At 42.3% G+C, this 60,948-nt stretch overlaps 20 non-coding genes across 20 annotated transcripts; all 20 read left to right on the top strand.

Annotated features, from left to right (window-relative positions):
* Positions 1–7,563: 7,563 nt before the first annotated feature.
* trnav-aac (transfer RNA valine (anticodon AAC)) lies at positions 7,564–7,636 on the top strand. Its single transcript has one exon. It is a non-coding gene; the product is annotated as a tRNA-Val (tRNA).
* A 1,201-nt stretch (positions 7,637–8,837) lies between these two features.
* On the top strand, positions 8,838–8,910 carry trnav-cac (transfer RNA valine (anticodon CAC)). The gene has a single exon. It is a non-coding gene; the product is annotated as a tRNA-Val (tRNA).
* A 1,894-nt stretch (positions 8,911–10,804) lies between these two features.
* Positions 10,805–10,877, top strand: trnav-aac (transfer RNA valine (anticodon AAC)). The gene has a single exon. It is a non-coding gene; the product is annotated as a tRNA-Val (tRNA).
* Positions 10,878–11,000: 123 nt separating this feature from the next.
* On the top strand, positions 11,001–11,073 carry trnav-cac (transfer RNA valine (anticodon CAC)). Its single transcript has one exon. It is a non-coding gene; the product is annotated as a tRNA-Val (tRNA).
* Positions 11,074–11,825: 752 nt separating this feature from the next.
* trnav-cac (transfer RNA valine (anticodon CAC)) lies at positions 11,826–11,898 on the top strand. The gene has a single exon. It is a non-coding gene; the product is annotated as a tRNA-Val (tRNA).
* Positions 11,899–12,276: 378 nt separating this feature from the next.
* trnav-aac (transfer RNA valine (anticodon AAC)) lies at positions 12,277–12,349 on the top strand. The gene has a single exon. It is a non-coding gene; the product is annotated as a tRNA-Val (tRNA).
* A 319-nt stretch (positions 12,350–12,668) lies between these two features.
* On the top strand, positions 12,669–12,741 carry trnav-uac (transfer RNA valine (anticodon UAC)). The gene has a single exon. It is a non-coding gene; the product is annotated as a tRNA-Val (tRNA).
* Positions 12,742–14,320: 1,579 nt separating this feature from the next.
* trnav-uac (transfer RNA valine (anticodon UAC)) lies at positions 14,321–14,393 on the top strand. Its single transcript has one exon. It is a non-coding gene; the product is annotated as a tRNA-Val (tRNA).
* Positions 14,394–14,826: 433 nt separating this feature from the next.
* Positions 14,827–14,899, top strand: trnav-aac (transfer RNA valine (anticodon AAC)). The gene has a single exon. It is a non-coding gene; the product is annotated as a tRNA-Val (tRNA).
* Positions 14,900–15,022: 123 nt separating this feature from the next.
* On the top strand, positions 15,023–15,095 carry trnav-cac (transfer RNA valine (anticodon CAC)). Its single transcript has one exon. It is a non-coding gene; the product is annotated as a tRNA-Val (tRNA).
* A 553-nt stretch (positions 15,096–15,648) lies between these two features.
* trnav-aac (transfer RNA valine (anticodon AAC)) lies at positions 15,649–15,721 on the top strand. The gene has a single exon. It is a non-coding gene; the product is annotated as a tRNA-Val (tRNA).
* Positions 15,722–15,844: 123 nt separating this feature from the next.
* Positions 15,845–15,917, top strand: trnav-cac (transfer RNA valine (anticodon CAC)). Its single transcript has one exon. It is a non-coding gene; the product is annotated as a tRNA-Val (tRNA).
* A 3,991-nt stretch (positions 15,918–19,908) lies between these two features.
* Positions 19,909–19,981, top strand: trnav-aac (transfer RNA valine (anticodon AAC)). Its single transcript has one exon. It is a non-coding gene; the product is annotated as a tRNA-Val (tRNA).
* A 767-nt stretch (positions 19,982–20,748) lies between these two features.
* trnav-aac (transfer RNA valine (anticodon AAC)) lies at positions 20,749–20,821 on the top strand. The gene has a single exon. It is a non-coding gene; the product is annotated as a tRNA-Val (tRNA).
* Positions 20,822–20,945: 124 nt separating this feature from the next.
* trnav-cac (transfer RNA valine (anticodon CAC)) lies at positions 20,946–21,018 on the top strand. Its single transcript has one exon. It is a non-coding gene; the product is annotated as a tRNA-Val (tRNA).
* A 553-nt stretch (positions 21,019–21,571) lies between these two features.
* trnav-aac (transfer RNA valine (anticodon AAC)) lies at positions 21,572–21,644 on the top strand. Its single transcript has one exon. It is a non-coding gene; the product is annotated as a tRNA-Val (tRNA).
* Positions 21,645–25,638: 3,994 nt separating this feature from the next.
* On the top strand, positions 25,639–25,711 carry trnav-uac (transfer RNA valine (anticodon UAC)). The gene has a single exon. It is a non-coding gene; the product is annotated as a tRNA-Val (tRNA).
* A 3,988-nt stretch (positions 25,712–29,699) lies between these two features.
* trnav-aac (transfer RNA valine (anticodon AAC)) lies at positions 29,700–29,772 on the top strand. Its single transcript has one exon. It is a non-coding gene; the product is annotated as a tRNA-Val (tRNA).
* Positions 29,773–45,521: 15,749 nt separating this feature from the next.
* On the top strand, positions 45,522–45,594 carry trnav-cac (transfer RNA valine (anticodon CAC)). Its single transcript has one exon. It is a non-coding gene; the product is annotated as a tRNA-Val (tRNA).
* Positions 45,595–46,338: 744 nt separating this feature from the next.
* trnav-cac (transfer RNA valine (anticodon CAC)) lies at positions 46,339–46,411 on the top strand. Its single transcript has one exon. It is a non-coding gene; the product is annotated as a tRNA-Val (tRNA).
* The last annotated feature ends 14,537 nt before the right edge of the window (positions 46,412–60,948 follow it).

Below are 60,948 nucleotides of genomic sequence, written 5' to 3'. Positions count from 1 at the left end.
TCAAGGACTTCGCCGTCATAATCGCTGAGTCTGTAGACCGGGGGTTGGCGCGGGATACATGAGGATACAGTGAAAAACTCTTCTGTGTAGTTCTGCTCATAACCTTTGGCAAACGGACCTCTCACTTTAGAAATCCTGACGACGTCGCCGACTTGGAACTTTAATACGGGTTTCTCGGTCTTATTCTTCTTTACATCCCCATAAAAGTTTTGAAACACTTGACCCTCATTGACTCTGCTGACGTCCACGGGTCTCATTCTGATACTGCGATGATAACTGGTATTGTACCCTTGAATAATGTCCTGTAAAACATCTATGTATCGTCGTGAATTGGTAGCCGTTAAAAATCTCCACATGCGACTTTTTAACGTTCTATTAAATCGTTCAACGACGCTGGCTTTCAAATCGGTAGCGGTAGAGAAATGATTAATGTCATGCTTTTTCATGAGATTTTGAAAATGTTTGTTAAAAAATTCCTTCCCCTGATCCGTCTGCAATTTCTGTGGGACACGCCCCTCTTCGAGTATAGACTCGAACGCTTTGGTAACCTCAACCCCGCTCTTATTCTTCAACACCCTGGTCCACGCGTGTTTGGTGAAAACGTCCACGCAGGTCAGCAGATATTTATGACCGTCATTATCCTTGGCATAAGCGGTCATGTCGACCAGATCAGCCTGGAACTGAGTATCGATTCCGTATACAACCACCCTATTTCGTTTGTATTTTATCGGCGCTGTTTTGTGTAATGTGTAAGCATCCTCACCAGCCAGCCATTCTGAAACCCGTTTATCGCTTAGGCGGACTCCGCTATCTTTTAAGACGGCATCTTTTAATCGTTTTTTACCCCCTAAAGAACCTGGGTTGGACGGTGTATAATAAGCCTTTTTCATGAGCTCGGACATGATGATGATGATGTTTCACCCGCTGTGAAAGAATGAGAGGTACGGATGATTTGAATCAATCTTTTATTAAAAAAATATGGATATAATGACGTTACAGAATATACAGGCTAAGTAAAAATGGTTATAATGACATGTCTGTACACGCTAGGTAAAAAAATGAATATAATACAACAAACATTAAGTAAAAATGGATATAATCATGCTACATGCACACTCAAGGTTAAAATGAATATAATACAACATAGTAAAAAAAAATGGATATAATGACGTTACAGTCTAAGTAAAACGGATATAATACAACGGTCTAATCACAATCTAGCCAGAATAAAAAGTCGCGGAACACAAACATGTTTCTGTTTAGGACATAATCGGTAAACAGTTCAATAATTTGGTCGACGTTGTTAATCAATTGACGACGTTCGACCATCTCCTCATCATCAGTGTCTAACCCCTTTGACTTTTTGACCAAATGGATACATACATCAACTACAAACGTGAACATGGATAACGTATCATAGACACCGATGTCAGACTGTGAACCGTACAGCCAATCGAGAACCTGTTTTATCACATAGAATACTTGTTCGTCATCGTCAAGACATGCGGAGATCATAGAGCACCATGTATTGTTACGACCCAGACCTCTTACATTTATCATCATTTTCTTGAGATTGGTCTCACGTGTACTGTCGTCATCATCACGTAAAATTTCAAACGGGGAATCGGATGCGTCCTCAATAATCTTGTTCATAAGACCGATGATCTGGTCTTTGTAATGATCTTTAAACATGGATGCTATAAAGTGTGTTATACTCCCCACAACGCCCATGTCGGAGGAGGTTTGGTCACTCCCCATTCACGATGGAGAGACCTTCCCAGAGATCAACGACGTCGTAGATGATCTCCTTGCAGGGTTTGTCCAGAAGTCTCCCCCTGATTTCTTCTAGCTTGGCTGTGATGAATGGTTCGTCTTTTAATTCATGCAGAATACCCCCGACTGTTCCTTGAATACGGTGGGGTCGAGATTTTAACCCACACCGGTTGAGGATAATAGTAATGATGGTATGAAAATTGGGTTTAAACAGCTTGCCTGACAGTTCATCAAAGTGTGTGTCGAAGAAGTAGTTGGGAGGGTCAAACAGGCAGGAATGCTGCAGCTGGCTAGGATGATCAATCGCACACCCCTCACATTCCTCCTTGAGCTTATCACCAATGAGATGTTGCAACAGCACCACGACCGCTGCTTTTATGATTTTGAATCCAACGTCGCTGAAACATCCGTCTGTAGCATCTAAATTGGGTTTAGCATCGGGGTCGTTGCGTCCGTCGGACTCGTAAGTCAGGTTGTGAGATCCAAGCTTTTTGTTGGATGGTGGTGAAGGTTTAGTGCAAGCGCAGTCGCACTCGATCTCCAAATCCCAGTCTAAGCGACGTTTGGTAGTTTTAGTCTGAGCCCAGTCGTTTTCAAAGCACGGTGCCAAGGCTATGCGACGTCTGGTAGTTTTGGCCGGGGGCCAGTCTTTGTGGAGACCCGATGGTCCGGCGTCGTCGGTCAGAATATGGTCGATCACGCTATCGTCAGGGTCGAGAATGCTGCCGAAAGAGATACCGCAGCTGCACACGTGTGTGGGTTCTGGACCTCCGTCTTCAGCCATGGTTTATATGTGTTTGCTCGGGAGGGTCTGGTCGCTGGAATTTATGAGGTTGTAGAAGAGGGCGGAACGTTCTAGAATTTTAACCACGGTTTATAAAGACGCTTGGGAGGGTCTGACAGTCGAGCTTTAGGATGACTGTAGTGAATGGGCGTGGATGGCTTAGTAAACGAACTGCTGCGCGCGCATCTCTCGGGGTGGAACAGCTGCACTTTGATTTTGTTGTATCCGTCGTGCAGGTCACACCATTTGAACATTTTGTTGATGGCTGAAAAAACACTAGTCAGCAGATTCAGATCGCACCAATTGAACACAAATTGCATTTCGTACAGATCGTGATGCTCGTTAGGCCGGATAACTCCTGATCGAGTGCTGTCTAGCTTTGTCTTGTCTTTACAGCAGAATATGTAGACAGAATCATTCGGCTTCTTTTTAGTATGGTCACCTACCACACGGTACCGGGTGTTTGGGCTTACACCGTCCCACTCGGCAGTGTACAAAGGCTCTTCGCCGATGTCGTGCAGATCCTTCCAGACAAACGTGTAAAATAGAGTCCAGTCTTTTTCAGGAAATACAACACACGGATCTTCCCCAGGCTGAAACTCACCCACGCCGTCGGCGGTGTAGAGTATAACAATTCGTGAGGGTTTATGAAATTTGTACCCGAATACACGGTTACTACACATCATATATTCAGCTTGAGTCCATTCCGAAGTTTCATGGAGAAAGTTTGTCAAACGGACGTGTCCAATGGCCTTTCTCGGTGCCATAGTCAGACTTTCCATCATCTTGCTGGTCAGCGCCATCTCTGGGGTTTTAGGGGAGGATGAACCATCCATGCTCATGTAGCTCATGGTTCTCTTTCTGGTCTGGCTACAACACACAGTCCCTATTTATATAGCGTGCTCAGGAATGCCAGGATATCGGATAACACGCACACACTCACAGACAGACGCACACACACACAGTGCGGAGACTGTCAACTTTAATCCAATTCTTCACCATAGTGAAACGGTAAGATGATTTTACTTTTGTAATTCTAATCTATTCTAATCTATATGCGACATTAGAAAAATTATTTTCTCACCCCGACACGGAGGGGATTTCCCACACCAAGAAGTTATTTCCCCCCGGGGTCAATAGGTCAAAATCAATGGGGCAAAGACAACTGGCAAAGACAACTGGCCACTTCATATATCATACAAAGGTCAATAGGGTAAAGACAACTGTCAACTTGATCGATCGATAGGTCAAAGGTTAATCCCTAAATTAAGCGACCTCCGGAACAACCCCTCCGGAAGGTCAAAGGTTAATCCCTACATCAAAGGACCTCCGGAACACCCTCCGGAAGGTCAAAGGTTAGCTCCGCCCACCTGTCAATCATAGGGTCATAAATCATTTTGACATAAGCCGAATGGTTATAACTACTCACACTGCTTGCAGGGCAGATTATGGGAAGGAGCCATCTTCTAAAAAGCACATCCATCTCATCAATAGGTTTCTGTAGTGTAGTGGTCATCACATTCGCCTAACTTGCGAAAGGTCCTCGGTTTGAAACCGAGCAGAAACAGTGGTTGGGGTCTGACAGAAAATTTATACTGTTTGCCACGCTAGGTGAGTGTAGCGCTCATTTCCTTTATACGCTTTTTAACTCTCTTGGGTCGTTTTTTTTCCACATAGCAGCAACATAGACTTAAAATACTCCGTCATTTTACGTCATATAAATAAAATCAATACATGATTATAAACTATAGAGGGTCTTCTTTTTTTGTGTACACTCACATTAACATCAAAACCGTGTGCTTTTGTAAAATGAAGAAAATAAACAGGGTGTGCTTTCTGCCTCTCTGTCTCCGTTAAATTTTTTTCTGGTGCACGTCTCTAAACTTAAACAAAGCTCAGCGAATACTATTCACACAAGCACGAGCAATATATCTTTATAATCATTTAAGTTTGTACTTTTAAAATATCTAATTCAAAACTAAAATAAATATTCTCTGTTTATGTAATCTATTAAAAAAGAGAGAGGTGTCAGCCGATCTCATTATCGTTCTCTTAGCTCATTATTCTGCTAATCTGACACGCCCACGGAGAGCGCGCGGTATTCAAACGCAAATGATCTGAAGCAACGCATGCAAAGTGTCAACGCCCCTCATAAACGCGATAACACAACAAATGTAATCATCAGATTAATGTAGCCTACTATTTCTTCTTGCGAGGCTGTGTGAGGAGTAATCCTGGGACATTTACCTCAGAACATGTGCTGTTTTTTTTTCATTCCGAGGAGCAACGGATCCATCTGATAAGTAAGTTCTTTATTATTATTGTTCTAATCGCGATATCATAGTGTATGTAAACCGCAAAAAGACTGTTTAAATATGAATCGCGTCTGTGTGTGAATGAATGAACTGAACAGTTTTTACCAAACCCTATTGCTATACTGAGATGAGTGAAAATCGACTGAAATATGTTGAAATAACGTTAAAATGTCTTTGTATTAGCAACGTATTAAACTGCAAATTAAAATTTATGCCCTAATATAGGCTCATAAAAACAACAAACGATATGCCTATGTTACAGACGAAATATGAAAGACAACATTTTGTTGACTAGTTTTGGATAGATTATTAACTGTTTAATGTAAAATATGCTACTGCCACATTGAATAAGCTTTTGTTCACCAATTTCTGCTCAAATGTTATATATTACGCTATGTTTGTTTTGTCAAAAATAAAGTCATCAAGTAGGATGCTATTATAGTGTTTGTTCCAATGTAGGCTTTATTCAAACTAATGAATCCTTAACTTTGAAATATGTATGATAAAATGTATAATTTAGTTTTTACAAAGAAATATGAAATATCCATCTGAGAAGTAAGTTTTTTTATTATTGTTCTAATCGCGATATCATAGTGTATGTAAACTGCAAAAAGACTGTTTAAATATGAATCGCGTGTGTGAATGAATGAACTGAACAGTTTTTACCAAACCCTATTGCTATACTGAGATGAGTGAAAATCGACTGAAATAGGTTGAAATAACGTTAAAATGTCTTTGTATTAGCAACGTATTAAACTGCAAATTAATATTTATATGCCCTAATATAGGCTATCATAAAAACAACAAACAATATGCCTATGTTACAGAAGAAATATGAAAGACAACATTTTGTTGACTAGTTTTAAATAGATTATTAACTGTTTACTGTAGCCTAAACTATAGACTACTGCCACATTGAATAAGCTTTTGTTCACCAATTTCTGCTCAAATGTTAAATATATTAGGCTATGTTTGTTTTGTCAAAAATAAAGTCATCAACTAGGATGCTATTATAGTGTTTGTTCCAATGTAGGCTTTATTCAAACTAATGAATCCTTAAATTTGAAATATGTATGATAAAATGTACACTTTAGTTTTTACAAAGAAATATTACACTTGAAATATTGTTATTTTAATTGTTGCTGTAATTGTAACCTTTTTAATAAAATAGCAAATAATATATTTACAAGGTAGATGTAAACAAAATCTTAAAAGGTCAATATAAGCCTTCTCTTCAAATTATTTGTATTGTGTTTTATTAGTGACAAATTTGGGGAGAGGATACATATTCAAAACTTTCTGAAAATACAGTATGAGAATTAACTACACAATTACTAGAAATGTTCACCTTGGATATTATACAATTTGCAAGCAAAAATACAAGTGGAAAAATACTATTTTTTTATAGATGTTTCCAACTGTGAACCAATTTTGTAGTATATATACACATTTCTTTTCTTGTGTCCTTGTATTCTTTCTTGTGGCTCAGTGACACACCTGTGGAAAGCTCATTATGCAGGCTCATTAAGCAGGTCTTTTGTCTTCACAGGTGTGAATCAGACCATTATACATGAGTCACGCCCATTTCGCATATTGCCTTTCCAAACAAAAAGTGTTTTACTAAATTTAAATCAATGTATTGTTTTATGTGAATGATTTGGAAGGATGATTTTCAGATCATTTTGAAGCAAAAATCCTAGGCGAGAACATCAATTAGTCAAAAGTCTTGTGGACACATATTTAGTATGTGTTTTGTGGCCTTATTTCAGAGACTTTAAGTTTTAGTTTTTTCAATAACCATGCACAAACAATATTCTCTCAAAAATACAAACATGTACATACATCTTGCTAACATATTATGGTAGCCCTGTTTGTGCTATATAGAGTGAATTTACACCTTTGCCATTAACATGTTTATAAATAACTGAAAAAAGCTCAAATGTTAGAGCATGTCAGAACACCTCCAGAACCCCAAAAACACTTTGGACCCCAGAGGGTTAACAAGCGTGCACCTAAAGATTTATGTCTGCCACCTGAAGACGTGTTTCCGTAGTGCAGAGGTTATCACGTTCGCCTCACACGCGAAAAGGTCCCAAGTTCGAAACTGGGTGGAAACAGTGGGTGGTTTTTGCAAAAATTTCGTATGCGATTTTCTGTTGAGCAGGTCAGTACACTTGCAGGGATGTTTGTGGTTTAATCTCTTTAGAAAAGGACAAAAATAAAACAAATGACCGTTGAGGTTTCCTGTACAGTAATAAAAAATGTTTGGTCTGCAAACAAAATTAGCAGCTTTTTGCCATTTTTAAAACACTGGGCAGTCTATAGTTTCAGTCGCTTTTGAACAAGCGTACCCCAGAAGCGGTGGGACTGACGTCCAAATCAAGTTTCGGAAGTGTAGTGGTTATCACGTTTGCTTTACACGCGAAAGGTCCTCAGTTCAAAACTGGGCGGAAACAAGTGGATGCGTTTTAAATATAAATGCTGCAATTCGCTACAAAACCCTTACTTTTGAGACAGGTGAAGGCCATCGTACCAAGGAGCTGTAGGCAGACTGCCATGCCGAATGACACTAGGTGGGTGCCGAATGACCTCTGTTCTGTTGTTTGTGGAATTCACAGACTGTCACACTGCTTGCAGAGCAGATTATGGGAAGGAGCCATCTTCTAAAAAGCACATGCACCTCATCAATAGGTTTCTGTAGTGTAGTGGTCATCACATTCGCCTAACACGCGAAAGGTCCTCGGTTCGAAACCGAGCAGAAACAGTGGTTGGATTCTGACAGAAAACTTTAACTCTTTTCCACGCTAGGTGTGTGCAGCGCTCATTTCCTTTATATGCTTTTTAATAAGCGTGCACCTAAAGATTAATGTCTGCAACCTGAAGACGTGTTTGTAGTGTAGTGGTTATCACGTTTGCCTCACACGCGATAAGTCCCCAGTTCGAAACTGGGCGGAAACTGTGGGTGATTTTTGCAAAAAATTCGTATGCGATTTTCTGTTGAGCAGGTCAGTACACTTGCAGGGATGTTTGTGGTTTAATCTCTTAGAAAAGGACAAAAATAAAACAAATGACCATTGAGGTTTCCTGTACAGTAATATAAAATGTTCGGTCTGCCAACAAAATTAGCAGCTTTTTGCCATGTTAAAAACACTGGGCAGTCTATAGTTTCAGTCGCTTTTGAAAAAGCGTACCCTAGAAGCGGTGGGACTGACGTCCAAATCAAGTTTCGGAAGTGTAGTGGTTACCACGTTTGCTTTACACGTGAAAGGTCCTCAGTTCAAAACTGGGTGGAAACAAGTGGATGCATTTTAAATATAAATGCTGCAATTCGCTACAAAACCCTTACTTTTGAGACAGGTGAAGGCCATTGTACCAAGGAGCTGTAGGCAGACTGCCATGCCGAATGACCTCTGTTCTGTTGTTTGTGGAATTCACAGACTGTCACACTGCTTGCAGAGCAGATTATGGGAAGGAGCCATCTTCTAAAAAGCACATGCCATGATATCACGTTCGCTTTACACGCAAAGGTCTTCAGTTCAAAACTGGGCGGAAACAAGTGGAGGCATGTTAAATATAAATGCTGCAATTCGATACAAAACCCTTACTTTTAAGACAGGTGAAGGCCATCGTACCCAGGAGCTGTAGGCAGACTGCCATGCCGAATGACCTCTGTTCTGTTGTTTGTGGAATTCACAGACTGTCACACTGCTTGCAGAGTAGATTATGGGAAGGACCCATCTTCTAAAAAGCACATGTGCCTCATCAATAGGTTTCTGTAGTGTAGTGTTCATCATGTTTGCCTAACACGAGAAAGGTCCTCTGTTCGAAACCGAGCAGAAACAGTGGTTGGATTCTGACAGAATATTTAAACTGTTTGCCACGCTAGGTGGTAGCAGCGCTCATTTCCTTTATATGCTTTTTAATAAGCGTGCACCTAAAGATTTATGTCTGCAACATGAAGACGTGTTTCCGTAGTGTAGTGCTTATCACGTTCGCCTCACACGCGAAAGGTCCCCAGTTCGAAACTGGGTGGAAACTAAGGGTGGTTTTTGCAAAAATTTCGTATGCGATTTTCTGTTGAGCAGGTCAGTACACTTGCAGGGATGTTTGTGGTTTAATCTCTTTAGAAAAGGACAAAAAGAAAACAAATGACCATTGAGGTTTCCTGTACAGTAATATAAAATGTTCGGTCTGCCAACAAAATTAGCAGCTTTTTGCCATCTTAAAAACACTGGGCAGTCTATAGTTCCAGTCGCTTTTGAACAAGCGTACGCTAGAAGAGGTTGGAATGAGATCCAAACCAAGTTTCCGTAGTGTAGTGGTTATCACGTTTGCTTTACACGTGAAAGGTCCTCAGTACAAAATTGGTTGGAAACAAGTGGAGGCATGTTAAATACAAATGCTGCAATTCGCTACAAAAACCTTACTTTTAAGACAGGTGAAGGCCATCGTATCAAGGAGCTGTAGGCAGACTGCCATGCCGAATGACACTAGGTGGGTGCCGAATGACCTTTGTTCTGTTGTTTGTGGAATTTACAGACTGTCACACTGCTTGCAGGGCAGATAATGGGAAGGAGCCATCTTCTAAAAAGCACATCCCTCTCAACAATAGGTTTCTGTAGTGTAGTGGTCATCACATTCGCCTAACAAAATTAGCAGCTTTTTGCCATGTTAAAAACACTGGGCAGACTGTCACACTGCTTGCAGAGCAGAAACAGTGGTTGGATTCTGACAGAAAATTTTAACTGTTTGCCACACTAGGTGGGTGCAGCGCTCATTTCCTTTATATGCTTTTTAATAAGGGTGCACCTAAAGATTTATGTCTGCAACCTGAAGACTTGGATGTTTGTTGTTTAATCTCTTTAGAAAAGGACAAAAATAAAACAAATGACCATTGAGGTTTCCTGTACAGTAATATAAAATGTTCGGCCAACAAAATTAGCAGCTTTTTGCCATGTTAAAAACACTGGGCACACTGTCACACTGCTTGCAGGGCAGATTATGGGAAGGAGCCATCTTCTAAAAATCACATGCACCTCATCAATAGGTTTCTGTAGTGTAGTGGTTATCACGTTTGCCTCACACGCGATAGGTCCCCAGTTCGAAACTGGGCGGAAACTGTGGGTGTTTTTTGCAAAAATTTCGTATGCGATTTTCTGTTGAGCAGGTCAGTACACTTGCAGGGATGTTTGTGGTTTAATCTCTTTAAAAAAGGACAAAAATAAAACAAATGACCATTGAGGTTTCCTGTGAAGTAATATAAAATGTTCGGTCTGCCAACAAAATTAGCAGCTTTTTGCCAAGTTAAAAACACCGGGCAGTCTATAGTTTCAGTCGCTTTTGAACAAGCGTACCCTAGAAGTGGTGGGACTGACGTCTAAATCAAGTTTCCGTAGTGTAGTGGTTATCACGTTTGCTTTACACGCGTAAGGTCCTCAGTTCAAAACTTGGCGGAAACAAGTGGAGGCATTTTAAATGTAATGCTCCAATTCGCTACAAAACCCTTGCTTTTGAGAGAGGTGAAGGCCATCGTACCAAGGAGCTGTAGGCAGACTGCCATGCCGAATGACCTCTGTTCTGTTGTTTGTGGAATTCACAGACTGTCACACTGCTTGCAGAGCAGATTATGGGATGGAGCCATCTTCTAAAAAGCACATGCCATGATATCACGTTCGCTTTACACACGAAAGGTCTTCAGTTCAAAACTGGGCGGAAACAAGTGGAGGCATGTTAAATATAAATCCTGCAATTCGATACAAAACCCTTACATTTAAGACAGGTGAAGGCCATCGTACCCAGGAGCTGTAGGCAGACTGCCATGCCGAATGACCTCTGTTCTGTTGTTTGTGGAATTCACAGACTGTCACACTGCTTGCAGAGTAGATTATGGGAAAGAGCCATCTTCTAAAAAGCACATGCACCTCATCAATAGGTTTCTGTAGTGTAGTGTTCATCACATTCGCCTAACACGCGAAAGGTCCTCGGTTCGAAACCGAGCAGAAACAGTGGTTGGATTCTGACAGAAAATTTTAACTGTTTGCCACACTAGGTGGGTGCAGCGCTCATTTCCTTTATATGCTTTTTAATAAGGGTGCACCTAAAGATTTATGTCTGCAACCTGAAGACTTGTTTCCATAGTGTAGTGGTTATCACGTTTGCCTCACACGCGAAAGGTCCCCAGTTCGAAACTGGGCGGAAACTGTGGGTGTTTTTTGCAAAAATTTCGTATGCGATTTTCTGTTGAGCAGGTCAGTACACTTGCAGGGATGTTTGTTGTTTAATCTCTTTAGAAAAGGACAAAAATAAAACAAATGACCATTGAGGTTTCCTGTACAGTAATATAAAATGTTCGTTCTGCCAACAAAATTAGCAGCTTTTTGCCATGTTAAAAACACTGGGCAGTCTATAGTTTCAGTCGCTTTTGAACAAGCGTACGCTAGAAGAGGTGGGAATGAGATCCAAACCAATTTTCTGTAGTGTAGTGGTTATCACGTTCGCTTTACACGCGAAAGGTCCTCAGTTCAAAATTGGGTGGAAACAAGTGGAGGCATGTTAAATATAAATGCTGCAATTCGCTACAAAACCCTTACTTTTAAGACAGGTGAAGGCCATCGTACCAAGGAGCTGTAGGCAGACTGCCATGCCGAATGACACTAGGTGGGTGCCGTCCAAATCAAGTTTCCGTAGTGTAGTGGTTATCACGTTTGCTTTACACGCAAAAGGTCCTCAGTTCAAAACTGGGCTTAAACAAGTGGATGCATTTTAAATATAAATGCTACAAAACCCTTACTTTTGAGACAGGTGAAGGCCATCGTACCAAGGAGCTGTAGGCAGACTGCCATGCCGAATGACCTCTGTTCTGTTGTTTGTGGAATTCACAGACTGTCACACTGCTTGCAGAGCAGATTATGGGAAGGAGCCATCTTCTAAAAAGCATATGCACTGCATCAATAGGTTTTGTAGTGTAGTGGTCATCACGTTCGCCTCACACGCGAAAGGTCCTCGGTTCGAAACCGAGTAGAAACAGTGGTTGGATTCTGATAGAAAATTTAAACTGTTTGCCACACTAGGTGGGTGCAGCGCTCATTTCCATTATATGCTTTTTAATAAGCGTGCACCTAAAGATTTATGTCTGCAAACTGCAAGCGAAAGGTCCTCAGTTCAAAATTGGGTGGAAACAAGTGGAGGCATGTTAAATATAAATGCTGCAATTCACTTCAAAACCCTTACTTTTAAGACAGGTGAAGGCCATCGTAACAAGGAGCTGTAGGCAGACTGCCATGCCGAATGACACTAGGTGGGTGCCGTATGACCTCTGTTCTGTTGTTTGTGGAATTTACAGACTGTCACACTGCTTGCAGGGCAGATTATGGGAACGAGCCATCTTCTGAAAAGCACAAATAGGTTTCTGTAGTTTAGTGGTCATCACATTCGCCTAACACGCGAAAGGTCCTCGGTTCGAAACCGAGCAGAAACAGTGGTTGGATTCTGACAGAAAATTTAAACTCTTTGCCACACTAGGTGGGTGCAGCTCTCGTTTCCTTTATATGCTTTTTAATAAGCGTGCGCCTAAAGATTTAGGTCTGCAACCTGAAGACGTGTTTGTAGTGTAGTGGTTATCACGTTCGCATGCGAAAAGTCCCCAGTTTGAAACTGGGCGGAAACTGTGGGTGATTTTTGCAAAAATTTCGTATGCGATTTTCTGTTGAGCAGGTCAGTACACTTGCAGGGATGTTTGTTGTTTAATCTCTTTAGAAAAGGACAAAAATAAAACAAATGACCATTGACCAGACCAAGTTTCCGTAGTGTAGTGGTTATCACGTTCGCTTTACACGCGAAAGGTCCTCAGTTCAAAATTGGGTGGAAACAAGTGGAGGCATGTTAAATATAAATGCTGCAATTCGCTACAAAACCCTTACTTTTAAGACAGGTGAAGGCCATCGTATCAAGGAGCTGTAGGCAGACTGCCATGCCGAATGACACTGGGTGCTTCGCAATATCCCTCCTCGTCTCCTCATTCCTCTGTCCTCCATCCTATGTCCCGGAAACCGATCGAGCGCAGCCATCTTGAAGGACATCTCAATTCTCTAATTGCACCGCGAGGAGGCGAGGATCGAGGAGTGAGGAGGCTTCCAGAGGAGTCATGAGCGAGGATACACAGGTGTATCCTATGCGGAAGAGATTTATCGACTAAACGTGACGCGCGTATACATTCTCCTCCCCCTTCACATCGATCACAATCTGTTTTAATGTATACTTTACCTTTGCAGTTTATATAAACCACACATTACACATATTTCAACAGGGTATCTTGCTTTATTATCATTTATTATGAATTTCTTAAATAAACAAACTTCAACAACATAAGGGCAGATCCTTTGAGCGCTGCTGATGACGCTATGAAGTGACGCGCGAGTGATCAAGTATTCCAATGAATAAAAAAAGCTTTCATTCGATTCCTCCGTCCTCATTTTCTTTCCTTGCGTCCTTCCCTCAAAACCTACAGGGGGTGGAGCTGAGACGCTAGGAAAGGAAGCGAGGAAAGGAAACGAGGATGCACAAATAAGAAATGAGAAGCACCCACTAGGTGGGTGCCGAATGACCTCTGTTCTGTTGTTTGTGGAATTTACAGACTGTCACACTGCTTGCAGGGCAGATTATGGGAAGGAGGCATCTTCTAAAAAGCACATCCCTCTCAACAATAGGTTTCTGTAGTGTAGTGGTCATCACATTCGCCTAACACGCGAAAGGTCCTCGGTTTGAAACTGAGCAGAAACAGTGGTTGGATTCTGACAGAAAATGTAAACTCTTTGGCACGCTAGGTGGGTGCAGCGCTTATTTCCTTTATATGCTTTTTAATAAGCGTGCACCTAAAGATTTATGTCTGCAACCTGAAGACGTGTTTGTTATGTAGTGGTTATCACGTTCGCCTCACACGCGAAAAGTCCCCAGTTCGAAACTGGGCGGAAACTGTGGGTGATTTTTGCAAAAATTTCGTATGCGATTTTCTGTTGAGCAGGTCAGTGCACTTGCAGGGATGTTTGTTGTTTAATCTCTTTAGAAAAGGACAAAAATAAAACAAATGACCATTGAGGTTTCCTGTACAGTAATATAAAATGTTCGGTCTGCCAACGAAATTAGCAGCTTTTTGCCATGTTAAAAACACTGGGCAGTCTATAGTTTCAGTCGCTTTTGAACAAGCGTACGCTAGAAGAGGTGGGAATGAGATCCAAACCAAGTTTCCGTAGTGTAGTGGTTATCACGTTTGCTTTACACGCGAAAGGTCCTCAGTTCAAAATTGGGTGGAAACAAGTGGAGGCATGTTTAATATAAATGCTGCAATTCGCTACAAAACCCTTACTTTTAAGACAGGTGAAGGCCATCGTGTCAAGGAGCTGTAGGCAGACTGCCATGCCGAATCACACTAGGTGGGTGCTGTCCAAATCAAGTTTCCGTAGTGTAGTGGTTATCACGTTTGCTTTACACGCAAAAGGTCCTCAGTTCAAAACTGGGCGGAAACAAGTGGATGCATTTTAAATATAAATGCTACAAAACCCTTACTTTTGAGACAGGTGAAGGCCATCGTACCAAGGAGCTGTAGGCAGACTGCCATGCAGAATGACCTCTGTTCTGTTGTTTGTGGAATTTACAGACTGTCACACTGCTTGCAGAGCAGATTATAGAAGTGGTGGGACTGACGTTCAAATCAAGTTTCCGTAGTGTAGTGGTTATCACGTTTGCTTTACACGCGAAAGGTCCTCAGTTCTAAACTGGGCGGAAACAAGTGGATGCATTTTAAAAATAAATGCTGCAATTCGCTACAAAACCCTTACTCTTGAGACATGTGAAGGCCATCGTACCAAGGAGTTGTAGGCAGACTGCCATGCCGAATGACCTCTGTTCTGTTGTTTGTGGAATTCACAGACTGTCACACTGCTAATAGCACCCTAATAGGTTTCTGTAGTGTAGTGGTCATCACATTCGCCTAACACGCGAAAGGTCCTCGGTTCGAAACCGAGCAGAAACAGTGGTTGGATTCTGACAGAAAATGTAAACTCTTTGGCACGCTAGGTGGGTGCAGCGCTCATTTTCTTTATATGCTTTTTAATAAGCGTGCACCTAAAGATTTATGTCTGCAACCTGAAGATTTGTTTCCGTAGTGTAGTGGTTATCACGTTTGCCTCACACGCGAAAGGGCCCCAGTTCGAAACTGGGCGGAAACTGTGGGTGATTTTTGCAAAACTTTCGTATGCGATTTTCTGTTGAGCAGGTCAGTACACTTGCAGGGATGTTTGTGGTTTAATCTCTTTAGAAAAGGACAAAAATAAAACAAATGACCATTGAGGTTTCCTGTACAGTAATATAAAATGTTCGGTCTGCCAACAAAATTAGCAGCTTTTTGCCATGTTAAAAACACTGGGCAGTCTATAGTTTCAGTCGCTTTTGAACAAGCGTACCCTAGAAGAGGTGGGACTGACATCCAAATCAATTTTCCGTAGTGTAGTGGTTATCACGTTCGCTTTACACGCGAAAGGTGCTCAGTTCAAAACTGGGCGGAAACAAGTGGAGGCATGTTAAATATAAATGCTGCAATTCGCTACAAAACCCTTACTTTTGAGACAGGTGAAGGCCATCGTACCAAGGAGCTGTAGGCAGACTGCAATGCCGAATGACCTCTGTTCTGTTGTTTGTGGAATTCACAGACTGTCACACTGCTTGCAGAGCAGATTATGGGAAGGAGCCATCTTCTAAAAATCACATGCACCTCATCAATAGGTTTCTGTAGTGTAGTGGTCATCACGTTCGCCTAACACGCGAAAGGTCCTCGGTTCGAAACCGAGCAGAAACAGTGGTCGGATTCTGACAGAAAATTTTAACTGTTTGCCACACTAGGTGGGTGCAGCGCTCATTTCATTTATATGCTTTTTAATAAGGGTGCACCTAAAGATTTATGTCTGCAACCTGAAGACTTGTTTCCATAGTGTAGTGGTTATCACGTTTGCCTCACACGCGAAAGGTCCCCAGTTCGAAACTGGGCGGAAACTGTGGGTGTTTTTTGCAAAAATTTCGTATGCGATTTTCTGTTGAGCAGGTCAGTACACTTGCAGGGATGTTTGTGGTTTAATCTCTTAGAAAAGGACAAAAATAAAACAAATGACCATTGAGGTTTCCTGTACAGTAATATAAAATGTTCGGTCTGCCAACAAATTTTTTTTTTTTTTTCGTTTTTTTTTATTTTTTATTAATATTATTATTGCTGCTTGAGTTGAGTGTATGAGACGGTTTTTGACATATTGTTGGGTTTACTCACTGGGATGCCCTGGAACATGGTTTCTGGGGCAGCTGGGTTATTCTTGAAGGGTGTCCTGTTTTTATGTGTTTTGTTTGTAAATGTCCTGTCTGTTTGTTTTGTTGTGATCAGTTTATTTGATAGTTTTTGTACCCTTGTAATGAATTTTCTGGTTCAGTTATTTGTGTCCTTATATTTGACCAGTGACTTTTTTTTTTAAGATGGATCAGGTTAAGGGATTAAAAATCATTCACTTGAATATTAGAAGTCTGGTGTGTAAAATTGATTTACTTCGTGCATGGGTTGATTTAAATAAGCCTGATATTATCACTCTTTCGGAAACATGGCTCAATAGCAATGTTTCAGATATCGAAATTAACTTAGCCAATTATGTTGTTTATAGATTGGATAGGTGCTCCAGGGGTGGAGGTGTGGCTATATATGTTTCTATAGGTCTTGTTTCTGAATTAATTATACCCTCGGTTGATGCTTTATATTTTGAATCTATTTTTGTTAAGGTGGTTTTCCATTTAAACAAATGTATAATTATCGGTAGCATATACAGACCACCCTCCTCACCAGTGGAGTCCTTTAACTGCCTGATATCCACTATTAATTCAGTTTTTGGTAAAAATGAGTTAATTTTATTAGGCGATTTTAATAAGAATTGGTTGGATACATCATGTAATAAAGAGAAAAATATATTTAATAATTTAAATCTTACCCAATTAATTACTGAGCCTACTAGAATTACTTCTCGCACACAATCTCTTCTTGATTGGATACTTGTTTCACACCCAAATAGATTTTTAAGGTCAGGTGTGATGCCTGATTGTTTTAGTGATCATTCGATTGTATTTTGTGTGTGGAAAATTAAAGTACCTAAATTGCCTCCAAAATTAATTAAAATCAGACAATATAAAAAATTGAATTTAGATTTATTTGTTAATGATCTGATTTCTATTAATTGGAATAGATATGATTTGATTCCAAATGTTCAAGATGCTTGGGATTTTTTTTTTATACTGAGTTTATAAAAGTTGTAGACAAGCATGCACCTTGGAAAATTGTTAGGGTTAAGGGCAGTCATCTTCCTTGGATTAATTCAGAACTTATTAGTCTCTTTAGGCAAAGGGACAAAGCATGGACAAAATTTCGTCAGACAAGAAGTAATGTTGATTGGGAAGTTTATAGGCATTTGAGAAATTCAAGCAAGACAAAAACTCGAAATGCAAAGTCTAATTACTATAAAGAATGTCTTTCTCACCATTATAAAAATCCTAAACAATTCTGGAATAAAATTAAAAAAATTATTAATACATCAAATAAACATTTAGTTAATCAAATTAGAGTTGATAATAATACTATACTTCACGACTCTTTATCTATTGCCCAAGAGTTCAACCAGCATTTTTCCTCAGTTTGGTCTACTTTAACATCTGCCTCTTATTTGAATACTGATAATTCTAATGTGACTACATTATGTAATAGTTCATTTTCATTTGGGAGGATTGCTCCAATTGATGTTCAGAGTGCAATCGATGAATTAAAAGTGACTAGTGGTGAAGGATTAGATGGAATTGAAAATAGGTATCTTAAACTAACTTCACATATTATTATGTATCCACTAGCTGATTTATTTAATCTTTCATTGTCCACATGTGAATTGCCGATGATCTGGAAATGTGCACGCATTACTCCACTTTATAAGGGAGGCGATGTACTTGATATCAATAATTATAGACCAATATCTATTATATGTTCCATATCCAAAGTTTTTGAAAAATTAATTTATAAGCAACTTTCAAATTATTTATGTATTAATAATATTTTATCACCGTCTCAATCTGGTTTTAGGACTAACCATTCCACAACCACTGCACTACTTAAGTTTACAAATGATGTGTTTTCAGCTTCAGATAACGGCAAGCTTACAGGTGCTATTTTTCTTGATTTGACTAAAGCTTTTGATTTGGTTGATCATTATTTGCTTTTAGATAAACTTCATGCTATTGGTTTTTCAAAAAATTCTATTTTGTGGTTTAATTCATATCTACATAACAGGAAACAATGTGTTGTCTTAAATGGAAACAAATCAGATTTTTTGATTCAACAACGTGGTGTGCCTCAAGGTTCAGTTTTAGGACCACTTCTCTTTTCTATTTATGTAAATAATCTACCATTACTTCTTAAAAATTGTCAGGTTCAACTTTATGCGGACGATACTGTCATATATACTTCTAATTTTGACCCTATACAAATTCAATTATCTCTTCAATCGGATTTTAATAGTTTACAAGAGTGGCTTTTGGCTAACAAATTAGTGCTTAATAAAACCAAGTCATATACTATGATCTTTGGTTCTAGACATAAACTTAATTCCAAAACCTGTTCTTGTGCTATATTATGTAAAGACGGTACTCTTCTGCATAGAGTTGATACTATTAAATACCTTGGTGTATGGCTCGACTCTAAACTTTCCTTTAAACTTCACATTAATCATGTCTTACGAAAAGTCAACGTTGGAATGAGTATCTTGCATCGATCTCGAAATTGCTTTACTTATAGTGTTCGTAAGAAACTAGTTCTTCAATTAATATTTCCATTGTTTGATTACTGTGATGTGGTTTATCAGACGGCATTAAAATCTGATCTTGTCTTACTTAATTCGGCATATAATAGAATTTGTAGATTTGTTCTAGGATGTTCTTTTTCCACTCACCACTGTACAATGTATGATGCACTTCAGTGGCCACCTTTGAATGTGAGAAGGCAGACGTACTGGCTCCAATTTATATTTAAATGTATTTATTTTGATTATCCTAGTTATCTACAACAATATTTTGTACTCTTTTCCTCAAACTATCATGTTAGGCATTCTGTCCAGACTTACTTTTTTGTTCCTCGTGTTAAAAAAACAATTGGTAAGAGAGCATTTATGTTTAAAGCCCTATTAGATTGGAATAATTTACCCATACATATTAGATCCATTACTTCATTTCGGTTGTTTAAACAATCTTTATTATTTTATTTGAAAGTAGATTGCACATGCTATCATTGAAACTGGTGTTGTAGTTTTGTGTATTGTTGTGTATGTATGTGTGTATGTGTATTTGTATATATATGTGTATGTGTATATGTATACATGTATGTGTATGTATGTATATATATATATATATATATGTGTGTATTTTATATTGGTGGTGTCCTGTTGTTTGATGTATTAATTGTAATTTTGTTTTTGTTTTTTTTGTAATTGTGTTTCATTGTAAAGACCCCCTCGAAAACGAGATGATACATCTCAAGGGGTTAATCCTAATAAATTCTAATAATAAAATTAGCAGCTTTTTGCCATGTTAAAAACACTGGGCAGTCTATAGTTTCAGTCGCTTTTGAACAAGCGTACCCTAGAAGCGGTGGGACTGACGTCCAAATCAAGTTTCGGAAGTGTAGTGGTTATCACGTTTGCTTTACACACGAAAGGTCCTCAGTTCAAAACTGGGCGGAAACAAGTGGATGCATTTTAAATATAAATGCTGCAATTCGCTACAAAACCCTTACTTTTGAGACAGGTGAAGGCCATCGTACCAAGGAGCTGTAGGCAGACTGCCATGCCGAATGACACTAGGTGGGTGCCGAATGACCTCTGTTCTGTTGTTTGTGGAATTTACAGACTGTCACACTGCCTGCAGGGCAGATTATGGGAAGGAGCCCTCTTCTAAAAAGCACATCCGTCTCAATAATAGGTTTCTGTAGTGTAGTGGTCATCACATTCGCCTAACACGCGAAAGGTTCTCGGTTCGAAACCGAGCAGAAACAATGGTTGGATTCTTACAGAAAATGTAAACTCTTTGGCACGCTAGATGGGTGCAGCGCTCATTTCCTTTATATGCTTTTTAATAAGCGTGCACCTAAAGATTTATGTCTGCAACCTGAAGACGTGTTTGTAGTGTAGTGGTTATCACGTTCGCCTCACACGCGAAAAGTCCCCAGTTCATAACTGGGCGGAAACTGGGGGTGATTTTTGCAAAAATTTCGTATGCGATTTTCTGTTGAGCAGGTCAGTACACTTGCAGGGATGTTTGTGGTTTAATCTCTTAGAAAAGGACAAAAATAAAACAAATGACCATTGAGGTTTCCTGTACAGTAATATAAAATGTTCGGTCTGCCAACAAAATTAGCAGCTTTTTGCCATGTTAAAAACACTGGGCAGTCTATAGTTTCAGTCGCTTTTGAACAAGCGCACCCTAGAAGCGGTGGGACTGACGTCCAAATCAAGTTTCGGAAGTGTAGTGGTTATCACGTTTGCTTTACACGCGAAAGGTCCTCAGTTCAAAACTGGGCGGAAACAAGTGGATGCATTTTAAATATAAATGCTGCAATTCGCTACAAAACCCTTACTTTTGAGACAGGTGAAGGCCATCGTACCAAGGAGCTGTAGGCAGACTGCCATGCCGAATGACACTAGGTGGGTGCCGAATGACCTCTGTTCTGTTGTTTGTGGAATTTACAGACTGTCACACTGCCTGCAGGGCAGATTATGGGAACGAGCCATCTTCTAAAAAGCACATCCGTCTCAATAATAGGTTTCTGTAGTGTAGTGGTCATCACATTCGCCTAACACGCGAAAGGTCCTCGGTTCGAAACCGAGCAGAAACAGTGGTTGGATTCTGACAGAAAATGTAACCTTTTTGGCACGCTAGGTGGGTGCAGCGCTCATTTCCTTTATATGCTTTTTAATAAGCGTGCACCTAAAGATTTATGTCTGCAAACCTGAAGACTTGTTTCCGTAGTGTAGTGGTTATCACGTTCGCCTCACACGCGAAAGGGCCCCAGTTCGAAACTGGGCGGAAACTGTGGGTGATTTTTGCAAAACTTTCGTATGCGATTTTCTGTTGAGCAGGTCAGTACACTTGCAGGGATGTTTGTGGTTTAATCTCTTTAGAAAAGGACAAAAATAAAAAAAATGACCATTGAGGTTTCCTGTACAGTAATATAAAATGTTCGGTCTGCCAACAAAATTAGCAGCTTTTTGCCATGTTAAAAACACTGGGCAGTCTATAGTTTCAGTCGCTTTTGAACAAGCGTACACTAGAAGAGGTGGGACTGACATCCAAATCAATTTTCCGTAGTGTAGTGGTTATCACGTTCGCTTTACACGCGAAAGGTGCTCAGTTCAAAACTGGGCGGAAACAAGTGGAGGCATGTTAAATATAAATGCTGCAATTCGCTACAAAACCCTTACTTTTGAGACAGGTGAAGGCCATCGTACCAAGGAGCTGTAGGCAGACTGCAATGCCGAATGACCTCTGTTCTGTTGTTTGTGGAATTCACAGACTGTCACACTGCTTGCAGAGCAGATTATGGGAAGGAGCCATCTTCTAAAAATCACATGCACCTCATCAATAGGTTTCTGTAGTGTAGTGGTCATCACGTTCGCCTAACACGCGAAAGGTCCTCGGTTCGAAACCGAGCAGAAACAGTGGTTGGATTCTGACAGAAAATTTTAACTGTTTGCCACACTAGGTGGGTGCAGCGCTCATTTCCTTTATATGCTTTTTAATAACGGTGCACCTAAAGATTTATGTCTGCAACCTGAAGACTTGTTTCCATAGTGTAGTGGTTATCACGTTTGCCTCACACGCGAAAGGTCCCCAGTTTGAAACTGGGCGGAAACTGTGGGTGTTTTTTGCAAAAATTTCGTATGCGATTTTCTGTTGAGCAGGTCAGTACACTTGCAGGGATGTTTGTGGTTTAATGACCTCTGTTCTGTTGTTTGTGGAATTCACAGACTGTCACACTGCTTGCAGAGTAGATTATGGGAAGGAGCCATCTTCTAAAAAGCACATGCCATGATATCACGTTCGCTTTACACGCAAAGGTCTTCAGTTCAAAACTGGACGGAAACAAGTGGAGGCATGTTAAATATAAATGCTGCAATTCGATACAAAACCCTTACATTTAAGACAGGTGAAGGCCATCGTACCCAGGAGCTGTAGGCAGACTGCCATGCCGAATGACCTCTGTTCTGTTGTTTGTGGAATTCACAGACTGTCACACTGCTTGCAGAGTAGATTATGGGAAGGAGCCATCTTCTAAAAAGCACATGTACCTCATCAATAGGTTTCTGTAGTGTAGTGTTCATCACGTTCGCCTAACACGCAAAAGGTCCTCTGTTCGAAACCGAGCAGAAACAGTGGTTGGATTTTGACAGAAAATTTAAACTTTTTGCCACGCTAGGTGGTAGCAGTGCTCCTTTCCTTTATCAAGGAGCTGTAGGCAGACTGCCATGCCGAATGACACTAGGTGGGTGCCGTCCAAATCAAGTTTCCGTAGTGTAGTGGTTATCACGTTTGCTTTACACGCAAAAGGTCCTCAGTTCAAAACTGGGCTTAAACAAGTGGATGCATTTTAAATATAAATGCTACAAAACCCTTACTTTTGAGACAGGTGAAGGCCATCGTACCAAGGAGCTGTAGGCAGACTGCCATGCAGAATGACCTCTGTTCTGTTGTTTGTGGAATTTACAGACTGTCACACTCCTTGCAGAGCAGATTATGGGAAGGAGCCATCTTCTAAAAAGCATATGCACCGCATCAATAGGTTTTGTAGTGTAGTGGTCATCACGTTCGCCTAACACGCGAAAGGTCCTCGGTTCGAAACCGAGTAGAAACAGTGGTTGGATTCTGACAGAAAATTTAAACTGTTTGCCACACTAGGTGGGCGCAGCGCTCATTTCCATTATATGCTTTTTAATAAGCGTGCACCTAAAGATTTATGTCTGCAAACTGCAAGCGAAAGGTCCTCAGTTCAAAATTGGGTGGAAACAAGTGGAGGCATGTTAAATATAAATGCTGCAATTCACTTCAAAACCCTTACTTTTAAGACAGGTGAAGGCCATCGTACCAAGGAGCTGTAGGCAGACTGCCATGCCGAATGACACTAGGTGGGTGCCGTCCAAATCAAGTTTCCGTAGTGTAGTGGTTATCACGTTTGCTTTACACGCAAAAGGTCCTCAGTTCAAAACTGGGCTTAAACAAGTGGATGCATTTTAAATATAAATGCTACAAAACCCTTACTTTTGAGACAGGTGAAGGCCATCGTACCAAGGAGCTGTAGGCAGACTGCCATGCAGAATGACCTCTGTTCTGTTGTTTGTGGAATTTACAGACTGTCACACTGCTTGCAGAGCAGATTATGGGAAGGAGCCATCTTCTAAAAAGCATATGCACCGCATCAATAGGTTTTGTAGTGTAGTGGTCATCACGTTCGCCTAACACGCGAAAGGTCCTCGGTTCGAAACCGAGTAGAAACAGTGGTTGGATTCTGACAGAAAATTTAAACTGTTTGCCACACTGGGTGGGTGCAGCGCTCATTTCCATTATATGCTTTTTAATAAGCGTGCACCTAAAGATTTATGTCTGCAAACTGCAAGCGAAAGGTCCTCAGTTCAAAATTGGGTGGAAACAAGTGGAGGCATGTTAAATATAAATGCTGCAATTCACTTCAAAACCCTTACTTTTAAGACAGGTGAAGGCCATCGTAACAAGGAGCTGTAGGCAGACTGCCATGCCGAATGACACTAGGTGGGTGCCGAATGACCTCTGTTCTGTTGTTTGTGGAATTTACAGACTGTCACACTGCTTGCAGGGCAGATTATGGGAACGAGCCATCTTCTAAAAAGCACAAATAGGTTTCTGTAGTTTAGTGGTCATCACATTCGCCTAACACGCGAAAGGTCTTCGGTTCGAAACCGAGCAGAAACAGTGGTTGGATTCTGACAGAAAATGTAAACTCTTTGGCACGCTAGGTGGGTGCAGCGCTCATTTCCTTTATATGCTTTTTAATAAGCGTGCACCTAAAGATTTATGTCTGCAACCTGAAGACGTGTTTGTAGTGTAGTAGTTATCACGTTCGCCTCACACACGAAAAGTCCCCAGTTCATAACTGGGCGGAAACTGTGGGTGATTTTTGCAAAAATTTCGTATGCGATTTTCTGTTGAGCAGGTCAGTACACTTGCAGGGATGTTTGTTGTTTAATCTCTTTAGAAAAGGACAAAAATAAAACAAATGACCATTGAGGTTTCCTGTACAGTAATATAAAATGTTCGGTCTGCCAACAAAATTAGCAGCTTTTTGCCATGTTAAAAACACTGGGCAGTCTATAGTTTCAGTCGCTTTTGAACAAGCGTACGCTAGAAGAGGTGGGAATGAGATCCAAACCAATTTTCCGTAGTGTAGTGGTAATCACGTTCGCTTTACACGCGAAAGGTCCTCAGTTCAAAATTGGGTGGAAACAAGTGGAGGCATGTTAAATATAAATGCTGCAATTCGCTACAAAACCCTTACTTTTAAGACAGGTGAAGGCCATCGTACCAAGGAGCTGTAGGCAGACTGCCATGCCGAATGACACTAGGTGGGTGCCGTCCAAATCAAGTTTCCGTAGTGTAGTGGTTATCAATTTGCTTTACACGCAAAAGGTCCTCAGTTCAAAACTGGGCGGAAACAAGTGGATGCATTTTAAATATAAATGCTACAAAACCCTTACTTTTGAGACAGGTGAAGGCCATCGTACCAAGGAGCTGTAGGCAGACTGCCATGCCGAAAGACACTAGGTGGGTGCCGTCCAAATCAAGTTTCCGTAGTGTAGTGGTTATCACGTTCGCTTTACACGCGAAAGGTCCTCAGTTAAAAATTGGGTGGAAACAAGTGGAGGCATGTTAAATATAAATGCTGCAATTCGTTATAAAACCCTTACTTTTAAGACAGGTGAAGGCCATCGTATCAAGGAGCTGTAGGCAGACTGCCATGCCGAATGACACTAGGTGGGTGCCGAATGACCTCTGTTCTGTTGTTTGTGGAATTTACAGACTTTCACACTGCTTGCAGGGCAGATTATGGGAAGGAGCCATCTTCTAAAAAGCACATCCCTCTCAACAACAGGTTTCTGTAGTGTAGTGGTCATCACATTCTTCTAACATGCGAAAGGTCCTCGGTTCGAAACCGAGCAGAAACAGTGGTTGGATTCTGACAGAAAATGTAAACTCTTTGGCACGCTTGGTGGGTGCAGCGCTTATTTCCTTTATATGCTTTTTAATAAGCGTGCACCTAAAGATTTATGTCTGCAACCTGAAGACGTGTTTGTTATGTAGTGGTTATCACGTTCGCCTCACACGCGAAAAGTCCCCAGTTCGAAACTGGGCGGAAACTGTGGGTGATTTTTGCAAATATTTCGTATGCGATTTTCTGTTGAGCAGGTCAGTACACTTGAAGGGATGTTTGTTGTTTAATCTCTTTAGAAAAGGACAAAAATAAAACAAATGAACATTGAGGTTTCCTGTACAGTAATATAAAATGTTCGGTCTGCCAACAAAATTAGCAGCTTTTTGCCATGTTAAAAACACTGGGCAGTCTATAGTTTCAGTCGCTTTTGAACAAGCGTACGCTAGAAGAGGCGGGAATGAGATCCAAACCAAGTTTCCGTAGTGTAGTGGTTATCACGTTCGCTTTACACGCGAAAGGTCCTCAGTTCAAAATTGGGTGGAAACAAGTGGAGGCATGTTAAATATAAATGCTGCAATTCGCTACAAAACCCTTACTTTTAAGACAGGTGAAGGCCATCGTACCAAGGAGCTGTAGGCAGACTGCCATGCCGAATGACCTCTGTTCTGTTGTTTGTGGAATTCACAGACTGTCACACTGCTTGCAGAGCAGATTATGGGAAGGAGCCATCTTCTAAAAAGCACATGCCATGATATCACGTTCGCTTTACACGCAAAGGTCTTCAGTTCAAAACTGGGCTGAAACAAGTGGAGGCATGTTAAAAATAAATGCTGCAATTCGATACAAAACCCTTACTTTTAAGACAGGTGAAGGCCATCGTACCAAGGAGCTGTAGGCAGACTGCCATGCCGAATGACCTCTGTTCTGTTGTTTGTGGAATTTACAGACTGTCACACTGCTTGCAGGGCAGATTATGGGAAGGAGCCATCTTCTAAAAAGCACATCCATCTCATCAATAGGTTTCTGTAGTGTAGTGGCCATCACATTTGCCTAACTCGCGAAAGGTCCTCGGTTTGAAACCGAGCAGAAACAGTGGTTGGGGTCTGACAGAAAATTTATACTGTTTGCCACGCTAGGTGAGTGTAGCGCTCATTTCCTTTATACGCTTTTTAACTCTCTTGGGTCGTTTTTTTTCCACATAGCAGCAACATAGACTTAAAATACTCCGTCATTTTACGTCATATAAATAAAATCAATACATGATTATAAACTATAGAGGGTCTTCTTTTTTTGTGTACACTCACATTAACATCAAAACCGTGTGCTTTTGTAAAATGAAGAAAATAAACAGGGTGTGCTTTCTGCCTCTCTGTCTCCGTTAAATTTTTTTCTGGTGCACGTCTCTAAACTTAAACAAAGCTCAGCGAATACTATTCACACAAGCACGAGCAATATATCTTTATAATCATTTAAGTTTGTACTTTTAAAATATCTAATTCAAAACTAAAATAAATATTCTCTGTTTATGTAATCTATTAAAAAAGAGAGAGGTGTCAGCCGATCTCATTATCGTTCTCTTAGCTCATTATTCTGCTAATCTGACACGCCCACGGAGAGCGCGCGGTATTCAAACGCAAATGATCTGAAGCAGCACATGCAAAGTGTCAACGCCCCTCATAAACGCGATAACACAACAAATGTAATCATCAGATTAATGTAGCCTACTATTTCTTCTTGCGAGGCTGTGTGAGGAGTAATCCTGGGACATTTACCTCAGAACATGTGCTGTTTTTTTTTCATTCCGAGGAGCAACGGATCCATCTGATAAGTAAGTTCTTTATTATTATTGTTCTAATCGCGATATCATAGTGTATGTAAACCGCAAAAAGACTGTTTAAATATGAATCGCGTCTGTGTGTGAATGAATGAACTGAACAGTTTTTACCAAACCCTATTGCTATACTGAGATGAGTGAAAATCGACTGAAATATGTTGAAATAACGTTAAAATGTCTTTGTATTAGCAACGTATTAAACTGCAAATTAAAATTTATGCCCTAATATAGGCTCATAAAAACAACAAACGATATGCCTATGTTACAGACGAAATATGAAAGACAACATTTTGTTGACTAGTTTTTGATAGATTATTAACTGTTTAATGTAAAATATGCTACTGCCACATTGAATAAGCTTTTGTTCACCAATTTCTGCTCAAATGTTATATATTAGGCTATGTTTGTTTTGTCAAAAATAAAGTCATCAAGTAGGATGCTATTATAGTGTTTGTTCCAATGTAGGCTTTATTCAAACTAATGAATCCTTAACTTTGAAATATGTATGATAAAATGTATGATTTAGTTTTTACAAAGAAATATGAAATATCCATCTGAGAAGTAAGTTTTTTTTTATTATTGTTCTAATCGCGATATCATAGTGTATGTAAACTGCAAAAAGACTGTTTAAATATGAATCGCGTGTGTGAATGAATGAACTGAACAGTTTTTACCAAACCCTATTGCTATACTGAGATGAGTGAAAATCGACTGAAATAGGTTGAAATAACGTTAAAATGTCTTTGTATTAGCAACGTATTAAACTGCAAATTAATATTTATATGCCCTAATATAGGCTATCATAAAAACAACAAACAATATGCCTATGTTACAGAAGAAATATGAAAGACAACATTTTGTTGACTAGTTTTAAATAGATTATTAACTGTTTACTGTAGCCTAAACTATAGACTACTGCCACATTGAATAAGCTTTTGTTCACCAATTTCTGCTCAAATGTTAAATATATTAGGCTATGTTTGTTTTGTCAAAAATAAAGTCATCAACTAGGATGCTATTATAGTGTTTGTTCCAATGTAGGCTTTATTCAAACTAATGAATCCTTAAATTTGAAATATGTATGATAAAATGTACACTTTAGTTTTTACAAAGAAATATTACACTTGAAATATTGTTATTTTAATTGTTGCTGTAATTGTAACCTTTTTAATAAAATAGCAAATAATATATTTACAAGGTAGATGTAAACAAAATCTTAAAAGGTCAATATAAGCCTTCTCTTCAAATTATTTGTATTGTGTTTTATTAGTGACAAATTTGGGGAGAGGATACATATTCAAAACTTTCTGAAAATACAGTATGAGAATTAACTACACAATTACTAGAAATGTTCACCTTGGATATTATACAATTTGCAAGCAAAAATACAAGTGGAAAAATACTATTTTTTTATAGATGTTTCCAACTGTGAACCAATTTTGTAGTATATATACACATTTCTTTTCTTGTGTCCTTGTATTCTTTCTTGTGGCTCAGTGACACACCTGTGGAAAGCTCATTATGCAGGCTCATTAAGCAGGTCTTTTGTCTTCACAGGTGTGAATCAGACCATTATACATGAGTCACGCCCATTTCGCATATTGCCTTTCCAAACAAAAAGTGTTTTACTAAATTTAAATCAATGTATTGTTTTATGTGAATGATTTGGAAGGATGATTTTCAGATCATTTTGAAGCAAAAATCCTAGGCGAGAACATCAATTAGTCAAAAGTCTTGTGGACACATATTTAGTATGTGTTTTGTGGCCTTATTTCAGAGACTTTAAGTTTTAGTTTTTTCAATAACCATGCACAAACAATATTCTCTCAAAAATACAAACATGTACATACATCTTGCTAACATATTATGGTAGCCCTGTTTGTGCTATATAGAGTGAATTTACACCTTTGCCATTAACATGTTTATAAATAACTGAAAAAAGCTCAAATGTTAGAGCATGTCAGAACACCTCCAGAACCCCAAAAAACACTTTGGACCCCAGAGGGTTAACAAGCGTGCACCTAAAGATTTATGTCTGCCACCTGAAGACGTGTTTCCGTAGTGCAGAGGTTATCACGTTCGCCTCACACGCGAAAAGGTCCCAAGTTCGAAACTGGGTGGAAACAGTGGGTGGTTTTTGCAAAAATTTCGTATGCGATTTTCTGTTGAGCAGGTCAGTACACTTGCAGGGATGTTTGTGGTTTAATCTCTTTAGAAAAGGACAAAAATAAAACAAATGACCGTTGAGGTTTCCTGTACAGTAATAAAAAATGTTTGGTCTGCAAACAAAATTAGCAGCTTTTTGCCATTTTTAAAACACTGGGCAGTCTATAGTTTCAGTCGCTTTTGAACAAGCGTACCCCAGAAGCGGTGGGACTGACGTCCAAATCAAGTTTCGGAAGTGTAGTGGTTATCACGTTTGCTTTACACGCGAAAGGTCCTCAGTTCAAAACTGGGCGGAAACAAGTGGATGCGTTTTAAATATAAATGCTGCAATTCGCTACAAAACCCTTACTTTTGAGACAGGTGAAGGCCATCGTACCAAGGAGCTGTAGGCAGACTGCCATGCCGAATGACACTAGGTGGGTGCCGAATGACCTCTGTTCTGTTGTTTGTGGAATTCACAGACTGTCACACTGCTTGCAGAGCAGATTATGGGAAGGAGCCATCTTCTAAAAAGCACATGCACCTCATCAATAGGTATCTGTAGTGTAGTGGTCATCACATTCGCCTAACACGCGAAAGGTCCTCGGTTCGAAACCGAGCAGAAACAGTGGTTGGATTCTGACAGAAGACTTTAACTCTTTGCCACGCTAGGTGGGTGCAGCACTCATTTCCTTTATATGCTTTTTAATAAGCGTGCACCTAAAGATTAATGTCTGCAACCTGAAGACGTGTTTGTAGTGTAGTGGTTATCACGTTCGCCTCACACGCGATAAGTCCCCAGTTCGAAACTGGGTGGAAACTGTGGGTGATTTTTGCAAAAATTTCGTATGCGATTTTCTGTTGAGCAGGTCAGTACACTTGCAGGGATGTTTGTTGTTTAATCTCTTAGAAAAGGACAAAAATAAAACAAATAACCATTGAAGTTTCCTGTACAGTAATATAAAATGTTCGGTCTGCCAACAAAATTATAGGCGGCGAGCTACATAGGCCTACCGTGCACCCCCCCCCACCTCCCAACAAAACCATACTTTTCTGAAAGGTCTGGATGTGTAGAATATGAATCTGAATGTTAACATTGAAAATTTTGGGTTGCACTACCTGTTTTAGGCCTGTGAATAGGGAAACCCTAAAAAACGATTTTAAGCGATTTTAACAAGTCGAAATTGGCCTAGTCAATCAGAACTGCTTTTAGGTGACCCATTACACACTCAAGCTTAACATATGATGACTTAGGTCAAAGGGCACCCTATACTGCTTCCTGGTAAGTGACTAAAATTAATATAGTTAAGGCCTTATGTTGATTTAATGAGCCCATTTCCTATATACAGCATGCACACACACACGAAGGGCCAATCCCAAAGTGAGCCCTGAGGACTAAGGACTAAAGACTCACAGACTTAATTGATCTCAGGTGCTAAGTGAGTGAGTGTGTGAGACCACATGAGCTCAGATAGGTATAGATGGGATTGGAACAGCACTTCACAATGTTTAATAACAAAGACGTTGCTGACACGTGCACCATCTACGTGTGTCGTGCTGTTGTTTACCTTTGTAATTTCCGGATTTCCCATGCACACAGACACACACTAACTATATACAAAAACTACAAACAGCATGGAAAAGAACTATATACAGCATGCAAGCATGCACCCAGACACACAAACGCACAATAACTATATACTAGAACTACATACAGCATGGAAAATAACTATATACAGCATGCACACACACACACAAATTCACAAGAACTGTATACAGCATGCACACAGACACACACAATAACTATATACAATAACTACATACAGCATGGAAAAGAACTATATACAGCATGCACACAGACACACAAACGCACAATAACTATATACAAGAACTACATATAGCATTGAAATTAACTATATACAGCATGCACACACACACAAATTCAAAAGAACTATATACAGCATGCACACAGACACACAAAATAACTATATACAAAAACTACAATCAGCATGGAAAATAACTATATACAGCATGCACACAGACACACAAAATAACTAGGCCTATATACAAAAGCTAAAATCAGCATGGAAAAGAACTATATACAGCATGCAAGCATGCACACAGACACACAAACGCACAATAATTATATACAAGAACTACATACAGCATTGAAAATAACTATATACTGCATGCGCACACACACACAAATGCACAAGAACACACATTAACACACAAGACCTATATACATCATGCACACACACACACACACACGCACACACACACACACACACACACACACACACACACACACACACACACACACACACACACACACACACACACACACACACACATGCTGTAAGAGAACTACAGCATACATAGCTTCCCTTTCCCAAAGAAACACTGAACAAATAGTAGGTATAATGACCTACTATTAGGGTAATATGTTTTACCAATCAATAAAATACATGTATATTTCATGCATATGTCAGGTGTAACATGACACTCAAACTATTTTTCAATCCTGGTCTGACTCAGAGTTGTCATCATCAGATAAGTACTGTTCATCTGTTACGCTATCATCATCTGATTCATCTTCCTCATCCCTGCCACTCACAGATTCAATGATATCTGCCAATTGCTGTGGGAGAACACATCCCTCATACCACAGAGGCTCAATCTTTTGGTCAACCAGTGTCCAACCGTGTCCATTGCAAGCATCAGGGATGTCAGGGTTGGCAATATGGGCCACCTTCCATATTCCAACCTGGTAGTTAACCCTCCTGATGTGTTGCTCTAAACTCCTCCCACATGGGGGGAGTGTAGCCAGGTCCACATTTCTTGAGTGGGCTAGATGCTTGTCATCTTTGGAGCACAGCTCACTCATTCGCAAGAAACGCAACTCATCAACACTTCGTACTCGTGGTCTACTAAACAGAGCACAGGTGAACTCATTGAGGAGATCAAAGAGATCCCTCGGTACATCCCATGTGTCTCCCAGCCTGGCAAGAGTTTCTCCAAACTTTGGCATCCTAGAGAGGGTTTTCAATGGCCTGACTTTGCCTAACCCCTTGAATGCACTAGTGGTATCACAACCACTGAAGGCGTGAAGTGCCATTAGTTCTGTCAAATGTTGCTGAGAGTAACTACGAGACATTTCACTCACATCAATGAGCCTTTTCTTGTTTCCTGTGCCAGTGTGAAACATAATATTTAAGTCTGACATTGCCAGAGCATAGTGTAACAAGATGAAAAATATGTCAGTATCAGGACTCTTAACGACAACATTGCTGTAGTTTTTGTCTCTGGCAAAGTCACAGTAGAGAATGACTCTAGAATCTGTCTCTTCTTGGGTAGACTTAAGGCTCAGGACTTCTGTTCTGCATGTTGAGCTGCCATCTTCAGACGTTAGCAGATATGCTGTTCCTTCACAGGTTATGATCACTTGTCTCCCATGTAGCTTCCTGGCATATGAGTCTTCACTCCAAAGGCGGATGAGTAGTGCAATAAATTGTTGCTTGTTTTCATCATTGGCGAGGAACTGTTTCCAATCTGCTGGCCTTTTGGTATTTTCACCTTTTATGATAAGCTTTTGACCACAACCCCTCCTCTGTCTTTCCATTGTTTTCACAGAATTGGGGAAGTAACTATCTGTGCTGAACACAACATTGCCTGTCTTTGGCATCATGTCAAACACCTTACTGCATATCTGTTTGAAGCTGCCTGGTACCTCCTTCAAGAAGTAAAAGTAGGCATTTCCATCAATAATTACAAGAGTTTGATCTGTGGATGGTAGGGCAGCATCATTGATGTCTTTTACCAGGTAAGCAAATGACTTTGACTTATCTGTTTTGGACAAGAAACCATCAGCAGTGCCTATACTGTACGGCACAGGAGTCAAGGTGTACGTGAGTAGTTCCCTCATGTCCAATTGTAGACCTTGCTGTTGGGACTTCATGAACAACTGGAAAGCAATGTTCCCTTGCTGCTGATACTGTATTACTTTGTGTGTTGTTGTTGTAACTTTGCTCTTTTTGTTCATGTCCGTGAAGGTTTTGAGGCCAAGGCGCTTGATAGGCTCAAAGAAGTCACAACCTTTTTCCAGGCGTGTCGCAATAAAAATATCCTTGGCAACCTTGCCTGCTTGTTCAGCTCTCAAAACATCTCTTTGGACCTCAGCAGATACTGCAGCATCAGAAGAAAGAATAAACAAGCTGTCAGTGCTTCCCAACTCAAAATGGTTAAGGAAGCTCTCCACTGCCTCAATTGTTTTTCTCACCAACTTTTCACTCTTCAACATCTCAGCTGGACGAAGCTCATTATGCTTGGTTTCTGCAGCTGTTCCAGACAGCATGTCAGCCATACTGAGGGTTGCATTAACATACTGAGATCTAGCATGGGTTGTTCGTACCCAACGTTGGTAGGCATCATAATTTGTCAGAATTCCTGACACACCAAAAGCATTTCCACCAGCACCCCCATGAGATTTAGCATGTCGCATGAAGGTCTCCTCCATAGTTTTATCTACGGCACAGCGGTTACCTGGAATGAAGGAACGTGCAACGCTAATAGCCCCTCTTTTCAACAACTCTGTGGCTCCAGGATGTGACACTTCAATGTTCGCAATGAATATGGAGAAGTAAGAGAGATATCTGGCATAATTCTGGCCTCCAAAGCTGAAAAACAGGTCTGCCATAAGGTGCAAACACTGAGCATAAAGGAGAAAATCATTATGTTTCACTGCATGGATGAGAGACAGTACCAACCAGATGTGGTCCATGTAAGATGTCTACAGCTGTGTTGTCTTCCCTAGATGTCCAGCTTTTACACTCTCTCGAAACTGTTGATATCCTTCGATGTACTTCTGCAGTGGAACATCATTCCTTGTTGCATCTAAGGCTTCTTTAGAAGGAGCTTTCAGCAGTTCATCTAGTATCCCCTTTGATCCCTCTGGTAATTGAGAGAATACTTCTTTCTCTCCAATACTTGTGAGGTATTGTGATAGGAGAAGTCTTTCAAGACATTCCAATACTGTCTTATGACAGTGTAGTGATCTGTCATAATGTTTACCAGTAAGGACACCTTGAAGAGAACCTAATGCAATCAGCCCAGCTTCCAACAAGATATCAGAGAGACCCGATCCATCCATTTTCTTGCCCACCATCTTCAGATATGCGCAAGCCAGATGAAATGTACCAATCAATATTATGTGTTTATCATACCTAGATTGATCATTCCAAATCAGGGGATATGCTTTCATGCATACCCCCAAGTCGAATGTTGTAACAACATACTGTTGTTGGATTTCTGCTGTTGCCTCCTCAGCATATCGAAGGCATTCTTTTACTGTCTTGTAGTCTGTAATTGGGCTTGGAATAACAGGGTAATAATCAATAGTTGTCAGACTTTCAGGGGTTCATCCTGACATTGTGATGAAACCTGTCCATCCTGGAAATTGTTGATCTGATTTGCTGCATGCTGTACGGATCAATACCCACAGAAAGTGCTTCATGGTAGCATCTTGAAGAGCCCTCTCACCATCAGGAATTACTCTTTGGTGTATGGTTATTTGAGGACTTTTCCGTTGTGTAATATAGCAGTCAGGAAGAGCTTCAGCTGACCCCTGCTCAAAAGAACGTCGTTTTGTTTTCCTGGAAGTGGATGGAATATCGATACGGACTCCGCCATGATTCTCCGGCTTGCCTTCTATGACCTGTAACATAATGCCATGTGCAGTGTGAATTGAATCCATTCCAGTTAAGTTGTTGAGCAACTGATCAAAATTATCAAATTCTGAGTGGAAAATGGAAGGGGCTCCTGGTGATCTAATGATTTGTGTAGACAAAAGACTGGATGTCTCAGCCACAGCCTCAGCAAGTGCAGTTTCCAGTTCAAGGGAGAATGTATAATTCTCTGAATGGCCCAATCGATTAAATAGGGTAATTAATTTTTCACACCTGAAAAGGTGTCTAAGTGTCATGCATATAAGCATATGCTTTGGAAGTTTCCATTCTCCATTTGTTGTGGACCGACATATGTCTTGCCCTATTGAATTTACAAGCCTGTTCATTTTGGAGCTTTGTGATTTTGGTTTGCCACATATCACATGACACAGAAATGTCTCCAAATTAGATGGAATTACAATGTTCATGCTTACAAGATCCTGGGCAGAGGGTGGCCATCTCAACTCATCAGCTTTTGCAAAGCTTTCCAGAATCTCCTCATGTAGATAATGGCCAGTCTCCTGGATCATGTCTTTGGAACCAAGTTCATATGCACACTGCACTAGGTTTGTAATGTCACTTTGTGAGCTGTACACAATGTATGTCGAGAAACGGCCTTTTTTGTTTAGCTTGCAGAATGCCACCTTTTCCTTGTATTGTCCATGTGTTTCTAGCTTAGCTTTGAGCTTTTCCCCACGCAATTTGGGATTGGGGAAGTTTGTGCATTCCAGATGAGCTATGTAGATTTTGGTCAGATCAGTCAATTTCATCATTTTGTTGCTGCCGATGATTTCCTTGTCAATTACTCGAGATACAGCACCAAATGCCTCACCGTGAGCTTCTACTAGTTGGATTTGTTTGGCCTTGTTTTCTGTGCTTGCACTTCTCCATTTTTCTAAATTTTGTGTATATTGGACTCTACAGGATTTGTGGTATTTAGCTTCTGTAGCAAATAGATCCTTTCCTCTAATTCTGTGAAGCAAATTTTCATCAAATTTTTGTTCTGCAACTTTGAGGACTGTTCTCCACCCATCACACTCAAACTCTCTTAACCCCTCAGTCGTCCATATCCCTTTATTTTTTACCTTCTTCCGTGTAATTGAGTTGCAGAATATACAGTCAGGTGTGAAGAGCACCTTGTCACCAGTTGAGGCCCTCTGACTTTGCCTTGAACTTGCTGCTAATAGTTCAGGCTTCTGGTCGAGTCTTTTGAGATTCATGGTGAATCTTTGGTAGCATTCTCTGTGATATCCATCACCTTCTGTAAGGGTGTCTGGTATAAGTTCACAGGTTACAGTCATTCTGTGAGCAGATTCCAGTGGTTCAGCTAATCTCTTGTCACGTATTTCTTTCATTCTGGCTAATCTTGCATCAGAATCTGCGTTTGCCCATAATTGCACGAGTGGTCCATATACAAGACCAGGGACATGCACAATGCATCTGGACTTTGGTTTTGTCCCATGACATCCCCTATGCCTTGAAGGACCTGCAGTCACTTGGCCCACTGACTCATGTCTTGACTCAGACATAACTGAGCAGTTCAGCTATGTTGAAGAAACCAACTACATAACCGACTAGATTATCTATGTGTATGAGATATGTGTGTGTGTGTGTGTGTGTGTGTGTGTATGTATAAGCTACTGGACGTCTAAAATTTCCCTTTGGGATGAATAAAGTATATATCTATTAATCTATCAAATGTCATTTAAAATAATTAAAAACAAATATTTAAAGTAAGCATCAATGTAGTGTAGTAAGACGGGTCAATTATATTAAATTGTAAACTAAAATATCAAACATCGAGCAATTCAGTGAAACAAATTTCTTGCTGTATAGGCAGAGGATGCAGAATTGGAGAATCTGTCTGTGTGAGTAAGAACAGTCTTTCAGGACGGTCTTTATATACCTGTCTGACACAGAGGAAACTATTAATGAAAATTCAACAAATATCTTATTTTGTCATTGGATGAACAACCCAGACAGGTTTCTGATTTGTCAATGAAATGACTTGTGAGCCACACACCTTTGATGGAAAGGGTAATGAGGGTTGGAATGTTAGCACGTTAGCATATTAACTGATACTATGGAAATGGACCTTGATCGATTATATCCATACAAGGCCTTAACTATATTAAAAAAATAATAATTAAAAACAACTATTTAAAGTAACTATCAATGTAGTGTAGTAAGAGTATTGGGTAACCTAAAAGCTGTTCTGATTGACTAGGCCAAATTCGACGTGTTAAAATAGCTTAAAATCGTTTTTTAGGGTTTCCATATTCAGGGCTAAAACAGGTAGTGTATCCCAAAAATGTCAATGTTAACAATCAGATTCATATTCTACACATCCAGACCTTTCAGAAAAGCATGATTTTGTCAGGGGAGGGGGTTGGGGTGTATGATAGGCAAATCTAGGTCGTGGCCTATGCATGAAATGGGCTCATTATATCAACATAAAGCCTTACCTATGTTCATTTTAGACACCTACCAATAAGCAGCATGGTAGATATTTGACCTAAGTCATCATATGTTAAGTTTGAGTGTGTATTGGGTCCCCTAAAAGCTGTTCTGATTGACTAGGACAATCTCGACGTGTTAAAATCGCTTACAATCGTTTTTTAGGGTTTCCCTATTCACAGGCCTAAAACAGGTAGTGCAACCCAACATTTTCAATGTTAACATTCAGATTCATATTCTACACATCCAGACCTTTCAGAAAAGTATGGTTTTGTTGGGAGGTGGGGGGGGTGCACGGTAGGCCTATGTAGCTCGCCGCCTATTAGCAGCTTTTTGCCATGTTAAAAACACTGGGCAGTTTATAGTTTCAGTCGCTTTTGAACAAGCGTACCCTAGAAGAGGTGGGACTGACGTCCAAAACAAGTTTCCGTAGTGTAGTGGTTATCACGTTCGCTTTACACCCGAAAGGTGCTCAGTTCAAAACTGGGCGGAAACAAGTAGATGCATTTTAAATATAAATATTACAAAACCCTTACTTTTGAGACAGGTGAAGGCCATCGTACCAAGGAGCTGTAGGCAGACTGCAATGCCGAATGACACTAGGTGGGTGCCGTCCAAATCAAGTTTCCGTAGTGTAGTGGTTATCACGTTTGCTTTTCCCCATTCATTTAAGTTGCCATTGTCAGCACCGACACTTCGAGGTCCGCGTGCTCGAAATGGACGACACAAGCTGCTTATTCAGTGGTGCCGTGTCACTTTTCCAAAATCGCATATAAAGAGGCCAAGATTAGCATATATTACCATAGGCTCTCTGTGGACGCCTCTGGGGGTGCCATTGCACCACGTGGGAGTCCACCAAGTGCTTTTGGGGTACACCAACTACCTACTCTTCACCATAGTCCTCCTCAGTACCACAAAGTGCCTATTTTGACCCCTAACCACCTATTTTCTTCTTCATTGCCACGAAGTGCCTATGGGGTCCCCTAACCACCTAAACTTCACCATAGTCTTCCTCAGTACCACGAAGTGCCAATTTTGACCCCTAACCACCTATTTTCTTCTTCATTGCCACGAAGTGCCTATGGGGTCCCCTAACCACCTAAACTTCTCCATAGTCTTCCTCAGTACCACGAAGTGCCTATTTTGACCCCTAACCACCTATTTTCTTCTTCATTGCCACGAAGTGCCTATGGGGTCCCCTAACCACCTAAACTTCACCATAGTCTTCCTCAGTACCACGAAGTGCCTATTTTGACCCCTAACCACCTATTTTCTTCTCCATTGCCACGAAGTGCCTGTGGGGTCCCCTAACCACCTAAACTTCACCATAGTCATCCTCAGTACCACAAAGTGCCTATTTTGACCCCTAACCACCTGTTTTTTGTCTCAATTCACTGTGTCTCTAACTCTGAGCCGAAAAGTCACAGGGCCTCGAAATTTGGCGTGAGGGTAGCCCAGCGGGCCCCGGGGCGAGATCCTTAGTTTCAAGGTTCTACGTGGTTCCCAAGTGTGCGTTTCGGTGGTTCGGCCTGATCCACACATGGTTCAGCTTTCTACATCCCCCAGGGTCTTTCTGGGCCCCAGTGACAGTAGGCAGATTAAGTTTGGGGCCGCCAGGGCCCCCGGGGGCCAAACGGCAAAGCGTCCCACATACAACTTATCCCATTGATTTTCATAGGTGTTCTGTGGACATTGGGCAACAAGTATTTTTTTTGTGTGACTAGACGTTCCCCTCTCTGTGTGCTTTCCGGGGCCGAGTGACGCAGCTTTCCAAGAAGTTTCGGGCCCCTAGCACCTCCAGGGGCCGAACGAGGTTCAGTGACACGTGCAACTTATTCAATGCGATTTCACAGGTACTTGGTGGACGGTGGTCCGATTCTAGATCACGGGTTTGGTGGTTCTAGATCGGTTCCAAGTATGTGTTTCAGCAAAACGGTTCGAAGGAAACGCCCGATCGGCCCGAAACTGACGTATGCGTCCCGTCACGGGCCCCTGGGACGGGTTCTAGAGTTCCGCGTCCAAAGCTGCTCGTTTGGCCAAAAAACACCCCCTTGACCTGGAAGCGCCTGTGAAGTTTGAACTGAACAAGTTGCACGTGGGCGGCCGGAAATACAGGGCTCGAAAGGTCGCACCGCCTCCAAATTCGCCGCCCTGGTAGTCGAGGGGCCCCCGGTTCTAGATCCCGGATCGCAGGGTTCTAGATCGGTTCCAAGTGTATAATTTTTTTGTGCAAAAATCTCCTCGCTTTGGTTCTACTGAGCATATTTCTTTCTGTGTGTGCAAGAGGGCTGCCATTAATTGGACCATGTGCTCGGTGAAGGGTGGACAGAAAGGTCCGATCGGCCCGAAACTGACACGTACGTCCCGTCACGGGCCCCTGGGACGGGTTCTAGAGTTCCGCGTCCCTCTGACCTTTTTTCGCGCTAATTGGCCACCAACAGCCCCATGGAATAAGTTGCACGTGGGACGTCAAAAAAACAGGGGCCAAAAGGGGTCGAAAGGTCGCAGCGGCCCCAAACTCGACGCGGTGGGTGTTCGGGGGCCCCCGGTTCTAGATCCCGGGTTTGGTGGTTCTAGATCGGTTCCGAGTGTGTTTTCAGTTTGACCCTTCAAGAGGGAATGCCAGTCTATGAGCTGACTATGAGTGCAAGTGGCATTTGAAGAGAAACTTGAACAAATGTGGAGAAAAAATTAGCCCTGAGCTCTAGAGACTCGTCCACCTGCTATGTCGTTCGGGGGCCCGAGGGGCCCCGGCACGCAGTGTTTGGGGCCCGTGGGACCTCCGGGGGCCGTACAGGGGCCACTGACACGTGTGACTTATCCCATTCATTTCCACAGGTGTTTGGTGGACGTGTTTCAGAAAGGTCCGATCGGCCCGAAACTGACGTATGCGTCCCGTCACGGGCCCCTGGGACGGGTTGTAGAGTTCCGCGTCCCTCTGACCTTTTTTCGCGCTAATTGGCCACCAACAGCCCCAGGGAATAAGTTGCACGTGGGACGTCAAATAAACAGGGGCCAAAAGGGGTCGAAAGGTCGCAGCGGCCCCAAATTCGGCACGGCGGTAGTCCGGGGGCCCCCGGGTCTAGATCACGAGTTTGGTGGTTCTAGATGGGTTCTAAGTATGTGTTTCAGCAAAACGGTTCGAAGGAAACGCCCGATCGGCCCGGAACTGACATATGCGTCCCTTCACGGGCCCCGGGGACGGGTTCTAGAGTTCCGTGCCCAAAACTGCTCGTTTGGCCGAAAAAAGACCCCCTTGACCTGGAAGCGACTGTGAAGTTTAAACTGAATAAGTTGCACGTGGGAGGGCGGAAATACAGGGGTCGAAAGGTCGCACCGCCTCCAAATTCGCCGCCCTGGTAGTCGAGGGGCCCCCGGTTCTAGATCCCGGATCGCAGGGTTCTAGATCGGTTCCAAGTGTATCATTTTTTTGTTCAAAAATCTCCTCACTTTTGGTTCTACTGAGCATATGTCTTTCTGTGTGTGCAAGAGGGCTGCCATTAATTGGACCATGTGCTCGGTGAAGGGTGGACAGAAAGGTCCGATCGGCCCGAAACTGACGTATGCGTCTCGTTACGGGCCCCTGGGACGGGTTCTAGAGTTCCGCGTCCCTCTGAACTTTTTTCACGCTAATTGGCCACCAACAGCCCCATGGAATAAGTTGCACGTGGGACGTCAAAAAAACAGGGGCCAAAAGGGGTCGAAAGGTCGCAGCGGCCCCAAATTCAGCACGGCTGTGGTCCGGGGGCCCCCGGTTCTAGATCACGGGCTTGGTGGTTCTAGATCGGTTCTAAGTATGTGTTTCAGCCAAACGCTTTGAAGGAAACGCCCGATCGGCCCGAAACCGACACGTGGGTCTCGTCACGGGCCCCGGGGACGGGTTCTAGAGTTCCGCGTCCCTCTGACCTTTTTTCGCGCTAATTGGCCACCAACAGCCCCATGGAATAAGTTGCACATAAGTTGGAACAAGTAGGCCGTCTAATCCTAACTGCTGAATTAACCCTTGTAGACACATGCTCCCATAGAGATCAATGGGAGACAGAGAGGTGCATAAAAAATAGCTAAAAATAAACTTGGCAAGTCTCCACCTAGCCCGCTCTGTCTGTCGCAGAGGGCCACGTGACGCAACTTTTTGTAGAGTTTGGGGCCCCTCGGACCCCCGGGGGCCGCGCGGGAGCCACTGACACGTGCAACTTATCCCATTCATTTTCATAGGCGTTTGGTGGACATCCCCACGCAACGGTCCCAATAGCTCCGAATGGCTCCGATTTGAAATCTGTGGCCCCTCAGGGTCCCCTCAGACGGTCCGCAAAGACTGGGGTCCGTAGTACCCCGTTAAGTTCGTTACAGTTAAAAACAGCATTCCATCTGTAACCTATTTGACGGGTGCCCTAAATGCTGTCCGTGGACAGTCCATTTTTAGGCTAATTATGCATAATTATTAGCTTTAATGTACATCAGTGTGTTGTATTGTGTCCCCTGTGTGGTGTACAGTAGGTTTCACCTCATAAAACCACTGTAATTATGAATATGACCTGTTAATGCATTGACCACGGACAGCCTATTTGGACCCCGTCAAATAAGTTGCAGGTGGGACTTCACCACATGTGATAAAATCGCCTAATCATTACGGGGATTCATCCGCTGAAAATGTCTAAGTTAAAAACAGCATCCCACCTGTAGCTTATTCGACAGGGTCCAAATAGGCTGTTCATGGACAGTCCATATTTAGGCTAATTATGCATAATTAATAGCTTTAATGTACATCAGTGTGCTGTATTGTGTCCCCAGTGTGGTTTACAGTAGGTTTGACGACATAAAACCATTGTAATTATGAGATATGACCTATTAATGCATTGACCACGGACAGCCTATTTGGACCCCGTCAAATAAGTTACAGGTGGGCCCTGTTTCAGGTTTCAGCTCCAAATTGTGTCCAGAGGCTGAGATCTGGACGTCCCACCTGCAACTTATCCCATTCAAAAATTTAGGCTGTTCGTGGACAGTGGAATTTCGGGGTTCTGAAGGCTGCTAATTGCTCAGGGGGGCCCAAAGATGAACTTAAAATTGATATTTAATCATTTTTATGCATTTTTATCAATCATGACAACAAAATATAAAAAAGATCCCACCTGTAACTTATTTGACAGGGTCCAAATAGGCTGTTCGTGGACAGTCCATATTTAGGCTAATTATGCATAATTAATAGCTTTAATGTACATAGGTGTGTCGTATTGTGTCCCCAGTGTGTTGTACAGCAGGTTTCACCTAATAAAACCACTGTAATTATGAAATATGACCTATTAATGCATTGACCACGTACAGCCTATTTGGACCCCGTCAAATAAGTTACAGGTATACTTTGCCCACTTGTAACTTATTTGACAGGGTCCAAATAGGCTGTCTGTGGACCGTCCATTTTTAGGCTACAGTGGGCCCTTAATTTGCCCACCTGTAACTTATTTGACAGGGTCCAAATAGGCTGTCTGTGGACAGTCCATTTGTAGGCTACAGTGGGCCCTTAATTTGCCCACCTGTAACTTATTTGACAGGGTCCAATTAGGCTATTCGTGGACAGTCCATTTTTAGTCTACAGTGGGCCCTTAATTTGCCCACCTGTAACTTATTTGACAGGGTCCAAATAGGCTGTCTGTGGACAGTCCATATTTAGGCTAATTATGCATAATTAATAGCTTTAATGTACATCAGTGTGTTGTATTGTGTCCCCAGTGTGGTGTACAGTAGGTTTCACCTAATAAAACCACTGTAATTATGAAATATGACCTATTAATGCATTGACCACGGACAGCCTATTTGGACCCCGTCAAATAAGTTACAGGTGGGCCCTTACTTTGCCCACCTGTAACTTATTTGACAGGGTCCAAATAGGCTGTTCATGGACAGTCCAGTTTTAGGCTACAGTGGGCCCTTAATTTGCCCACCTGTAACTTATTTGACAGTGTCCAAATAGGCTGTTCGTGCACAGTAATTTTTTAGGCTAATTATGCATAATTAATAGCTTTAATGTACATCAGTGTGTTGTATTGTGTCCCCAGTGTGGTGTACAGTAGGTTTCACCTAATAAAACCACTGTAATTATGAAATATGACCTATTAATGCATTGACCACGGACAGCCTATTTGGACCCCGTCAAATAAGTTACAGGTGGGCCCTTACTTTGCCCACCTGCAACTTATTTGACAGGGTCCAAATAGGCTGTTCGTGGACAGTCCATTTTTAGGCTAATTATGCATAATTGATAGCTTTAATGTACATCAGTGTGTAGTATTGTGGCCCCTGTGTGGTGTACATTAGGTTTCACCTAATAAAACCACTGTAATTATGAAATATGACCTATTAATGCATTGACCACGCTCAGCCTATTTGGACCCCGTCAAATAAGTTACAGGTGGTTCCTTACTTTGCCCACCTGCAACTTATTTGACAGGGTCCAAATAGGCTGTTCGTGGACAGTCCATTTTTAGGCTAATTATGCATAATTGATAGCTTTAATGTACATCAGTGTGTTGTATTGTGGCCCCTGTGTGGTGTACAGTAGGTTTCACCTAATAAAACCACTGTAATTATGAAATATGACCTATTAATGCATTGACCACGGACAGCCTATTTGGACCCTGTCAAATAAGTTACAGGTGGGCCCTTACTTTGCCCACCTGTAACTTATTTTACAGGGTCCAAATAGGATGTCTGAGGACACCTTCCTGTGCCGACCTGTAGTTCTTCTGATGGGACACATAGGCCATTCGTGGCCACACAGGCGGTCAGTGGGACGAATAGGCTGTCCGTGGTCACTGGGCGGGGCCACGGGCCGTCACTTAAATTGGCCGTGGACAGACGGGCCGTTCGTGGTCAAACAGGCTGTCAGTGGAACGAATAGGCTGTCCGTGGTCACTGGGCGGGGCCACGGGCCGTCACTTAGATTGGCCGTGGACAGACGGGCCGTTCGTGGTCAAACAGGCTGTCAGTGGGACGAATAGGCTGTCCGTGGTCACTGGGCAGGGACACGGGCCGTCACTTAGATTAGCCGTGGACAGACGGGCCGTTCGTGGTCAAACAGGCTGTCAGTGGGACGAATAGGCTGTCCGTAGTCACTGGGCGGGGCCACGGGCCGTCACTTAGATTGGCCGTGGACGGACGGGCCGTTCGTGGTCACATAGGCTGTCAGTGGGACGAATAGGCTGTCCGTGGTCACTGGGCGGTCGGTGGGATGAATAGGCCGTTCGTGGTCACATAGGTGGTCAGTGGGATGAATAGGCTGTTCGTGGTCACACAGGCGGTTAGGGGGATGAATAGGCTGTTCGTGTCAGTGGGCGTGGCCAGGGGCCATCACTTAGGTTGGCCGTGGGCGAAAAGGCCGTTCGTGGTCACACAGGCGGTTAGGGGGACGAATAGGCTGTTCGTGTCAGTGGGCGGGGCCAGGGGCCGTCACCCAGGTTGGCCGTGGGCGAAAAGGCCGTTCGTGGTCACACAGGCGGTCGGTGGGACGAATAGGCTGTTCGTGTCAGTGGGCGTGGCCAGGGGGCTGTTCGCAGGTCACAGGTGGGACGGACGGGCGCTCCGTGGTCGGTGGGTGCGGTCAGGGAATTTCGCGAAAGGGCGGTCAGGGGGACGCGCGTGCGCTCCGTGGACGCCCGCCCGCAACCTGTTCGGCGCGTGTCGAATCGACTGAGGGCGGTCGGCGAGTCGCCCCCCTGTGGCCGATGCCCGGATCGCGGGCGAGGGGGCCGGATTTCGTCGGCGCCGTCGGCCGGTCCCCGAAAAATCACCTAGGGGGCGACGCGCGGGGGTCCCCTTCCCTAACCCGGTGGCCTAAAGGGCGAAAGGTCCTCGGTTCGAAACCGAGCACAAACAGTGGTTGGATTCTGACAGAAAATGTAAACTGTTTGCCACACTAGGTGGGTGAAGCGCTCATTTCCTTTATATCAGTGGTCTCAAACTCAATTCCTGGAGGGCCACAGCTCTGCACAGTTTAGCTCCAACCAGCTCAAACTCACACCTGCAAGGAAGTTTCTAGCAATCCTGAAGACCTTGATTAGCTGAATCAGGTGTGCTTGATTAGGGTTGGAGCAAAACTGTGCAGAGCTCTGGCCCTCCAGGAATTGAGTTTGAGACCACTGCTTTATATGCTTTTTAATAAGCGTGCACCTAAAGATTTATGTCTGCAACCTGAAGATGTGTTTCCGTAGTGAAGTGGTTATCACGTTCGCCTCACACGCGAAAGGTCCCCAGTTCGAAACTGGGCGGAAACTGTGGGTGGTTTTTGCAAAAATTTCGTATGCGATTTTCTGTTGAGCAGGTCAGTACACTTGCAGGGATGTTTGTGGTTTAATCTCTTTAGAAAAGGACAAAAATAAAACAAATGACCATTGAGGTTTCCTGTACAGTAATATAAAATGTTCGGTCTGCCAACAAAATTAGCAGCATTTTGCCATGTTAAAAACACTGGGCAGTCTATAGTTTCAGTCGCTTTTGAACAAGCGTACGCTAGAAGCAGTGGGACTGACGTCCAAATCAAGTTTCTGTAGTGCAGTGGTTATCACGTTCGCTTTACACGCAAAGGTCTTCAGTTCAAAACTGGGTGGAAACAAGTGGAGGCATGTTAAATATAAATGCTGCAATTTGATACAAAACCCTTACTTTTAAGACAGGTGAAGGCCATCGTACCCAGGAGCTGTAGGCAGACTGCCATGCCGAATGACCTCTGTTCTGTTGTTTGTGGAATTCACAGACTGTCACACTGCTTGCAGAGTAGATTATGGGAAGGAGCCATCTTCTAAAAAGCACATGTACCTCATCAATAGGTTTCTGTAGTGTAGTGTTCATCACGTTCGCCTAACACGCAAAAGGTCCTCTGTTCGAAACCGAGCAGAAACAGTGGTTGGATTCTGACAGAAAATTTAAACTTTTTGCCACGCTAGTAGCAGCGCTCCTTTCCTTTATATGCCTTTTAATAAGCGTGCACCTAAAGATTTATGTCTGCAACCTGAAGATGTGTTTCCGTAGTGTAGTGGTTATCACGTTCGCCTCACACTCGAAAGGTCCCCAGTTCGAAACTGGGCGGAAACTGTGTGTGGTTTTCGCTTGATCAGGTCAGTACACTTGCAGGGATGCAGGCACATTTTCTGTCAAAAATAAAACAAATAACCGTTGAGGTTTCCTGTACAGTAATAAAAAATGTTTGGTCTGCCAACAAAATTAGCAGCTTTTTGACATGTTTAAAACACTGGGCAGTCTATAGTTTCAGTCGTTTTTGAACAAGCGTACCCTAGAAGAGGTGGGACTGACATCCACATCAAGTTTCCGTAGTGTAGTGGTTATAACGTTCGCTTTACACGCGACAGGTCCTCAGTTCAAAACTGGGTGGAAACAAGTGGAGGCATGTTAAATATAAATGCTGCAATTCGCTACATAACCCTTGTGAAGGCCATCGTACCAAGGAGCTGTAGGCAGATTGCCATGCCGAATAACCTCTGTTCTGTTGTTTGTGGAATTTACAGACTGTCACACTGCTTGCAGGGCAGATTATGGGAAGGAGCCATCTTCTAAAAAGCACATCCCTCTCAACATTAGGTTTCTGTAGTGTAGTGGTCATCACATTCGCCCAACACGTGAAAGCGTAGCGGAAACTCAAATCAACGAAACACCTTTTACAAACCAATCGCAAAGGTTTTATCAAAAGGTGTAATCAGGTAATGGCAATCCACGAGCTACCACGAGGCATAATATCTTAGTAAACCGTAGGGCTCGTTTTATGAAAGCTTGACTTGAAAGTCAATCAGACCCTTTATCAAATGCGTCATTAAATGTGTACGAATCTATAAAGTGATACGAGATCCCATAGAGACCAGATACACAATGGTTCACGAACCGTTGAAATTGAAAACAATTTCGAAACAGCTATGACGCGTAACGAAGCCCAGTTTAATAAAATCACGTGACCTTAGCAGTGATACACTCCGAATGATTTGAGACGAATGATTCACCCTGGTGTCAGAGCTTCACGAAGCACGTCTCATAAGAGGGTTAAACCACCCTCTTCTCTCTCTCTTTCTCTCTCTCGACCCCTTCCTCTTGGTTTCACTTTCAGATTGAAACCCAGATACTTTGGGTTTTTATTTGTGTTTCTTTTATTTTTACTTAAATCTACCCCTATTTTATTTTGTGTATTTACACCTGTTGAGCCTGAATAGTCCTATTCAGTTAAATTGAATTTAATTAAATTGGGAATTTAATTAAATCAATTTGCTTAGTCAAGTTCCCCTCTAGTTACCAGAGCTATGAGAACACACAATGTTTACATACATTTTTTTTATTTATTTTTATTTTATTTCAATTTAGTTATTTACGTTTGTTTCAGCCTGAATTCTTATATTCAGCTAAAGAAAAAAAGAAGGGCTTAACTAAATTTGAAATTTAATTAAATTACTTGATACGCTTCCCTTTCCTTTTAGTTTTCTTAGAGCTATAAGGACGTTCTAACTTTACCTTTACCTTATTTTAGATCACTAGTCACTATCCTCATCTTCTCTCTCTCTATAGGATTACAATATCTAGCGACTGTTGTTTCCATAGCGAGTTACACAGGTCATTAATATCCTACTTCCTGTCTGTGTTTTACCCATCCTCACTCCTTAGCACCAAGCTAAGTACATGAAGTACGGCTAAACACAAACGCACAGTAGGCCCCAGACAGAACTGGAAACACTTCCCATTGTTTCTTCTTCTTCTTTTGGACCTTGAGATGTCTGATGTGTCCCTGGTAGCTTAGTCTAACAGCAGCATAACCCATAAGTGACTCCTGTTTACCTATGTCTCCTAGCTAAACCTAAATAGGTAAAACACTCCTTTCTTCCTCTTCTTTTCTGGTTTCATCCCATTGTTTTATTTTGGTTTTGCTCTATCTGTTACTCTCGTAGCACAACATGTGAGAAGAACCATCAGCATTTTTGAGTAATAGGTTATGACATGTAAGAGCCCAGTCATCAGTCGATGCTGCTTAAAGCACGTCAACTAAGATACTCAAAACTTTTTTTTTTTTTTGTGTGTGCTCACCAACACTAAATTTTAGCTGCTCCACATAGCCATTCTCCCACACAGATAGCTCACCACCTCTGTAGAAACTTGCATTTGCCTTTGCCATTTCTCTCTCGTGTTCCCACAAGTGTTCCAGTAGGCCTCAGACACCCAGCCCTGCCACCAGGACCACCTGAAGACCCGGCAGAGCAGTGTCATGGACATCCTTCAGCCTGAAGCAGGCAACGACCTGCCACGGCAGAGGAAGGAACAGTTAGGCAACAATGAAAGCAGACGTCTGACACCCAGCCTGAGCCACCAAGAGCTGACCAGCATTATCTTCTCCTTGGCCATGCTCCCGCAGGCCTCAAACAGGAGGTAAATGAACTAACGCTGCCAGCCACAGGACTCCACAGAGAACGAACCCTGCTCAACGGGAGAAGGCACAGGACAGATGCAAGGACCCTGACAGAGCAGAGCAACTGAAAGAGATCATCAGTTTTCAGGCGGACGACAGCTCTGAGCACCTGCAAACCGACGGGTAAAGAACTGTTTCACTCAAAGAACTTAAAGAAATGGTTGAACTCAAAGAGAGCTAAAGCCATCAATGTGCAGCGGAAGTCCGAACACTGACTTAGCGATGCTGTAACATTATTGACGCACTCCATGTGGTCCAAAGAGAGCTGCAACAGTCCAACCCACTGCAAATGGACCACACAAGAAAGATGGACCCTGCTGACCTTCACATTAGCACCTGCAGCCGGTGTGGCACACCGAGACAGACTCCATCTGATCTAGACACATCTAGCCCAGCTTGGCCCTGCCCAAACACCAAGCAGGACAGACCTAGAAGGGCCTGTGCTACCACCACCGACTCCGAACGAGTTTTCTGTGGAACTTACAACGAACCTGTGACGGAGGAGGACACCAGCTTCAAGAAACTTTTCCTCCAAAACCAGTTAGTCACCATATTTTCACCTGCCCCCACGCAATGCCCACTCAACGATGCGTGACCTGATGCAGAAGGCCTCTAACACAGAAGGCCTCCCCAGAAAAGGTTCCTAAGACCCCATTGATTCTGAACTGCAAAGCCAGAAGGCACACAGCATGAAAACAATGCAAGACTCTGCTAAAAAGTCCCTGGTCAACATAGGACATAAAACTTTTAAAGTAGATGAAAATGTGTGCTCAAAGAGCAGCAAGACTCTGCATTAGTAAAAGTAGAATTTTACTGATATAAAGGAAATCTTGAATGGACGTGTAAGCCTCACCTGCCAACAGACTATGCACGACTCTTTTGAAACAAACATTTGCTACATGCTGGTTGAATTGGCACTGCTACACATTAGTTTCCATGACAATGAAGGGTTACAGGAAAACTAGCATGACCTAGAGCCCCTTCGTAACTACTGTTATCCTAAAAAAGTGCTTATTTGATCATTCCGATCCAATGATATGGACATGATATGCGATACACATTTTGATCACTAGCTGCTGGCTTGTCTAAATGCAGATAAAACGATAGCTGGAATTGACATCTCTACTTAAAATAATAATAATAAAAAATAAAAAAAAAAGGGGTCTTAACTGGTATCGGTAATTTCAGCATTAAAGCGTAAGTCTGTTTGACAAAGGAATCTCATCTCAGCGGCATGCAAACTGTACCGGTATTTATTAGTCTGCTTTGGTTGAAGGAATCCAAATTGCAGTATTGCTTAATCTGTTTCTGACGAAGGAATCTCAGTACAGTGTTATATACACGTAGACTTGGGTGATGCTCCCCTTTCTACAAAGTAAAGACCTTACAAATTATTGTTAGGTTGATGTAAATTCACCTAAATTTTGGCTGCATCTACAAGCAGAGAGCTACCTAGCGATCAAAACTGTTTACTCGCTGAAAAGTCAGTATTTATGCACGAGATGGACGTAACTATATAGGCTTAGACAAGCTTTGACTTACAGCAAATCTATTGCCTTACTCTGTAAACAAATAGAATAAGTTGCGTACAGTAAAGAGAAGAGTTCCATGAGTAAAATTTGCAAATGCCAAACCACATTTGCATTTTACTGAATGTAACATCAAGTTCTTGAAAGATTTAAAGTATAGGCGCCCCCTTTTAACCCGTTTAAACATGCATAACTCATTTAAAATGTGCGGACATTCTTCATGGACTGTTGAATTGTTCTGACATGCACTGGTTCCCATGACAACGACTTGTCACAGGAAGTGCTAACCCGTGACGTCATCTTGTAAACAAACCAGCCTAGGTGGCTAAGCTAACTTAACCTAGCGTCCATCCAGTTTAGGCTAAGCTAAGCTAACCTAGCATCCATCCAGCTTAGGCTAAGCTACATAATAACTTCTACAGTTAGCGGTTAGCATCATTTACTTGAAGCCTTAATTACAGCTTTTATGTATACAGCGCAAAGTATTCTAAAATACTTTCTTTAACCCCATTTAGGGTTTCTAATTTTTCTCTTTCCTTACTTTCAATTCTTCTCAGCTGAATTTCACCTTCACTAGTTTAGGCATAGTCCTTGCTGAGCGCTGTAGGCTAAATTTGCAGATGCCCTGTCAATTAAACCCAAGTTTAATTACATGTAAGCTGTGTAGCTAGAGAAGAATTCTTATAGTTATGAGAATTTTCATCAGCATGTTGACTAAACCTTTGGAGGGACACACACGGTGTGGTCTTAAACACGCAACAGCTGTGACCCACTATGGAGTTTTGGTCCAGGCAAATCTAAAGGTTAGTCACTAGTGCTATTGATTACTCTCAATTTCAGATCATTCCGGCTGTTTTGATCACTTACTTAAGTCCTTTTTATTTTTATTTTACTTCGATAATAATAGCAGTCAGCTATTCACTTGTCTATACTGTCATGTATATGATTTATTTCCATTTCTTCTCTTGTTCAAATGTGGTTCCATTTCCCATAGGGCCCAGAAAGGAACCAGAGACACCTTTATTTGTGATTTTGTTTATTTTCAACAAGTGCACTAATTTTTATGACCCTGCAACACAAGTAACTTCAACGATTACTAGGGCATAACTATAGTCCTGAGGATTGATAATAAGCATAATTTGAATAGGAAAGCTGTCCTTTTTCCTCCTATTCTTCACTTCGTCAAGCCGTAGTGAACCACCAGTTAAGTCCAGAGAAATATTTTAGTCATAAGAACCATCTTAAGTCATTTATTTCATCTCGGCTATGCCCTTTCCAGGAAATACTCTCGGAACCACACAAGTCTTAGCCTCCTAACATTCACAGCTAAGATGATAAGGATACAATACACACTTCACTAGCTAGCTACACATGAAATACCTAGCTTTATGCTACATATCTAGCGAACCCATTAAACCGTGGCTCTGAACTTTCTAGGGTCATGCATTAGTCTCTCACCACAGGTGTGCCAAAATGTTGCAGATCCTCTGCTTAACCTGACCTTAACCGGTTAGGAGAACGAAAAGACTGACAAGCCATCGCGAGAAACACTGTTCCACCCATGGCTGCTGACATCCGACGGCACCGGAGCCAACGGAACTGCACCATGAGAGAAGAGGACAAACGACCCATGACCCAAGCCAGAGTTACAGCCACACCGGGGTGATCAAGATTCTCATCTCCTTACCCCACCTTATGGGTATAAAACAGAAGGTAAACAACCTCACATAATAGATCACAGCGTCCCACAAGGAGCGGACCTGTGCCCAAAGCCTTACAGACCAGCTAGACACTGAGGTTCGAACCAGATTCAATGCAGCTGGACTGAGCATGCCCAGGACCAGCACAGAACTGTCACCATGGCAACAACCCAGGTACCAGCCAAGCCCCTTGGAGAAGCCATGGAGGACAGCACCCTGCAAACACCACAGGAAGACCACGGCTGTCAACGACAGCATCCTCTTCCATACCCTTCACACAGGTGTCAATCTGAGGCTCCGCAAGGACAGCTGGACGCACCTGCCTCAGAGTTACTGGAGCCGCTGACACTCGCAAAATAGCTCCCTGCACAGGACTCACCCGAGGAGTCCTGTAAGGTACAAGCTTCCGACTCCTTGCCCACCCCAGCTTAGGCAAGCTTGCGTCGGCACCACCATAAGGACAGAACAACACTTCAATCCTTCAGACCTCTCGTGACTGAGAGGCTAACAACCACCTTCTGACCTCCGGCCACCAGCACCATGTCAGCTTGAAAACCTCTCTATGCTACATAGAGGCCTAACCACTTCCTGCAACCACAAGGAAACACCTGCCCCAAAACTAATGAACTTCAGAATGTCCCAAAACCTGCTGCCTCAACACCTGCTGCAGAGACCTGGACTTGGCTACTGTCCACATCACCAGCCGTGGAACGACCACCGCTCCAGAAGACACGAGCAACCAGAGGCCACCATGGCCTTCCAGCCTTCTATGACAAGTGTGTGTCCGATCTCTCTGCACTTCCAACTTCGCTCGTGGTTGTCCTTGAGGGGGGACAACAACGATCGAGAGGGGGGATCTGTAGGGTATGGACCAATCAGACACATACTAATTATTCATTATATACAAAGGTTTATGAAACTCCTCACACAGCCCAAATGAACAAACACAAGGGCAGAAACAGTGTCATGTTACAGGGCATGACAAGGAGATTTTACGACCTCCGAGGAATGTGGCCACATACTCAAGAGAGAGACTATGAAACAGAAACCCTCTTTAAAACAGACTTTGCTGCATTAATCATAGACTAACTGATCTATAAATGAACATGCATAAAACTGTGAAAGAAACAGTGTAAATGGTTTACTGTCTCGTGTACTATTAGGTATATATTATGGTATGTATCCTGGTATACAACAAACTAACGATCAATGTAACCTCACCTGTATAGTGCCTCCTACCTAACTAATCCTCATTTAATGACTCACACTTTGATGTACATCACCTTCTTCTAGAATGCAGTGTGGATGTGTTATAGCTATTTTAGCATTAATGAAGGTATAATCTTCCTAGGGACAAAGATCCATAAATCAACTAAGAGCCACTTTCCCTCTCAGACATGTCCCCTTTCTGATTGGTCGAGTTCAATCCTTAGGGGAGGATCTTCTCCAGGCCTTATTAGAGACAGTCCACATGTGACCTGCCTCTCTTAGTTTTTCATCCAGCCGCAACACTGTTCTGGTGAGACTGGGGAGCCCCCTCCCCCTCCACGGGGGCCCCAGGGCCCAGCAGGCCTCGATTCCAACCAGATCCGGCCTCATGGAAAAGAGAGAAGACTCTCTCACAAAGAACCAAGGACAATCTCAGGAGTTTTGGAACAAAGACTCCAACCAACAAAGACTCCAACCAACAACGACTCCAATCACCCATCCTTCCGACTTCCTAACTTCTCCTGGGTGCTCGGCGTGGCCTCAACAGAGTCCCAGGCCTTCACCAAACCAGTCATGCGTTCCTGGAGAAAGAGAACGCTCAACCAACTTCCACTTGACACTGCCGGAACCATCAACGACTTCAATTTTCAACAACTTCAAGAATTGTTCCCATTACAAATGCAAGTATTCAATTCAATGAAATGTGTAAAATGAAATTCTGATGGTTCTTCTCATAGACCCTCTTCCGGTTTCCAACTTCATCCTATCACTAACCTATTTATGTATTCATGTGTGTATGTTGTTTAGTTTATTTATATTCATATAAATATCTATATTTAGTTAATAAAACTTGTACATAATATGTATTTGGTTCTGTTTTGCTTGCAATACAAGTCACTTTACGATCACGGTTTTTGCTACTGGCTCAAAGTACAAGTACAGGCGAAGAAATAATTATTCTTCGGTGGCCATGGAAGATACCCTTTTCTTAGAATAAATTAATAATCAAAAGAGTTCGTTGGAAGAACTGATTAATTGATTGTAATATTAATTCAGCCACATCAAGTTAATCCAATTAACTGACCCAAATATTTATAATTAATAATAACAAGATATTATTGATTATTAATATTTCCAAAAAGCTGAGTTCCTTACAAGAGTTAGTATATATTTACAGTTTTTTTCAATTGTTTACACGCAATTTTTAAAACCGGGTTCTTTTTTTCAAAATGTAATCACAATTATCCAAACACCACACTCAATTGGCATAATTCCTAGATTGTTTGGAAAATGACACACTTCTGTCAAAACATACACACTTCAGTCAAAAGATATACACATATTTGTGAAAATGCTATTAGTTTTCATGTAACCAACACAGTCCTTAATGATCAGACACTATTGTAACCAGTTTCACACTGCTGTGATAAATAAAAAACACATTTGTAAAAATACTATTTTTAGGAAATAGCATGTGCTAGATTTTTGGCCAGACATTGTTATGTAAGGGATAATTTAGATGAAAAAAAAAATTGTGACAAACAAACAACATTCTTCATGATTAGTTTGAGATATAGGGAGAATGTACACAAATAGGCCTACTATAAACTTACCAAGCACTGCACAACACTGATTTCTGCAGACTCATATTTCAAGTATTTATTTACAGTATTTCTTACCATAATCAGTTACAGTAATCAACCAACAATGAAAACAATGAAAAAAATAAAATCTGTAGACAAATTAAAATTACTGCATGAAGTACATACAGTTTGACTCTGAAGAAAAACTGCTGTAAAAGCAACAAGAATACTGTAACTATTCAGTTACAGTATCAACCAGAGATTTGGTTGAACTCTTTGTCCAGCTTCCATCGGTGTCAGTCCATGGTCCCTCTACCTCCTTCACCTCTTCCTCTACCTCCTTCTCCTCTTCCTCTACCTCCTTCTCCTCTTCATCTACCTCCTTCTCCTCTTCCTCTACCTCCTTCATCTCCTCTTTGAGCCCCCCCTCTTATTCTCACTCTTCTTCTTCTTCTTCTTCTTCTAGCTCCTTCCATTTTTGTTGAAGACAGGTGAACTCACCTGCTGCCTTTTATAGCACTCCTGAGTGATGCGTTTTCAAATTAGCACATGTGTGCTTCCACGCCTGATGGATGTGCATATCCAATTCATTCATTAGTGTGGTCAATGGCAATCCGGGGCTTTGTAATGACAAGGAAGTAACCTCACAATCCTTATCTGTGTCTAAGGTGTGAAAATGTGTGTAGAGTTTTACAAATCACCGTGTGTAATGTTTTGCTATAAGGGTAAGGCAGACATTGTGTGTAATGTTGTGCAAATCTGCGGAGGGGTTTTGCTCATTGGAGTAGAATTTTGCAAATTGTGTGGACATTTTTATTTTAGTGTGTAAACAATCATAAAAATCTGTAACAAAATGTGTTCTTGAGAAGAAAATTATCCATTTGGCCAATTGTGTTTTGTTGGTGTGAGTCTGTGTTAAGAGTTTAGGAAAAAGTATCTTAAGTATGGGTAAGCGCTTGTTAGCGATTGAAAAAAACTGTAAATACTTTTGAAAACAGATTCAAATAAGCGGCGATCCTAAATTGCAATATTATTTCCCACAATTACTGTTTTTGACTGTATTTTAATCATATTTCAAAAACAAAAAGAATCTTACTGAACATAGACCTTTAAACAGTATAGTATAATTCCATCTAGGATTAGTTAAAATTATTGGACAGTTGTGACTGTTTCTTTCATTTGTTATATATGCAACATATATTATATTTCATTGCATGTTGTCTCGGTAAGAAATTTCAAATTGTATTGGTCTAAAATAATCGAATTTGCATATTAACTGTCACAACTCACACAAATTAGTGCTAGCAGCTGACACAATTCTGAAAACTATTGGAACAAATGTATACATTTTATTCTATAACCTTAAGTACGTATTTGACATCCAATATTTTCTATTTTATATGAGGGTAGTCTTGGATAGATAAAGCGGTAATTAAATAAATGACCTGCTAGACTAAATGTTTTGTCTTTTTCATTCACAGACTACTCCTTCGGGGGCATTACTGCAAGATGCATCTCTAGTTCGACTGCATCGTTTGTGGTCGGACACTTTGCCACCAGAGGATCACAGGTGGATTGCCAGCAGGCTTTTTAAAATGGGGCCCAAGGGAAAACCAGAGCTTCGAGACAACCTACAGCTCTGGTATTACCCACCACAGCCAGCACTTATTTACAACCAGGCTCCAGCTCCAGACAGATTTTTTTGTCATGCTCTGTTGCTGTGGATGCCGTACAAGCTGTGGAAGATCAAGGCTCTCTGTCCCAATTCTGCCTGCGGGCAGCATCAGCTGACTGGAGGCGGTCTGCACAAAAGGGCGCGGCAGGTTCTGGACATCGATAGGATGTACAACATGGTCACAGAAACCCTCATCTGTACCAAGTGTAAAGCATCGCATGTGTCCTGGAGTCAGATTGTCCTGCAACAGCTGGATCTGGGCAATCGCTCTGAATTTCGGGTCATCCTCACGCGGAAGTAAGTACACTTTAATTCCACATCCAGTTGATAGCCCATCATCACATATGTTTGCAAATACTTTACAAATCAATTGTGTAAAATATATGAATGTGTGGATTTAGCTTTTCCTAAGGTATGCCTGTGATATGAGAGTCATTCGGCTCCTGCGTGAGCGTGGCCTAGGCAACAGTCCCACGCGGGTCATCAAACAGCTGCGTGAGAACCACAGTGAGGAGTGGCTCCAGCGTATGGCCCGGTACACCACCCAATGTGTGGACTTCCTCAAACGACCCGGGGTGTTGCAAATACAATTCCAGGAACCCCCAGAGCCCAAGCAAGGGGTCCCAAGCTGCAAGTGGCTGCTCACCGTGTACAGCCAAGACATCCTGACAAGGCTGGATGAAATCCATGCAAGGATAACATCTACGTATGGTTCAGTCTTGAAGATGGATTCCACTAAAAAGGTTAGCAGGGGATTTTTGTTAATTTATGGTGTTTACTGTTATATCATTATCAGGGCATGAGTATCATATTCTACATGGTGTGATGTTTCATTGCATTGCATGCTTCCTGTCATCTACTGCAGATCACTAAGAAGCTGGCTGGGACGGCAAGGGGATTCGGGACTCTGGCTTACCTCTGTTGGCAATGAGTTTGGTCAGGTGCTCATGAGTGTGCTGACAGCACAGGAAGGAGCAGGACTGGACATGATGGTCGATGGTCTGGTGAAAAGGTACCAGCAGGCTAGTGTGGATCCACCTGCTGTTTTGTACGTGGACTGTGGCTGCTGCACTGATGTGGGTGAGACCAAGCTGAAAACCAGATTCAGAGGGTGGCCTGATCTCATGATTCGCTTGGACATCTGGCATTTTATGCGCAGGATTGCCATGGGGTGTACAACTGATGCCCATCAGCTGTATCCCATCTTCATGTCACGGCTGTCAGCGTGCATTTTTGAGTGGGATGCGGCTGATGTTTCTATGCTTCGCAAAGCAAAGAGAGAGCTGTTGATATCCCAGGGTTGGCCTGCGCTGACAGATGAAGATGTCAACAAGCATCTTACCAGGAATGAGCTGGCACTCCATTGCCGGAGGAGGACCTGTGGAGAGGAGACTACCATCCTTCTCCTTGAGCGGCTGCTTACAGAGCTCCTGAGCAGCAAGGGCAAAGACTCCCTGGGTGTTCCTCTCCTGGACCGAGAAAGGATGGAGCACATCTGGAATGTCCAGAAGAAGCATGTGAAATGCATTCAAGACCCCCCTGGTGTTGTGCTCTATACAGAGACAGGGAGCCTAAACAAGGGAGGTGTGCTTCTGAAGACCTACAGATGTGCCAGAGGCTCCACTTCTCTCGAGTCCTTTCATTTAATCCTGAATCGTTTCATCCCAGGTATTGTCTTTGTCACACACACTGTGCAGGTGTAAAGAAAGAGCATTAAGTGTTTTTGTGTGTTCCTTTAACACCTCCTAAACACTGTTGTGTCTATTTACAGGGACCAGTGCAAACAGTCTGAACTTTCAGATTTATCTGCTGGAGGGTCTACACCGGTGGAACCAGGACCGGGAGGCTGCTTCCCTGTCATCGGAGCCATCAGCTTTGCGCAGCTACACAGGAGAACTTGTTCACTGTGTAAACGGCAATTATGAAAAGCTGTTTGGCAGGAAAGTGGTCCCCACGTTTTGTCCCCCTGCATGTTACACCGGTGAGAATTGTTTTATATATTTTTTATTTTATCAACTTGCAATTTCTGTGTAACCTCCGTCTATATGTCAGATTTAACCCTATAGAGTCGATTGTATCATAATTGATATGCAAGTTTCTAAAGGACTCTAAATGATCAACATGATCAAAAATTTTTAAGAAACATGCCCTCTGTCTTCTGATTGATTATAGTCTTTTAGTATAATTGTAAAAGTGTCTGTCACCGGGGTGACAAAGGCAGGCGGAACCTTTTAATCACGGCCGGGTTTCCGAGGGGAGGGATTTCCGGTGTGGGACCCGGAAGACTCCAGTTCCGGAAAACTCCGAGCAGAGACGGAGGATGATTAGTTGATACAAAACAGGTGCGGGAGAGGATGATTGCGATCGCGATTGGGACGCGTTGTCAGTTGGGAAGGATAAAAGGACATTTCATCTTCAATGAAGGGGGAAGGAGAGAGGAATAGCGGCGGGAGATATTCGGGTGAATCTGGAGATGTGGAGAGGAGAACTGTGGCGGATAAGAGATAAGTGCTGTTGATGTTTGGAGTGAGAAATGAGAAATCTGGTGGAGGACGTGATGAGAAGATAAGTGTTGTTGATGTTAGGACTGTGATATGAGAAATCTGTTTGGAGGATGTGATGAGGCTGCATGAAGTGTAATTTTGTCTTTTTGGAGGAAGTTGAATGCCCCACGCTCCATTGGAAAAAGTCCAAGAGATTGAGAGAGGTGCAGTGGACCAGACCCCCTGTCTCCGCCCTAGTTTGTGAGTGACGAGACTTTGCAGTGTTGTTCATTAATGTAAACACGTGTGCAGATTTGTGCGAGTTGCAGTTGAGCACGAGTGGAGGTGTAATGCAGTGACATTGGGGAAGCGGTCCTGGCTGTGGAGACATCGTCCGCGACTCATTGGATGGAGACCGGTGGAAGAAGTCATCTAGTGGTGAAATTCTCCTTTTCTCCTCTTTAATAGTTACGGGGCATTGTGAAGTGTTAGCTTTGCTGTGGAAACCTCATCTTCTCTCTGTCTGAGCCCTGTGAATGGAACTAGCTTTGCTGTGGAATCCTCATCTTCTCTCTGTCTGAGCCCTGTGAATGGAACTAGCTTTGCTGTGGAATCCTCATCTTCTCTCTGTCTGAGCCCTGTGAATGGAGCTAGCTTTGCTGTGGAATCCTCATCTTCTCTCTGTCTGAGCCCTGTGAATGGAGCTAGCTTTGCTGTGGAATCCTCATCTTCTCTCTCTGTCTGCCGGAGCCTTGTGAGTAGAACCAGCTTCACTGTGGAATCCTCATCTTCTCTCTGTCCGAGCCCTGTGAATGGAACTAGCTTTGCTGTGGAAACCTCATCTTCTCTCTGTCTGAGCCCTGTGAATGGAACTAGCTTTGCTGTGGAGTCCTCATCTTCTCTCTGTCTGAGCCCTGTGAATGGAGCTAGCTTTGCTGTGGAATCCTCATCTTCTCTCTCTGTCTGCCGGAGCCTTGTGAGTAGAACCAGCTTCACTGTGGAATCCTCATCTTCTCTCTGTCCGAGCCCTGTGAATGGAACTAGCTTTGCTGTGGAAACCTCATCTTCTCTCTGTCTGAGCCCTGTGAATGGAACTAGCTTTGCTGTGGAGTCCTCATCTTCTCTCTGTCTGAGCCCTGTGAATGGGACTAGCTTTGCTGTGGAATCCTCATCTTCTCTCTGTCTGAGCCCTGTGAATGGAGCTAGCTTTGCTGTGGAATCCTCATCTTCTCTCTGTCTGAGCCCTGTGAATGGAGCTAGCTTTGCTGTGGAATCCTCATCTTCTCTCTCTGTCTGCCGGAGCCTTGTGAGTAGAACCAGCTTCACTGTGGAATCCTCATCTTCTTTCTGTCTGAGCCCTGTGAATGGAACTAGCTTTGCTGTGGAAACCTCATCTTCTCTCTGTCTGAGCCCTGTGAATGGAACTAGCTTTGCTGTGGAATCCTCATCTTCTCTCTGTCTGAGCCCTGTGAATGGAACTAGCTTTGCTGTGGAATCCTCATCTTCTCTCTGTCTGAGCCCTGTGAATGGAGCTAGCTTTGCTGTGGAATCCTCATCTTCTCTCTCTGTCTGCCGGAGCCTTGTGAGTAGAACCAGCTTCACTGTGGAATCCTCATCTTCCCTCTGTCTGAGCCCTGTGAATGGAACTAGCTTTGCTGTGGAAACCTCATCTTCTCTCTGTCTGAGCCCTGTGAAGAGAAAGACAGTTCTGCTGTGAATCCGAGAGAAACAGTTCTGCGGGTAATTCTTACCTGCCCTCTACCTGTCTGAGCCCCGAGAGGAGAGCCAGTCCTGTGGCTGATTCCGTACTCCTCTCCGTCCACCCGAATCCTGTGAAGAGAGACAGTTCTGCTGTGAATCCGAGAGAAGCAGTTCCGCTGATAATTCTTACCTGTTCCTTGCCTGCCAGAGTCCTGAGAAGGACCAGTTATACGGCTGAAACCTCACCTTCCTCCAGTTGGCTTGAGGTTGTTTTTACTTAATTTATTCAATA

Source organism: Siphateles boraxobius, unplaced genomic scaffold (assembly GCF_051911475.1).
Source record: "Siphateles boraxobius isolate OS27281-9 unplaced genomic scaffold, OSU_SipBor_1 23, whole genome shotgun sequence".
NCBI lineage: Eukaryota > Metazoa > Chordata > Actinopteri > Cypriniformes > Leuciscidae > Siphateles > Siphateles boraxobius.
Note: the sequence above shows the minus strand (reverse complement) of the source record. Positions and strands in the feature narration are given on the sequence as shown.